General features: G+C 39.2%; 4 protein-coding genes and 1 long non-coding RNA gene across 6 annotated transcripts in view; all 5 read right to left on the reverse strand.

Moving 5' to 3' along the window:
* The window catches only part of LOC146390977 (basement membrane-specific heparan sulfate proteoglycan core protein-like), a 28,675-nt gene extending 6,371 nt beyond the window's left edge, over nt 1–22,304 (reverse strand). The window contains exons 1-6 of the mRNA XM_084922500.1: nt 22,251–22,304; nt 21,393–21,489; nt 2,586–2,843; nt 1,816–2,091; nt 902–1,168; nt 69–341 (exon numbers count right to left, since the gene is read on the reverse strand). Coding sequence (XP_084778626.1) covers nt 69–341; nt 902–1,168; nt 1,816–2,091; nt 2,586–2,843; nt 21,393–21,489; nt 22,251–22,304 — 1,225 coding nt within the window. The remainder of the gene's footprint in view (nt 1–68; nt 342–901; nt 1,169–1,815; nt 2,092–2,585; nt 2,844–21,392; nt 21,490–22,250) is intronic.
* Nucleotides 22,305–23,741: 1,437 nt separating this feature from the next.
* LOC146390978 (uncharacterized) lies at nt 23,742–25,082 on the reverse strand. Of its 2 annotated transcripts, XM_084923870.1 has the most exons (4): nt 25,007–25,082; nt 24,840–24,899; nt 24,454–24,516; nt 24,111–24,235 (listed from the first exon to the last, which is right to left on the reverse strand). In XM_084923870.1, exons 1-4 carry the CDS (start codon nt 25,080–25,082, stop codon nt 24,111–24,113), a joined length of 324 nt encoding a protein of 107 aa, XP_084779996.1. The 2 variants fall into 2 exon arrangements, 1 of the variants encoding a protein (XP_084779996.1); XR_014799867.1 differs by lacking the exons at nt 24,840–24,899; nt 25,007–25,082 and adding an exon at nt 23,742–24,061 and having other exon boundaries at nt 24,173–24,235; nt 24,454–24,489.
* A 4,751-nt stretch (nt 25,083–29,833) lies between these two features.
* Nucleotides 29,834–39,097, reverse strand: LOC146390979 (Fc receptor-like protein 5). Its single transcript, XM_084922513.1, has 10 exons — nt 39,016–39,097; nt 37,324–37,596; nt 36,090–36,356; nt 33,968–34,246; nt 33,592–33,867; nt 33,090–33,389; nt 32,642–32,902; nt 32,154–32,402; nt 31,871–31,990; nt 29,834–29,859 (listed from the first exon to the last, which is right to left on the reverse strand). Exons 1-10 carry the CDS (start codon nt 39,095–39,097, stop codon nt 29,834–29,836), a joined length of 2,133 nt encoding a protein of 710 aa, XP_084778639.1.
* An 11,987-nt stretch (nt 39,098–51,084) lies between these two features.
* LOC146390980 (uncharacterized) lies at nt 51,085–52,147 on the reverse strand. The gene is made up of 4 exons (XR_014799871.1): nt 52,058–52,147; nt 51,906–51,921; nt 51,684–51,826; nt 51,085–51,428 (listed from the first exon to the last, which is right to left on the reverse strand). It is a non-coding gene; the product is annotated as an uncharacterized LOC146390980 (long non-coding RNA).
* Nucleotides 52,148–52,354: 207 nt separating this feature from the next.
* On the reverse strand, nt 52,355–60,688 carry LOC146390981 (Fc receptor-like protein 5). The gene is made up of 6 exons (XM_084922524.1): nt 60,574–60,688; nt 58,041–58,076; nt 57,572–57,838; nt 55,968–56,234; nt 55,734–55,826; nt 52,355–52,656 (listed from the first exon to the last, which is right to left on the reverse strand). The coding sequence occupies exons 1-6, from the start codon at nt 60,608–60,610 to the stop codon at nt 52,355–52,357; spliced, it is 1,002 nt and encodes a 333-aa protein (XP_084778650.1). The 5' UTR covers nt 60,611–60,688.
* Nucleotides 60,689–68,271: the final 7,583 nt, after the last annotated feature.

The following is a 68,271-nucleotide window of genomic DNA, read 5'->3' on the forward strand; positions in this document are numbered from 1 at the left end:
GGTGTTCACTGGACAGGGGGACAATCAGTGTGTTTCTTTCTGGCTTTAGAATAAAATACTAAACTCACGTGTTTCCTGAACTATGATGTCACTGCTGTCCTCTGTGTAGAAAGCTGGATCTCCTCTCCCTCCTCTGCAGTGGTACAGACCTCCTTGTGAGACATGAATAACTGTTTTTCCTTCATTTCCTCTCATGAGCTGAGCTTTAGAAGAGACTGAATCACGTCTGAACCAGTCAAACTTCCAGCCAGCAGAGCCCTCCACAGAGCAGCTCAGTGTCACACTGCCCCCTGCTGGTATGACTGAACCGTGTGCTGTCAGTGTGGCTCTGGGTTTACTTGCTATTGTAGTTAAAGGAAAAAGTTCATCAGATTGTTTCACGAATGACTTTGTTATAGAAATGATCAATGATGCACAAACAAATAACTTTTAGAGGTTTTGTGTCCTCTCTGCATTTTCCTTTAATATTACACTAAAAGTGACGCTACACTGAACGGTGTCTATTATTCCTGTGGAAGCTGCATCATATTTATACGGAGCCTATGTGCCAACATCAGTGGATCATTATCCTTGTTATTTGGCTATAATAATAAAATCAGATAAAATACAAATGCAGCATTTAACACATGGAAAACAAGGAGATTCAAAGCACTGTAGGTTTCTGTTATTGTTAGAGCACTGTGACCATCAGTCATCAGTGACATGGTTCCCACACTAAGGTCTGTGTCATTTTCCAGCATCCTATATTTATTCACTGTGAATAAAAAGCTGCTGTTCAGGTTTTTGTTGTCAGAATGAAAAAACAAAACATTTTACTGACCAACATGAAAGACAGTTATAAACCTGTAAGAAAAAAGAAGTGCTTTTTCCTTATTTAGATACTCTGGATGAAAGATCTTACATGATACAGTCAGTGTGATGATATCACTCCACTCTGAGAAGAAATAGTCCCTTCTGCCCCGGCAGCTGTATCCTCCACTGTCAGACTCAGTAGCTCTGATGATTCTGTATTCATTGGATGTTGGAGGTGTGTTTAACTTGGCTGCTCTCCATTCATACGTCCACTGAGCTCCTTCACCTCCCTGAATCTCACATCTGACAGTGACTGTCTCACCGCTGTATATCTGAGTCCAGGATGGCTGCAGGGTCACAGTGGGCTTACTGGGAACTGTTCACGGAAAAATATCCAGTTAGAGACAAATAGAAACATAAAAATTCTACTGTTTTAAACATGAGTAAAGTGAGTGAAAAACAGCTGATTCACAGACAGAAACTGTTTAGAAGAATAAACATCAACAAACATTTACATAAGTTATGATGCCATGTTAACAACTTCAATGTTGGCATGTAGTAAAATGTTCAAGCACGTATGTTGTTTAGTTATTATTGTTTTTATATGTTTTTGTGAGCTCAAATGAGTCTGATTTGCTTTTTTGACTTTGAGGTTATCAAGCAAATCAATAAGTTAAAAAAAAATAAAATACAAAACTTTAGATTCCAAAAGGTTTTTTTTCCTTCTTGTATTCAGACACAAGACATTGCCAAGTAGAGAGAAAGCAGTAGAATCTACTAATAAATAAACAACATGAAGTTCATATTTGTTTGTTTTCTGCTCTTCCAGTGACATGATGAATGATTTTTTCAGGTCTAGATGGATGCTTGAATACATATGATAATGGTAAATGTGTTGTTTTCTAGTTATAATTAGTTATACTTTTTATTTTCACATTTCAGAAATTAATGACTGGGTGTTCACTGGACAGGGGGACAATCAGTGTGTTTCTTTCTGGCTTTAGAATAAAATACTAAACTCACGTGTTTCCTGAACTATGATGTCACTGCTGTCCTCTGTGTAGAAAGCTGGATCTCCTCTCCCTCCTCTGCAGTGGTACAGACCTCCTTGTGAGACATGAATAACTGTTTTTCCTTCATTTCCTCTCATGAGCTGAGCTTTAGAAGAGACTGAATCACGTCTGAACCAGTCAAACTTCCAGCCAGCAGAGCCCTCTACAGAGCAGCTCAGTGTCACACTGCCCCCTGCTGGTATGACTGAACTTTGTGCTGTCAGTGTGGCTCTGGGTTTACTTGCTGCTGATGTTACAGGAAAAGTAAAACAGATTGTCAATTCAGGAATAGTAATAATAATATAAATAAATAAAGACTGTTCACAGATTAACTAAACTTTCAGCTATTTGCACCAAAGAGCAGTCATTGTTAGAGTTTTTAGAGGGTTTTAACTGTTGGTGGGGAGATAATTATTTCCTGATGTCCTGTTTAAACAGACGTATAAATGAAAACAGGAAACTTCAGTTTGAATTGTAGATAAACTCACATGGGCTGCAGTTTCACAGCAGCCAAGACTGTTCAACAAATATTGTTAAAAAAAAGAAACAACAACAACAACAAAACAGGGAACAAAAAAAAAGATAATACAACAAGTTGTTTCCAGCAGCAGCTTTTATCATAATTATGTGAATAAATGCTGATTTGTCTTTAAAAATACCTCAAATACAACAACAACAACAAAAACAATAATAATAATAACAGAAAAAATGTTTTAGTTCAAGTGAAATGTTCAAACTCACCAGTTTCCTTAACTGTGACTGAGTCACTTTCTGTAATGATGATATTTTTCCCTTCAGCCCTGCAGGTGTACGTGCCTCCTTCAGACACAGAGATCGCTCTGCCTGATTCATCAGTTATTATGTACTTTACTTCAGATGACGTTTGTCTGAACCACTCATAATTTAAGTCAGCAGATTCCTTCACATCACAGGTCAGTGTCACACTGCCCCCTGCTGGTATGGTTGTGCTGTCTGCTGTTAGTGTGGCCTTGTCATGTACTGTAAGTTAGAAATACAAAAGAAAAAAAAAAATCCCCCCAAAACAAGAAAACTATTGTCACTGCAGGTTTAGTGAGAATTTTAAAAAGGCCATTATGTTTTACTAGATTTGTAGTTCTGCATCTGTTCACCACCACAGTCAATTGTAAATCAAATAATTAATGTGACTGAAGTGCAGACTTTAAGCTTTTACTCGATGAGTTTTACAAAAAATAAATAAATCATGAATTATTTTAGAATAACAGCCATTTCTAACCACAGTTAGTTCAGTGGAAGCAGAACTAAACTCAAAACAGCTTTACTGATGAAACTTCACATGAAAACCGAAAACCCAGAGAGGGCTGAGTGCAAAAAACTCAGATACTAACCAAGAAATACAGAACAAACAGGGAAAATAACTATGAGACAAATCACGACAAAGGCTGAAGTACACACATGTAGTGTAGTGGCGAATTTCTCTCCAAAGCTTTGAAAACATAATTCTTCCACTTCTTAATGTGAGATGTCCAGATTTATTTCTGACTCGTACATACAAACAAACAATGTCACGGTCAAAAAACGATTTGCTGCTTCAGTGCACATTTCCATTGCCGTCCTGGCTCATTCTAACCTGCTACCACACATGTGATCTAATGTTTTCTTACCCAACACATTAAACTAAACTAAACGAATATTTCTCTATAGATTGGCTCTAACATGTAGTAATCAGGGAACTAAATCAGGGAGACAAGACAAAGCGAAGAAACACCTGAAAACAATACACGGGACAAGGGACTGTCAAAATAAAACAGGAAGCATAATGTCAATGGAAAATTGTACTTAGTAGTCAGTATAGTCTTTTAATGATACAAGTTTGCATATGGTAGAATACTGCATGTAATCATTTGTGTGTAGAAGTATATAGTTGGTGGCATATTGAAAGAATGTCTCATCCTAGGAGGTCTGTAACATTCTAGGGTGTTCACCCCCACATCCTAGGAGCATGAGAGAGGTCGTACCTTGTTTTATTGTTTTATTGTTTTAACGTAGCTATGTCTGTTTTAGTCTAAGTGCCTTTTGTTGTGATGAACTGCTGGACTTCCTCACTGTGTTATCTAGGGTGAACCATCTAGGGTGAGGGGAAGACTACCCTCTTCCTGACCAAGGATGTTCCTTTTGTGCTGTCATGTTATATGACCCTTTGATCAGCAGGACCACACACACACACACACACACACTTAAGTATAAATAAAGACCGGGGCAGTTTTTCAGTGCGAGTCTCAGTTCTGGAGGCTGCCCTTGCTAGCAAGAAGTTCTGTGTGTTCTCTTCTCTGAGTCTTTACTGAAGAAGTGTTTTAGAGTATATTTCTTAACATTATTTGGTCCTTCGTAGCCGGAGCAGAAAATATCAGAACTGTTATCTGTGACTCTGTTCCAAGGTCCAGCACTGATTCCTGACGCCGTGGGAAGCCAGCACCGAGGAGACGAGGAGAGAGCCCCAGGACATGCATTCGGGTCTGGGCCGGTGTTTTTAATCTGGTCCACGGCGGTGGGATTCAGTCCGATGATCTGAACCACCAGTGAGAAGTCGGAGGGGGAGAAACACTATTTTGGTATATAAAACGGCCGCAAAGGTTTAAAGAAATGTGACAAATTAGGTTTAAGTTCGCCAAAAGGAACTGTGTTTTGACTAGTTTTAGAGGTAGCTGAAATTACTTCGTGACAAATTAGCGCGCAAATGTCTATGTGTGTGTGTGTGCCTGGAAGTAAGTTGATTTTACAGCACAATACGCTGCTGAACTACTTCTATTTTTGTTTTCTTTGCTGAGGCTCACGTACTGGTGACAAAGGAGAACGGTTGAGTTTCAACTCATAAAACTGATACCGCTTCACCGTTAGGGTGAAGTTGAAGGCCGTATCAGTAAACCACTCTGAAGTCAAGCGTGCCAGCGACGGCCCAGCAAAATCTTTGAAAATGGGGAATAAACAAGTAAAATTAACACCTGATTAGGAATGGTTAGAAAAACAACAAACCGGAGCAGGTAAAATCAGTGCAAATAGGTGGAGAAATCCACAAAAAGCAAAAAAAAAAAACACAGATTCTTTAGATTGCCCTGATCAACAACAGCCGGTGCTCCAGACCATTAATTTAACCAGTTGTTAATAGTAATCTGCATTAAGCTCAGGGTTGCTCAAATTCAGTACAATAACAGATGAAGTGATATAGGTAAATATTTAAACTAATGACGTGCGTAGAGGCACTTGACCTGTTTGAAAGACTGTCGTCTTGGTTCAGATATAGAGCACACCTATGAAAATGACTAATATGCTGAACCCTGTATGAAGCAGCTGAAAACTACATGATGGAGAAGCTGAATTGAATATGAACGTGCAAGTCTTTGCCACTGTGTGGGGCAAAGCACGCAACCACTGTGTGAGGTTGCGTTGCGGTCTCTTCTGAGCTGATGAGCAAGCTACACATTATCAGATCAGGAGTTGGCTAAGAACTCATCAAAGAGAGGGAAACAGAACTATGATAACTGTGATAACTGGAGTGTGCAGAGTTTCCGTGAGCAGTTTTTCTGCATCTTGACTCATGTGTGTAGAGTGTTCATAGCATCAGCATCATGTTTTTGTTTATTTGTTTTGTTGGGTTGAAAAATAGTTAAATAAACTTGTGATCATATTTATGGATCACCATGGCACATGCCATTGGCCAAATGATTTATTTACGCAGATGAAAAAGTGAGTGTGAATGTGTCTGACGTCACGGTGTCTTTGTGCGCTGTGTAAAAGTAATTGCCTCTGATTGTGAGAGCGGTGATTCTGCAGGTCACCAGCTATTGTAAAGAAAAAAAAAAAAGAGTGAAAACGAGACAAAATTCACATTGTAGATAAAAAAATAATAATAGGAAAAAGGTTTTTGTGTTGATCAGCCAAGAACAACTACAATCTCATTTTCTGCTTTTAAGAAAGGACTGTTCACAAAAACAGAGAAAGAGAGATGTGTGTTGATTAAGCAGTGATAATAATAATGAAAATGTCTTAGTTTGTCACTTTCAGGTGAAAAGCAGACCTGAATCAATTTTCCACATGCAGCGGTCGGAAGAAAGTCATAGTTTAACATCATTGGAAACATTCAGGCCAAGTTTCTGGCTAATTTATTTACAGCACCATGTGTCTCTCAAACTCACAAGCAAGCTCTCACTCCTCCCTGAAGACAAGGAATGCAGCTCCAAAGAGCAATAACATGGCAGATAAAGAGACAGCAGCAGAGTCCTGAGCAAAGAGACCCAGCAAGCAGCAGCAGTGTGGACAAACAGCATCAGAGAAGAATAGCAAACCCATCATCCTGCCTGATTGGATGAATGGCACTGTGTTTCCAACAAGCTGCAAATTCACTGTGCATGTGAAAAGAACGTTTGAGGAGAACTGAGGAGACTGTTGGAGTTTGACATTTGCCACCTTTGGAGAAAATGGCAAGAAGAGACAGTGAAACACAGGACGAAGCTGAAGGAGAACTGCCGGCTGTTGGACTGTTGAAGTGGGAGAGGACAACAGAGTGAGAGTAAGTAGAACACAGAGGAGTGCTGGTGTTAAATGTGGGAAATCAAAATTTGGGTTAGCAAACCTGGGAAAAACAAAACTGACTGTTTAAGTGGGAAAATTGTGAAGGAGTCTGAAACACTGCAAAAAGAAACATACAAAATCACACACACAAGCAGAACATGCATTAACCCTACTAACACTTCCAAACACAAGAGAGCTCATGAAGATTAGACAACATCTTAAGCATGTGAGTCTGTTTACCATCTCTTCCAAGTCACTTAGTGTGATGAGAAGTGATGCAAAGATCAGTGGACTCATAGCACATCAGTTACAAAATGATTAAATAATAGCAGAGAAATGTGTAGGAAAGGCAGCTTTAAGAACATACTCTGCTGGATATGCAGCTCCACAGACATGCATTAAACCCGCCTAATAACACAAACACACATGCAATGAAAATTAGCTTGTTATCTCTCATCAGTGTTAAAATAGTGTAAATTTAGCAGACACTTGTTATCAAATGCTGAATTTATCCAGTGCAAAAAAATTGACTCTCTAGGTTGCAGGACAACAGTTTTAACTTTCGTGGGAAAAAAGATTCTGGTTTGACCAACCAGTGATCAGACAATAAATTTAGTCGTTGATGTAGTAAATTGGGAGATGCTTCCTGCTTGATTGATGCAGCACAAGTAATTTACTGTATGAGGGAAATTCTATTTTTGTGATAACATTTTGAACATGCATTTCTGTTGTCCTGTCATCTTAGTGGGTTAATAGCAGATATGAAAATTAGTTGATTGTTCTTTAAGGAAAGGTGACTGAATTCTAGCACGAGTGAATGGGATGTTTGTTGTGTGTTGAGTGGAGACTCTAAAACACTGAGTTTCCTGTTTTGATGTGCGAGTGAATCCTGTGCCTAGATACACAACTCTGAATACATAAGAATAAACGTTTTTTGTGAAGTGCATGACAACATGTCACATGTTTTATGATGACGGGAAAAAAGGAAAACTGAATAAAATGGGTCTGTGGCCTAAATGAGTGAAAAGCACAGACCTGGGAATTAAACTCATAGCTATTAAGACATATTAGGATTATGTTGTGTGTTGTGCAGCTGATGGTTGGTTTGGAGTGAATCTAGCTGATGATTTTTCTTTTGTTGTGAAGTTGAGCCTGCCAATTAGTATGATGGTATGATAAACCATGCTAATGGTATGATTTACCCTCCTGAGATGAGGAGCTTGTGTCATGACTTAACAAGGCCTTTTTATTTTGATACTTTCACAGTGCACTGAAAGTTTTGTTCGATAATCTCTGTTATTTTTCATTTTATTTTTATTTTTTGAACAGGCACTGATTTCTGTTTGTGAAATTCTTTTCTTTAAGCAGATCTGCATGTCGGGAATTAAAGGCGCTACACGTCGTCGAGAAAATTGTTGCAAGTGAGTTTCTCCACATTAAAATGGGCTCAGGAGAAAGCCACTTATTTGGGACAATTAGAAAATGAGAGTCCCTCCCTAAAAAGGATTCAGCGAGGTAATCCGATCTAAAGTTCTTCTTTTTCTTTTGAAATGACGTCATTTTGCTGAAAGTGAAAACTAAATGCGACGATGGGTTCCACTATCAGCAAAGAAAGAAAGAATGAATGAATGAATGGAAATAAAAACAAACTGACTGACTGGTAAAAGCTGACAAGACTTGACCACGACTCAAGGTTAACCCCCACCTGACAAAGGTGCAGATGAATTTATGTGCTTCTTTTTACAGGAGCAGAAAGATGACAGCAACATCCGAGGTTGCATGACAATTTAACCTTTTAAATGCCACTTTCTGTGTCTGTGCATCTACCAGGGGGTGTTATTCACTACCTTGTGTTGCTTACAGAGGTAACTGTGACAAAGTATGCATACGCCTGCGCAGCGCTAACATTTGCATTTTCTTTTCTACAGCACTACAGTTCTTCATGTGTTTGATCATGTGATTTATAAGAGGACTAGTTAATGTTTCTCTACTACAGGATTTCTGGGTTTATGTGTGAAGAAAACTGTGTTTACAGGTTATGAGTTGGTGATGCTGTTACACTGTGTTGTTGGGAAAATGTGAAGGTTACTTTGATGATGTGAATAACACTCTTTCCACAGCTATGGATGGCTAACTTTATGGTCTTTTTATGGCACCTCTGGAACCTGTCGACCTGCGTCTGACCACCGTCTGACCACCGTCTGACCACCGTCTGACCACTAATGTTTGCTTTTCTAAGAATGCATGTAGAAGATTCAGCAGAAGCGGACAAGTGACATGAGAAAAACAAATAAGAGATGCAGTGTTTATGGAATAGTTTAATATGGGGCTCATTAGCTTGCCACTTTTGAGCTCATAGTGATTGATGAGTTGAGTGACTTTGCTTAAGAGAAGTCACCGATTACATTAATGTTGACTGAGTACAAGGGATGATCCATGTCTGAGGCAAATTATGGAAATAATTGTAGTTTACTGATTTGAGAAAACCTGCACATGACACTTGTCTTGCTAGTGCTGAATACTTATTACTCTTATGATACAATTGTTTATAGGAGTGAAGTTTGATTTCACTTCCAGATCTTGCTTTCCAGGCCATGATGGTGTGTATGCAGGCTCCTGGCGGAGCCAGTTTTTAAGCAAACTTAATATGCAAAACACACTAACATCTTTTATTGCAGGATTATAGGTCCAGGGTGGTGCTGCTCCAGAGGAGGAGATGCCCTGATGTTGCCTGGGACATGATCTAGCTAACCTTTTTCTTTAAGACAGGAATCTGGTTTTGATGAGTTGACTCATGGGAGTGTCCATGTGTCAAGAGGAGGGATCCAGGATTAACATGAAACAACAATGAATTAACATTAAATTTTGTTTTATATGATTTTTGCAGCGATTTGTGTGATTAACAGTTCATTCAATGGGTATTAAACCTATGCAAGTGGTGCATCCATGTTCAGATGAGGCTTTGATGGCCTATAAGTGAAGTTCACTGAACTAAAGAATGTGGTTTGATGATTGTTGATATGCTCTCCAAATAGAAGTTTTTCCTCCTAGCAAGGAAATACAGGTGCAGCAGTAATCTCCTGAGAAATCTTCAGAGGCCCAGTGAGAAGCGAGAACCATTCCAGGCATAGCTGACAGCCCAGGCAGTGGTTGAGGTCAAAGGTCAAGCTGGTTGGGGCCCATCATGAGATCAGACTTTGGAGCCACAGCAAGGACCATGAAACTGCGTTGGAATGAGAGCTGTGCCAAGGGGGATTTCCAGAGGCCAAAAGAGGAGATTGTGGACAACGGACGGGCACCTGAAGGATGAGGGGAGCGTGCCAAGCTCCATCGACAGCGCAGAAGGCAGAAAAGATGGACACACGACAACTCTCACCTAAGAGACATGATGCAAGACCACATCCATCCGTGGATAAACAATGCCTGGTACCGTTATATCCACGACAGAACAAAAGCAGAATCGCAAATACAGACTATTATGTCTGTTCCCATCTACCCAGCACGTCAACATACCCCACACTATATGTGTTCCTGGACCAACTCCCAGGGAAGAACTACTCTATGATACAGGGAGTGCAGAATTATTAGGCAAATGAGTATTTTGTCCTCTTCATGCATGTTGTCTTACTCCAAGCTGTATAGGCTCGAAAGCCTACTACCAATTAAGCATATTAGGTGATGTGCATCTCTGTAATGAGAAGGGGTGTGGTCTAATGACATCAACACCCTATATCAGGTGTGCATAATTATTAGGCAACGTCCTTTCCTTTGGCAAAATGGGTCAAAAGAAGGACTTGACGGGCTCAGAAAAGTCAAAAATAGTGAGATATCTTGCAGAGGGATGCAGCAGTCTCAAAATTGCAAAGCTTCTGAAGAGTGATCATCGAACAATCAAGCGTTTCATTCAAAACAGTCAACAGGGTCGCAAGAAGCGTGTGGAAAAACCAAGGCGCAAAATAACTGCCCATGAACTGAGAAAAGTCAAGCGTGCAGTTGCCAAGATGCCACTTGCCACCAGTTTGGCCATATTTCAGAGCTGCAACATCACTGGAGTGCCCAAAAGCACAAGGTGTGCAATACTCAGAGACATGGCCAAGGTAAGAAAGGCTGAAAGACGACCACCACTGAACAAGACACACAAGCTGAAACGTCAAGACTGGGCCAAGAAATATCTCAAGACTGATTTTTCTAAGGTTTTATGGACTGATGAAATGAGAGTGAGTCTTGATGGGCCAGATGGATGGGCCCGTGGCTGGATTGGTAAAGGGCAGAGAGCTCCAGTCCGACTCAGACGCCAGCAAGGTGGAGGTGGAGTGCTGGTTTGGGCTGGTATCATCAAAGATGAGCTTGTGGGGCCTTTTCGGGTTGAGGATGGAGTCAAGCTCAACTCCCAGTCCTACTGCCAGTTTCTGGAAGACACCTTCTTCAAGCAGTGGTACAGGAAGAAGTCTGCATCCTTCAAGAAAAACATGATTTTCATGCAGGACAATGCTCCATCACACGCGTCCAAGTACTCCACAGCGTGGCTGGCAAGAAAGGGTATAAAAGAAGAAAAACTAATGACATGGCCTCCTTGTTCACCTGATCTGAACCCCATTGAGAACCTGTGGTCCATCATCAAATGTGAGATTTACAAGGAGGGGAAAACAGTACACCTCTCTGAACAGTGTCTGGGAGGCTGTGGTTGCTGCTGCACGCAATGTTGATGGTGAACAGATCAAAACACTGACAGAATCCATGGATGGCAGGCTTTTGAGTGTCCTTGCAAAGAAAGGTGGCTATATTGGTCGCTGATTTGTTTTTGTTTTGTTTTTGAATGTCAGAAATGTATATTTGTGAATGTGGAGATGTTATATTGGTTTCACTGGTAAAAATAAATAATTGAAATGGGTATATATTTGTTTTTTGTTAAGTTGCCTAATAATTATGCACAGTAATAGTCACCTGCACACACAGATATCCCCCTAAAATAGCTAAAACTAAAAACGAACTAAAAACTACTTCCAAAAACATTCAGCTTTGATATTAATGAGTTTTTTGGGTTCATTGAGAACATGGTTGTTGTTCAATAATAAATTTATTCCTCAAAAATACAACTTGCCTAATAATTCTGCACTCCCTGTATTAGCAGAGAGAGAGGGATTTTGCGTCCTTTTCAACAACACATGCTGCACTTACATACCGGACGATGTACACTCATTAAACGTGACTAACGCCCTGAATGCTTTGAGACAGATCCAGCAGGCCCAAAATCAGGACTATGTAAGTGATACAAGTGACTGGTTTTCTTGGCTTTACACTGGCTCCTGGTTACAGGTGCTAAAAAGACGACTCATCGGAGTTGAAATATTTTTACTTTTATTTTGTGTCTTTGTAACATGTATACTGCCATGTCTAAAACTCATGATTAACCGCATAATATTTTCCACTGTTGCTGCATACATAGCCATGACAAGTGATGATGATAATGACCCCGACCTGTTGGAACATGAAGACTTTGTGTGATTACAGTTTTTACTGAATGCTTAAACCCTAACTGTGATTCTTGTAGCACAATTTCTAAAACTATTAATAGTTATAGCAAAACCACTCACTGAGTGTGCAAAACTAAAAGCACAAACACTGCTTTGCACTCAGTTTGCAATTTTGTAACACACACTTTGCAAAACTGTAGGCACAACTCACTGCACAACACTCAATTACCACATTTCCAACACACTCCTAGCAAAATTATACACATGTATGGCTATCATTAACACTATTTTGCCAACTGTCTGGCACACTTACACATGTGAAAACTGTGTTAGATAAGTAGTCCACTTTGCAATCAGCCTAAGCACTATAAACAGGCCACAGGTAAGCTGTCTATGTGGAGTACAATGGAAGGAGCAGTAAGAGTGAGAAGAGTGAGAAGTACAGGAGGCCGAGGAAGAGGACGTGGAGGTGAAGAAGTAGGATGAAGAGGACGACAAGGACAAGGAGGAGCAAGAGGAGGACGAGGAGGGGGGAGAGGAGGACGAGGAGGGGGGGATAGGAGGATGAGGAGGGGGGATAGGAAGGGTAAGAAGAGTAAGAAATAATAATTGCTGATGACATCAGAGCTACAATAGTGGACCATGTAATCAACTGTGGAATGACCCTGAGGGTAGCTGGCCAACGGGTCCAGCCTAACTCGAGCCGCTACACTGTAGCAAGCATCATAAGGACATTTTGAAATGGGAATCGGTTAGTACAGTCACTTTGCACACAGATCTGTAGCAGTGCCATATGCCAATGAGAAACACAACAATACCATAGATGTGAAAATACTGAAATTGTTACGTTACAGAATTGCTAGATGACCAGATGCTGGGGCAGAGGAAGCATGTTCACTGCAGACCAAGAAACCCATATAGTCAATATGGCTATTGCAAATAATCCTATACTTGGAAATAAACACTTGTGTTTGTGTTGATGTGTGTGAATAAACACCAGTACTTGAAGTTTGGATCCCTCTATGCTTATGGATCTGTGACAAAAGTATGAGCTCAAACTGACATAGCCTACCTTGTGCACAGAGTAAGCAAAAGCCAGATGTGTTTTGTATTCATACCATCAGTGTGCAGTTTGCGCATTGTGTGCTTAGTAGATGATGGCTTGTGTGTACTGTTTGATACGAAAACACCATTTTTACGAAGGTGTGAAGAGTTCATCTAGCTGTGTTCACTTTTGCAAGAGAACTACGATGTTTTGATAATTGGGTGACAGGTTTTCTTATTTGTGTGTAGAGTTTTGCAAAACTAGCCAATAATTACAAAAAATGTGCTTAGGCAATCAGAAAAAACTGTAATGACGATGTGAAAGAAAATGTACAACAAGATGTTACATACTGATATCTTAACTAAAGATATACTGACAACAGGAGGGAATGTCAATGGAAAATTGTACTTAGTAGTCAGTATAGTCTTTTAATGATACAAGTTTGCATATGGTAGAATACTGCATGTAATCATTTGTGTGTAGAAGTATATAGTTGGTGGCATATTGAAAGAATGTCTCATCCTAGGAGGTCTGTAACATTCTAGGGTGTTCACCCCCACATCCTAGGAGAATGAGAGAGGTCGTACCTTGTTTTATTGTTTTATTGTTTTAACGTAGCTATGTCTGTTTTAGTCTAAGTGCCTTTTGTTGTGATGAACTGCTGGACTTCCTCACTGTGTTATCTAGGGTGAACCATCTAGGGTGAGGGGGAGACTACCCTCTTCCTGACCAAGGATGTTCCTTTTGTGCTGTCATGTTATATGACCCTTTGATCAGCAGGACCACACACACACACACACACACACACACACACACACACACACACACACACAAGCACCTGCTTAAGTATAAATAAAGACCGGGGCAGTTTCTCAGTGCGAGTCTCAGTTCTGGAGGCTGCCCTTGCTAGCAAGAAGTTCTGTGTGTTCTCTTCTCTGAGTCTTTACTGAAGAAGTGTTTTAGAGTATATTTCTTAACACATAAACACTGAAACAGAGACGCAATGACACAAACTTGACCCAGACAAAAGGTAAACAAACATGAAGACAAGTCTGACTAAGCACAGGAGATCTAACAGACACACAGACTAGGCTCAGGGAACACAGGAGGATGGGAAACAAGCTTGAAGGATAACTGAAAAGATAACTATACACACAGAATATGAATGAAAACATAAACTAAGAAAAAGTTTAATATTAGAACAACTAAAAATTGAAAAACTACAACAAACCAAGTGAAACAGAGAATATCAAACAGATGCTGAGAGTCCAAAATTGAAATTCTTGGTCCAAAATCCAGGATCATGACAGATACAGATCGATACTGTTCAGATTTTATAAACAGGAAGAAAAGAAAAAAAAGCAAAATCTTACCTTCAGCATTTCCATAGAAGAGTGTACTGAGCCCTAAAATCAAGACTGAAACATCATCAAACAAAAATGTGCATTTTCAGTTGATGTTCATCCTCAAATCAGTTTCTGAGCTCATAAACTATAAACTTTGAATGTAAAACAGCAGTGTATCCCACACAATGTTAAAATGAGCCAAGTCAGCACCAATCACATTCTTAGACAAACCTTTTCACCCCCTCATGATATTTAAATAGTTTCTTTAATCAGTAACATGCAAACCGAGAAAGTCAGTGATGTACTTACAGAATAACTCCAGCACGCAGAGCAAAGAGCGCCTCATCCTCACATCCAGCTCTGCTGCTTTAACTGTTTTACTTTGTACTAAAAATTAAGCAGAAGAAAGAGATGTTGTTATTTATATAGATACGAGTGTAACTTCTTCTTCTGACTCTTTCTGCTTCCTTCCTTTTCACACTGATCACACTTTTCACACATCATTAACACCGCCCAAAAGATCACTGGCTGCCCTCTCCCCACACTGGAAGTTCTACACAACGCCCACTGTTTTAAAAAGGCCCAAAACATCATAAAAGACACCTCACATCCCGGCCACTCCCTGTTCGAACTGTTGCCCTCAGGCAGACGGTACAGGGCAATCAGAGCAAGGACTAATAGACTCAAACACAGTTGTTATCCAACTGCAATAACACATCTGAATACTACAAAAAAATGTCCATCACGCCACTCTTGTGTTAATCTATGCACGGTCTGAAGCATGTGTGTGGGAATGTATGTGAATGTTTTACTGTTACATCTTATTAGTATTTTAAGTATTCTATCTATTGTATTCATTGAATTTTATTGTTTTATTTATATATTGCTAGGGATGATGCAATGATCGGGGACCATTCTTAATTTCGTTGTTCTCGTGACAATGACAATAAAGTTTCTGATTTCTGATTTCTGAGCTCAAACAGCAGTTGTAGCTTCGACTGCAGCAGTCCCTGTATGTTCAGAACAGAGTAGCTTGTTTCTTGTGTGGTTCCATTTTTGTTTTGTATTCAAACCTGTTCTGTTACTAAACCCAAAGTTGTTCTGACTTGAAGGAACTGAACCTCAACCCTTCTGATTATTAGAAGATTCTAGCTGCTCTGTCTCCTCAGCTACAGCCATCCCAATGACTCCAGCACTGTTACATTAATTAAAGATAATTTATTTTTGAAGTTGATGTTTAACTTTGTTTTAAGTCCTGTAGCAACAGTAACTTGAGTGAATGATGCATACTGAGCAATTATACAAAGCACAGCAACAACCATGCATTGCTTTATTGTGTTAAACAGTTTTCTTTGACTGAACTTCCTGTTCCCCGTTTACACATAAAGAGGTGTGATAGCTGCCACATACTCACTAGAGCTAATGTGTGAGCAGACAGTAATTTCACTTTGGCCATGTCCACACTAAGGCTACGTCCACACTAGCCTGGATAGATTTGAAAACGGCGTTTTCATCTGAAAACGCTCTGCGTCCACACTGTTTTTATGCGTTTTCACTGAGTTGTTCATCTACATTGAAACGGCCAAAAACACTTACGTTCCAGTACTGCGCATGCGTGAAAAGCAAGAAATTTCTGTCTCCCACTTATTTACTTTCCAGCTCTTTGAAACATCGCGGCAAACTGAGGCCCAGCACAGAGGAAAAGCACAGAGTTTTTTAAATGGACTAACAATGAGGTGGAGTTGTTGCTGCGAGTAACACAAAAGTACAAAGTTGCAAGAGCAAGTGAGAATTAAAGAATTTGAACAAAAGCTATCACACTGCGATGCGAAAACGACATTTTTAAATGTATCCGCTTTGGAGAGCGTTTTCAAAAAGCTCAGCTTTCCTTGACTGAAAACGCTGTCAAGGATGCTCTCCTGGATGGGGATGGAACACAAAAACAACTTTTTCTCTCACTGTTGGCCTTCCGTCCACACTGAGACGGCCTTTTCAATCAAGGAAAATTGAAAACGCTCTCCAAAGTGGATAAATTTGAAAAACGCAGTAAACTGAGACTTTTTAAAACAATGATGCGTTTTAGTCATGTGATGCAGTCATGTGACCAATTAAACTAAGCTTGTGGAGGGCATTATACAGCAGTTGTCTTGTTTGCTCTCAGTTTTGACAGCCCTATTAAAGATTAATATCTGTTTGTACATGCTCCAGATAGCTTTTCTTCATATTCTTTAATTCTCACTTGCTTTTGCAATTTTGTACTTTTGTGTTATTCGCAGCAACAACTCCACCTCATTGGCACGACCTTTCAAAGAGCCGGAAAGTAAATAAACAGCAGACAGAAATAACGCAGGTCGAATTGTCTTACGTTGCACGCATGAACAATACAGAAACATAGTGTTTTCAATCGTTTCAGTGTGGATGAACAACTGTTCAGAAACGCTTAAAAACGATAGTGTGGATGCGGATCGTTTTTATAGGAAAACGCCGTTTAGTGTAGACATAGCCTCTGATACCAAAAGTAGTCACTTTTAATATGATGTCGGCCTCAGCTCTTCATCTGCACTTCAAAGTCAGGTGAACGATGCCAATGAGGATGCCAATCTTCACATTTTGGACAGAAGAGACAGATCGTTTGAAACAGGACATCTATGTCACTGTGAACGACCATCTTTGAACAGAGAGGATGGCTTATGACACCAACCATCTGCCACCTACAATCTAGTTTTGAGATCCCTTCCCATATGCCCAGGCACATCTTGCATTAGGCGACGATAGCTCACATAAAATTGTGAGGCAAGGTCACAACAATTTTATGGTTTACCCAAAACCTCTGGTGATAGTGATCCACGCCTTTTTTCATACCTTGAGTCACATGATTAATAGTGGGCCAACGACCCTGTTAAGCAACGACCTGCATTAGGGTGTAAATACCCGGGACTCCACCATTTGGTTTTAGAATTTAAGAAGCTGAATCGTCTTCAAGAAACTTAAAGAAGTCCAGTGGTTTTCATTCCAAGCTCCATGGACTACCATGACCTGGATGACTGAAAACCTACACAGAAAAACTGCTAGAGTAACTTGTAGAAGCAGTCCGCATGCCTAGGTGCCTGATTTTATACACCAGTGGCCATGGAAGTGATTGGAACAGCTGAATTCAGTGATCTGGATGTGAGTGAATACTTTTGGCCATATATTATATCACACTGTGAAACTTTAAAAAAATAATCTGAATGCACATCTTGTACAAACTAAAATATACTTGGTAACTAAATACATATGTCCATCCATTCGCTTCCGCTTATCCTTTTCAGGGTCGCAGGGGGTGCTGGAGCCTATCCCAGGTGGGGAACACCCTTAACAGGTCACCAGTCTCTTGCAGGGGTACCACACGGACAGACAACCAGTCACACATTCACAATCTAAATGGGCAATTTAGATTTTTCAATTAACCACAGAATGCATGTCTTTAGACTGTGGGAGGAAGCCGGAGAACCTGGGGAGAGCCCACGCAAACATGGGGAAAACATGCAAACTCCACACAGAAAGACCCCGGCCTGATGGTGGAATTGAAGTCAGGATCTTCTTACTGTGAGGCAACAGTGCTAACCACCGTGCCACCATGCTGCCATATGCCCACATATATGACATACATAGACATACATAACATATTACATATTTAGCAAGATGCTTTTAACATAACTGAGAGAGGAAAGAGGAAGTGGATAATCAATAACAATTCATTCCTACAAGAGATGACAACCAGCAAAGACAAAAAACTGAGTTTTTAAAACTTTGCATTTTGCTCTCTCTGCTGCCAGCTGTCAGAGATAAAACATGTTTTCCGGAAGGCAACACACATATTTAGCTTATATTGTTCTTCCTCATTTTAATTCTGCAGCAGAAGAAAAAGATAGTTAAGTCATCATTGTGTTACTGAAGCAAGCTCGGCAGCTCAGTGATGACTCACAGTGACAGATATAACACGTCTGTGAAAGCCAGCATGCAAACATTATTTTACCACCACATTGTATCGAAACAAACAGAGAATCTCTCTCAGCTCTGCCACACATGCTTCATACCACTGATGCTGACAAACATGTTATTTTCATACATGTTTTACAAATAAACTACTGTATTCTGAGTTACCACCTTGTCAGCTCCCAAAGTGTGGGTCAGGGCCCCCTGGTGGACCATGAAGGTAACACAGGTGGGCTGAAATTCAGTTTGAAAATACAAGTATCACAAGTTTGGTGAAACAGAGCTGATTCCACTTTCAAATATTGTGCTTCTAGGACCAGAAGAGAAAACAGAATAGAACAGGAAAGTTTTATCATCTAAAGCTTAAAATGAGACAAACTTCACACTGGTCCAGCCTTCAAAAGTTCAGTCAGAGCAAATATTCATGAAACATTTTTTTAATGAACTTCATGATGACAGAACCCAACCAAGCCCAGGAACCACATAATAATTAATTAATTAATCCATAATTGGCAGCAATGGGTACTGATCAGTGGCAGAGTTCCCAAAAGGATGTCAACAGGTGGAACTCACAGAGTCTCTGCCATCAGCACAGGTGGAACAGGAAAGGGGTTTTTTTTACACATTTTAAACATTTTACACATTTCCCTGTTTCAAAAAACCATCATTATTTCCATACTGTGGAAATGGGCACATGGACAGCATGGACAGCAGAATTGTCATGGTCCTTGTGCCTCACCAGCTGATCCCGAATTAGGCAACATGAGTTTTTGTTGTTTTGCTCTTTCTCTCTCTCTCTCTCCTACCAGAGGGGGTGCACATTACAGGCTCCCGCCCCTGGCCCACGCACCTGCCATTTCCACACCTGCTGCCTATCTTCGTAATCCCGAGCCCTACTTAAATAGGCAGCACTGTGCTACTCGTCGCTGGATCGTTGAGCTACCAGCGTCAGTTGCTCAGTAGTCTGAAAATCTGAATCTGTGAGTTGTTTCCGTCAGTTCATCTCTAACTGAAGTTTTTTTGTGCAGCTCTTTCCCGGACCTTTCCCTTCCCTGGTCTGCGCCTGAGTCTGTTAGCTAATCGTGACAATGTTTCAATCCCTGTAATAGGAGACAGCTTTTTAGTCTGGTTGACACATGTGACACGTTGTAATGTTACCAGATACATCTTTCTTCAGTCAAGGCCAAAGGAAATAGTTCTGAATATAATTGTAAGCCTTATGAACACCCAAATGCTCTGATTGTGGGATGTCTTCAAAACCTTGTGATGAAATCTACTTGGCACAACCACAGTAAGCTGTATCAGAAAGAAAATAAAAAGCAAAACAAAAGTAAATAAATAAATATTGTTTTTTTTTAAGTAGTTAGATGAGGAAGCCAGTTTTTTGTTGCTAGTTCACTGTGAGAAATGTCTAGAAGCAAGTCAGGTACAGCCCTATTCTCTGGTCCACCTCACTCGACTTGAGCTTTAAGTGCCTCCCTTGTGTAATGATACATGGTGGGTTGACTTCAAGAATACATGAAGCTGATGCATCATTGCCCCAGAGCTAAACAGGTAAAACAGCTGACAGCAAAAATCAGCACCAGACCAGCTTTTTGCTTTTTGCCACATGTCCATAATGTGAGAATCATCTCACCTTCTGCATCAGCTGAACCTGTGTGATGTTTTGTTATTAGACTAATGTACTAATCACAGTTTGGCCATAATGAACACCAACTTTGAACCTGAGGAGCTCATGTCACCAGGACACCCTAGATCGAAGGATGATCACTTTTGTAATCATATGATCAGATCTGCAGCCCTATGTTCTGGACTCTCAGATGAAGCAAGAAGCTGAGATGATCGCCACCTGGTTGTGAGTTGGATCAGGATTCTGAAGGAGGCTGGGGATCTGACTGCATCGTGTTCTTCTTCTCTATTACTGAGGCAGCTGCACAGAGCTGCTGCTGCAAGGTTGTTGGCGCCTGTCGTGGTGGTATTCCAGATGGTAGACTTAAGAGGTAAAGACAGCCATCAAGTTGAAGACGTCAAACTCTCAGGCTTTATTAGCTTGTGGCACCTTGGAGGAGGCTAACAGGTACAGGCAGGCCAAGCATACTGCAACCCTGGCTGCAGCTGAAACTAAAACTCAGGTGTGGTAGTAGAGTAAAAAGTTTATAGTACATCTGGAGCACTGCTGATGTCAACCAAGGATATTGTAAGCAGTAGAAGGAATACTTCAAAGATCTGATTGAAAAGCCTTCCATAGAGGATTCAGAGTCTGGGGATGAGTGGGCTCCATTAATAGGAGTGATGGTGGTGATGTAGTGAACTTATTAACAGTTATTAACATTCACAGGGTAGACATGATACTTTAAGATGAACCTAAAAATACCAAAAACCTGGAGCAAAAGTTTTGAAACGCCTGTTTTGTGGTGACAGTTGAAGGCAGCTGTATGAAGGCAGTGTGAGAAATTTATTTTCATGGTTTCACAGCACGTCATTTTTTTCTCTTTAGTTTAGCATGTGTCATCACTGCAGTAACACCATTTTTAATCTGCTGTCACACACTTTCATCCATACTTAAATGTACCAGTGATAATTATTACTGTTATTCGGGTACAGGGAGCAAATATAAACATGTGTCATGCACGCAGAGAACAAAGTGAAATTCCCACTGTGACCTTTGTGTGAATTCCCTGGTAATTCTCTGCTATGAGCTGATAACATAAAACAGCACATCTGTAACACAGAAGACTTCAGGCTGAAACCACAGGCTGCATTTCCTCTTTTCTAGGTGGTCACAAACCACGAGGCCTTTCAGTGGATAAAAAAAAGCCTCTGGGAGGATAGAAAGTAACCACCAACAGTCATTTACACACATGTAGGTGTAAAAAGAGATACAGAAGACTAGAGCAGCTTAAAGGGGTGGCAGTAAAGGCATACAGAGCAGTAGTAATAAAATTCTATTTATTTACAGTAAATTCCTGTATTTTAAAGCCAAAAAGATGAACTCTTCCTAAATAAAACAATAAAAACAAGCCAGGCAATGAAAAATAAAATCACACAGAGCAAACTAGCAGTGCAAGAGTGTAGTCTGCATATGGTGACAACAGCCTTAAATAAATCGCAATAATATGGTAAAGATATACTCTGCCGTCTATCAGTTGTAAATCACCTGTTACTGGGTCTGGCTCCTCCTCCAGGTCTGACACTGGTTCCAAAGAAGCAGCTCCACGGCCTCCTGCCACGACTTCCTTTATGTCCTCTTTGCTCTAAGTTTAAGTTTACCTCATTGCGTTCCGAGGATGAGATTAGGAAGTAACAAAACTACTTTTCAAAATAAAAGCATACAAACAGCAGCATATGCTACAAATGTGTACTAACACAGAGTGTGATACTAAAATCATTTCCACCAAGTGACAAAAGCACTGAAGGCTGCTCAGAAGAAATAATTCATCCTCTTTCACTCTTAAGGCTCATCACACTTTGTTATTTACAGACACAGTTTTATTGTATTTATTTATTACAACATGACATGGCAAATAATAGACTCTGAAGTCAAAGTCTTCAACTTTTATCTTCTAATATTTAACATCCAGCCAAGCAGATGAAGTCATAATAAAATGACTCCCTCTGTTGGCAACCAACTCCAAACACAACCCAGTGATTATATTTTGTACTAAAGTACTACACAAAACGACCTTAAACGATGACTTAATGCATTTTTGATAATGAATACTTGCAATAAATAACTTAAAATATTATAGTAACACATTAGGTAGCAAACAAGCTGAACACAGAAGGACTAAATGAGCAAATCACAAATCAACAATCAGGAAAACAGCTGCTTATGAAATTCCCACAGTGCTCTTTGAATTCCTTGTTTGCTCTGCTGTGTGAAGTTTGCTGAAAACATCAAACCTGCTGAACAGAAGATTTGTGGCTCAACCCACAGGCACAGCCAGAAATCATGAGATGTTTCAGTTTCCTCTGATAAAAAGACGAACAGCAGAATAGACAGTTTGTTACACACGTGTAAGGACGACAGACCGCTCAGAAGAACAAAGAGGTTGTTCTCTATCGTCATGTTTCCAGTTTTAAAATACACCCATCAAAAAATATACACAATTCTTGTTTTATGACTTCAGACTAAGGCTGCCACAAATGCCTATTTTGATAGTTGACTAATCAGATCATGCATCCATTGGACATAAAATGTACAGCTTATTGCACCAGCATGCATCTGCTCTTATTTAACTATCATTAGCTTACAGCTTTAAGTGTTTAAGGTATGTGCTAACTAAAAATAAAGACAAGATGATAGTTTATTAAACTTTAATGAAATTTGCAGATTGTCTCAGTAAAGTTTAATAATAAACTCAGTCGTCTGCTCCTTGCTATCTAAAATATAACAGGACACTGGAGTAAATTCTACCATCTCACACTTTTTATTCAGTTTTGTGTGACGTTTATTCAGCTGTGTAAAAACTATAACTTTAATCTCAGCCAAAATGATTTACTCAGGAACAAATAAAACACTGAGAAAAGCCAAAAAAATAATTTTTTTAAGTCATCTAAGTGACTTATATCATGTTTAACCTGAGTAGCCAAAGACCGCAGGGATCTGAAAACGATGTGCCGGGGAGTTCGGTGTTCTCGCCGGCTCTTGTGAGCCTTGAAACCCCGGCTAGCTATCGAGCTGGTGGGTAACAAAAAGGAGCACTTTTGCCAATATGTGATGTCTTGATAAACAGAGCAGATATTTGAAGTGCACACAGCTACATTCTCGCCTGAAAATATCTTAAAAGTTTATTTTGTGACCCAGAAAGAGTAATAAGAGTAATATTAAAACTAAGTAGCTGCCGCCATTCTTGGAAACTGGAATTGGCTGGGCTGCGCTATGAATTTTGAGATAGGTTGGGCCACGAAGGATACACCCGACCCATCCTTCAAATCTGTTTTAAATGTTAAAAATATAGTTCAGTTTTAGAAGCTTTTATTCAAGTTGAGCAATTCAGATTCAATCTGAGTATTTCAAATTCTAATTTAACTTATTCAAATTCAGTTTCTGATGGCACAAAGTTCTGCCCATACATGTGTCTCTTTATGGATTCATTTGATTTATGAACATAAATCTGATCTTCCAGTTCTGTAGCTTCCTACGCTATCTGAATTAAGTGTTGCACCATGTGGAGAAACTTACAAAAAAACTGTTGACTTCTTTATTTTATGTTAAACGCAATGGAACAGGTACAGGTAAATGACACACCATCAGTTTGAATGTTATTTATTTATTTAGTTCATTTGGCGAACACAAACTTCTAAGTATAAATGCATGAAATGAATAAAAATGTTTAAGATAAAGCAAAAAACCCCAAAACAAAACAAAAAAGAAAAGAAATCAAGAAATACATTCATTACATTCAAATTCACACAGTACTGAGCAGATCATTTTTTTAAAATAATGTAGATTTTTAAACAAATACAGTAAAAGTATGTGTTGGTGCCCATAACAGTACTTTTTAATGTAATACTGCTGACTTTAACTCGAGCTATCAGCTACTAAAGATCACATATTTCACACTTTGTTCTCACTGATGTTGAAACAGGAAACATCCAGTTAAGTTTTATATACAGAAAGCTTTAAGAATATAAAAACAGCTGACTATATAGAACATAGTGTGCTTTATGCTATAAGAGAGTACTAACTCTATATGATGTTATGATTTAATATTGTAACTGCACATAAAGCTGAGCATGTCTGATATTTGGGGAGCAGAGGAGCAAGAGTGGCTTCATAAAAAGCTTCTTCTTGGCTTTGCTGCTACAGCTCTCCTCACTGACCTGTAAGACAAGCACAAAAAGACAAAGTGATTTCCAACATGTAAAGATATTATGAGCTGAAGACATTTAACAATGTGAAGAATAAATCAGCCTGCATGGCAGCAGAATTACTGAGAGAGCTTCCTGATGTGACTTCAGAATAAACTGCTGCATCAGCTGCAGGACTTGATGTTCCTGTGAATGAGGAGAAGATCATTGAAAACAATAATATCATTAACCAGGAGGATACTTGATGTCTCCACTAAAGCAAAGAGTGAGATTGATTTAATTAGCCATGTAATGAATACTTGTGAATACCTAAGTATAAATTGCAAAATAAACAGATTTACATTTTAAGAGCAGATAAACATGTTGAACAATATTCAGTGGAGATGATGGCAGACTTTGCTCACCTTTGTTTTTCTTGGCTTTTTCTTTTTTGGGCTGTTTGACCTCAGCATACATCAGACTGTCCTCTAAAAGAGACGTCAGAGCTCAGGACACATTTGTTCAGCACAGATATGATACACAGATGTTGGATACACATGAACTTTAAACTTTTTACAACTACAGTGAAAGAGAGTGAAATCATTTGTTGCCTGTGACACTTCAGCTTTGCATGTGTGTGTTTTGTGATTAAGGTCTGGGTCAGAATCTGTGGATGCTGTGATTCAGTAAAGCTGAAACACTGATTAGTAAGTGAATAACTAAACTCCATGTTGACCTATAATTACCTGCAATATAATGATGTGATGATACATTCAAGTACAAACACTAAATGAGACTGTTGTGACTGTACCTGCAGCTCCCGTCTTCACCTCAGAGTAAACAGCACTCTGCTCTGGTTTATGATGCTTCCCTGTTAAGATGATCGAATCCACAAAAGAAAAACATTTAGTACATTTTTAAACATTTCAAAAACTTTCCAGGCTTTTCTTCTACATTGTATATGTTTTGTATACTCACACTTATTTCCAAAGTTTTCCAGTTCAATATTAGAGTAAATGACATCTGGGGGTTTATCTGCACCTGAAATGTTCATATTTTAGTTACACAATTGTAAACCAATGACATGGTGCCAGTTTCCTTAAATTAAAAGGCTGTTTCATCTCTAGCTGCTCTGAGCTTTTCACATGATGTACTGCACCAGTGTTTCAGTGGCTCACACATGAAAACCAACATGACAGATTTTTCAAAGATAAATGAAAAAAAAGAAAAACTTTTTAGAGAGTTTCATTAGTTGTGTTTAAGTCAATAACAGGACTATCAGATATTTTCAGAGCATGAACCCACCATGGTGTTACTGTTTGTGTTGTTCTGATATGAAACAACAACATTTGTGGATTCTTTCAGTCGAGTTAAAGATACAATCAGGTTGTAAAATCCTGTTTGTTTCTGATCTTTTGTGCATGTAGTCAGTTTGTTATTTAGATGTTTGTCCAACTAGATTTTGAGAAATGTTCTTTGAAAAACTGTTGAGCACAAACTGAACCTACGTCATGTGAAGGTTAATGGAGATCTGAAAAGACCAGATGTGGCGAAGACAAGTGTCCTACAGGGACAGTAGGGAGACCTCCACCCATTGCTCCACCACCACAAGATGTTCCACGATTAATGGAGCAAAACTTCAATGGAGGGTGGCTCCCAGCTGATGACCCTTCAGCTGCCATGTCACCGTTGGAGGTGCAACAGGTAACAATGTGTAGCAGGTAACTTCCTGCCTGTGCTTCCTTCAAGGTCCCTGAATGGTTGACCCGGGTTTTAATGTTTTGGTTTCTCTGTTTTTCTATTTTTGATCATTCTTAGTTTCATAGTTCTGTATTTTGTATTGTTGACATTCTCGTTTTCTCGTATGATGTTATGTTTACATTACAGTTATCTGTCTATTTGGTTAATGAGAGGTTGTTTATCCCCTTGTGTTCTCACTCTGTTCTTTCTTTCTGGTCTCCATGTTTTGTCTACTGTCTGCGTCAAGCTCGTGTGTCTTAGTCCAGGTCTCAGTGTCAGTCATTTCCTGTTTTATTTTGGACTCTGTTCTCGTCTGTATCTTGGGTCTAGTTTTACATCCACCGAGTCATTCTGTTAACCTCTTTTCCATTAGTAACTACTCAGGTCAGGTCACCATGGTTTTCAGGGTTTTCCATCAGGTCATAGTTCCTGTTACCAGGTACTTTTTCAGTATTTACTCAGCCGGAGTTCCAGGCGATCCGAGGTGATCCCAAAATGTGACGTCAACAGCCTGCATCCCACTGATTGACTGCTCAGTGACTTATGAGAGTATTACGTTGATGAAAATCAAAACAGCCATTTTTGAAACCCGGCAATGAGGAAAACAGCTGCAAAAGCAACACCGTGGTCCCAGAGTCTGATGAAAATTCACAGACTGGGGTGGACTTCCGGTTGACGGCATGTCGGAATAGTCGCTCTTCGCAGGACTCCTACTTTTATCACAACTACTTGATAATTTCTCACTACCCGCAACAAAGTGTGGACTTGTATTGGTGGTATTGTGTGTCTGGTGTCATAATCTGCCAAGATGACCAGTAGAAACACCAGGAACCAGAAGCAAAAAAGAGATGAGCTCGGTGCGGCTAATGAGGCTATCATGGCTATGCTAAAGACCACGCTGGACGAGCACAAAGCCTCGCTTTCGGCAGAATTCAAGACATCCGTTCAGCGACTTGAAAACAAGCTGGACAGCATCCAAACGACTCTCAACAGCCATGACCAACGGATTACAGCTTTGGAAACCATGGCCACAACTACAAACGCGGAGCTCCAGGACGTGGTGGCTAAGTTAGCGGTGGTGGCGGAGGATAACGATAAGCTGAGAGCTAGGCTAATCGACGTTGAAAGCAGGAGCCGCCGCAACAATATTCGCCTCTTGGGGGTCCCTGAAAATATTGAGTGGCCCAGGCCAACTGTGTTCTTTTCTCAGGTGCTTGTGGACATATTTGGAGTGGACGTTTTGAAAACGGCCCCGGAGTTGGATCGAGCCCACCGGGCGCTGGTGGCAAGACCAGGCCCCAACGCGAAACCCCGAGCGGTTGTTGTCTGTTTCCATAGCTACCAGACCCGTGAGCTCGTTGTGCGCAAAGCTCGGGAAATGCGGGGTAAACTGAAATATAAGGACACTCCCATCCATATTGTCGAGGACTATTGCCCTGAGGTGCTGGAACAACGGTCCGCTTACCGCGGAGTTATGAAGGAGTTGTATGATCTTGGACTCAAGCCTCAGCTTCGCTACCCGGCCAAACTGTTCGTTATGACTGACGAAGGGAACCGGAAGCGACTGGCGTCACCAGGCGACGCTCAGAGCTACATCGCCTCACACCGTCCCCTGAGTTCTAACATTCTGGAAACCTGATCTAAGGGTCATGGTTGGATCCTGCCACTTCCGTAGAAGGGCTCATGACATTTTAGTTTGATGTTTGGTACCTAGAGGACAGCATGGTTTGAGTAATTCTAACTTCATTGTTTTTTCTGTTTTTCTCTCATTTTCCTTTACAATACCCCTGTTTATACTTTGTTCTAATGCCACCGTTGGCACGCTAGTCTGCTACGTGCACATATATGTATATACTATTTTACTTTATATAAACACACATTCTTTCATTATTATTGCCTCTCCTACAGTTTGATTCCTGCCATATACAAATGGAGGACAACAATACCTCAGCCTGCCTTTTTTGTGCTTTTCTTCTGTCTGCTTTTGTATAGTAAGATACATCCTAGTCCCTTAATTTTTTCTAGCAGAATATTGACAAGGCATATTTTCATAGTGAGACCTTGCCGCCACAGGGAAGCAAGCCATTTGATAAGAGTTGTGATGGCGAAGTCTTCGCAGGGGAATGTTTACACCCTGCGGTGCAATGGACACTTGCAAGTTTTGTTTTCGGGGGTTTCCAGGTCCAATTTATGTTGTTCGATCTGCATGTATGTATTGCCTTATTATATGTTTTGTTGTTGTTGTTGTTGTGTTTTATTTTATTTTTATTTTATTTTATTTATTTATTTTTCTTTCTCTGGTTTTTTTTTTTTTCCCTGTATCAAGCCCGTGCCGAAGCAACCTCCAAGCTAATCCCAAAGGTCAAGTCTGCTGCTGGTGACATAATATCAGACCCAGAGGGAATTAATGAAGTATTTGTAAGTTTCTATTCCAATCTGTACACTTCAAGCTCTCCCCCTCTATCAGAAGAAACTCTCCAAAATATACATTTTCCAAGAATAGATAGAGATCTGACGAAGGGATTAGGGGGACCTATTACTGTAGTAGAGGTACAAGAAGCCATTAAATCCTTAAACACAGGTAAATCGCCGGGCCCTGACGGTTACTCTGCAGAATACTATAAAGCCAATTCTGATCTTACGGCACCATTGTTGAAAGATATGTATAATGAAGCCTTTTCAAAATGTCAATTACCCAAGACTTTGTCCGAAGCTACTATTTGTTTAATCTTGAAAAAGGACAAGGATCCTCTGTTGTGCAGCAGTTACAGACCAATTTCTCTTTTAAAGATTGATTTTAAAATACTATCTAAAATCCTCACACTTAGGCTACAATGTGTTCTGCCACAAATTATCGCCTCTGACCAGACGGGATTTATGGCCGGCAGGCACTCATATGACAATTCAAGACGCCTCTTGAATATTATCCATACATCATGCAACTCAATTCCAGAGGTTGTGGTATCTCTTGATGCGGAGAAAGCTTTCGACCGCGTCGAGTGGAGCTTCCTCTATGAGGTGATGGATAGGTTTGGCTTAGGGGTTGACTTTATTCTCTGGGTTAAGCTACTATATTCCTCGCCATCCACCTGTATTCGTACTAACAACAACTTGTCTTTGCCTTTTCCACTTGAGAGGGGCACTAGGCAAGGGTGCCCTCTCTCACCCCTCCTATTCGCCATTGCTATCGAGCCTCTTGCAATATGGCTGCGTTCAGAGGATAGATTTAAAGGCATTACAAGGTTCGGTGTGACCCACAAACTCTCCCTTTATGCAGATGACTTGCTCCTGTACATTTCTGACCCTCTAAACTCATTCCCGGTGCTTTTTGACATACTGGACCAATATGGTACACTGTCAGGATATAAGCTCAATTATCAAAAAAGCGAGTTGCAACCCCTCAATTCCCTGGCCAGAGCTCTTCCCCACTCAATAGTGCCTTTTAAGTGGACAGAAAGCGGATTTAGATATTTGGGGGGTTTTATTTCTTCTTCTATACATAAAATGATGAGGGAGAATTTTCTATCCCTACTAGAAAATGTTGGGAAAGATTGTGACCGTTGGATTTCTCTACCATTGTCAGTGGCAGGGAGAGTTAACCTGATAAAGATGAGTGTCCTCCCAAAATTCTTGTATCTTTTTCAACATGTCCCGATTCTTCTTACCAAGGCATTTTTTGACAAGTTAGAAAAGATTCTGTCACATTTCATATGGGGAGGGAAACAAGCTAGAATTCGCAAGTCTATTCTTCAGTCCTCTAAAACTGACGGTGGTCTTGGTCTGCCCAATTTTAGACACTACTATTGGGCAGCTAACATACAAAAACTTTTACATTGGGTTCATAACGACCCCCCTGCACCAGCCTGGGTACAAATGGAAACTGCATCTAGCTGTTACTCATTATCATCAATACTCAGCTCACCACTCCCATTTTCTCCAACCCTTGTTGGGGATAATCCAATAGCTAAGGAAACGGTAACTATTTGGCGACAGTTCAGAAAATACTTCGGGCTACTTGGACCGTCTTTGCTAACGCCTTTATCAAAAAATTGTAATTTTGCACCTTCAAACACTGATGCGGCCTTTAGCAGCTGGAAAGATAACGGACTTAGGACTGTTAAGGACTTGTACAGTCAGGACACCTTTCTATCTTTTGCTGACCTATCGTCTAAATACAACCTGCCTAATTCCAACTTTTTTCGTTATCTTCAGGCTAGAAATTTTGTAAAAACGCAGTTCCCTCACTTTCTCAATCGGCCTCCAGAAACAAATCTGGATATCATCCTGCAGACGAACCCTCATCAAAACAGACTGATATCAGCCTTGTATAAAATACTAGATGCTTTGGTCCCCAAATCCATTTCTCATATTAAGCTGAGATAGGAGGAAGAGCTACAGACAACCCTGCCAGAACAGCAGTGGGATTCTGCTTTGAAATTGATTCACTCGTCCTCAATTTGTGCTCGTCATGCTTTGATTCAGTGCAAGGTGGTCTATAAAGTACACTATACAAACGCAAAATTATCTAAAATCTATCTAACCATTAGTGATGCCTGTAGCAGATGCGGACTATCGCCTGCCGACCATGTCCTGTCGACACACTTAGCCAGGCATATGGCCAGACTGTCCCTCCTAACCCCCTCTCCGCAATTTTTGGCATTCCTCCCGACTTGAACTTATCTGGCCCCCTCAAACAGGCCCTAGCCTTTACCACTTTACTGGCCCGGAGGCTTATTCTGTTGAAGTGGAAGCTTCCCCACCCCCCCAACTTATGATCATTGGGTGAGAGATGTGCTCTTTAACTTAAAGTTGGAAAAACTTAGATTCTCTCTAAAAGGTTCTATTAGGGAATTTAACAAAATCTGGAAATCATTTCTCTTGCTGGTGGACACCATTACTTTACTTCCTGAGTCTGAAGTGAACTGAGCGAAGCTACATTATAATGTTTTTTTTTTTTTTTTTAAATCTTATTTATACCTTATCTATTTGTTTTTCCTTTTGTTTTGTTTGGTCCTTACTCTGCTTTTGTTTTCTCTGTTTTTGCCTTGTTTGTTTTTGTTTGTTTGTTTGTTTGCGGGGCGGGGGGGTTGTGGTTGTTGTTGTTTTTTGGGGGTTATGCTTGTTATGTGTATGGGTCCTGAGATGTTGTAGTTTTTTTTTTTGTTTGTTTGGTTTTTTTTGTGTGTGTGGGCAGAGACTGGTTCTCTGCAGTGTCTTGTCTAGTGTGGACCTGGTAGGGGGAGAATTCGGGTTGGGGGGTTGGAGGGTATAATGGACATACCACTGTTCTGAAATCAAGATTGACTTTACTGTTGCTAACTTTGTATGTCATTGTTGAAATCAATAAAACAAAGTTGGAACGAAAATTCACAGACTGAGCAGCAGGTTTATCATCGCCTCAACGTCCACCTTCATTGTAGTGTGTGTGACGCATACTAATTACGTCACAGGATGCTCAGCCACGTTGCTATTAGGGCGACCACACACATTAGGTGGTACTTGACTGTAACAGAAACCAGTCAATCCGATTCAAATAGTTGTGAGTTGATCCAAGTAGGTACTAATGCAGGGGTGGGCAATTCCAGGCCCCAAGGGCCGGTCTCCTGCAGGTTTTAGATCTCACCTTGGGTCAACACAACTGAATCACATGATTAGTTCGTTACCAGGCCTCTGGAGAACTTCAGGACATGTTGAGGACCTAATTTAGCCATTTAAATCAGCTGTGTTGGTTCAAGGACACATCTAAAACCTGCAGGGACACCGGTCTTCGAGGCCTGGAGTTGTCCACCCCTGTACTAATGGAAAAGGGGCATTAGTTATCACTGTGTTCCCACCTGTTTCCCATCATCTCATTATCCTGTGTTTTATAGACTGTCTCAATCTTCCTTTACTGTCACATCCTTCATCATAGTTTGTGTTAATAAGATTTGTAGAAATTTGGTTTCCTAGTTTTTTTTATTTGGATAACTTTCTAAGTTCTGTGATAAAGCTGTGTTTTAGTTTACTAACCGTGACAGATACTCAATGAAATGTCAATATCAATACTAATACTACTACTGCTAATTATAATAATTATAATAATAACAGAAAAGAGGCTCTTACACTTGGACTGTCTGCAGCGATACAACAAGAGCAGGAGAATAATAATGACAGAGACTCCACAAACCAGTCCAACAATCAACCACACAGGAGATGAAGAGCTGTCAGGTCCTGACACAGTTACTGTAAAAACAAATAGCAATTAATTATTAATAAATTATAATTTTATAAAAAAATACTTTTATAAAATGGAGCCAAGTGACTTTGAGACTTAAATCAGACAATCTAACGTTCCTTCTCAGTCATTGGTTTATAAAACTCCATCAGATGTTTTGATCCTGCTCACCTTTAACTGACATCCAGCTCTGTGCTGACTCTCTTCCTGAGTACTGACACTTGTAGAAACCTTCATCAGACTTTGACACTGCAGAGATCTTCAGCTCCCCTCGGGGATCATTTTGAATAAGTTTGTCATTGTGATAGAAAAACACATTGGAAAGTATTTTTTGTGTTCTCAAACTGCAGCTCAGACTAACAGAAGCTCCCTCAGTCACAGGATGAACAGGACTCACCAGGATAGGACCATTACCATCATCTGTGACACAATCACACACAATTGTTTCAGTCACATCAGCTGCTGCACACTTTGAGAAAAAGCTGACAAACAATAATAAGAACAGATTGTACAAATGTTCATCATGAACATCTGATCTTGTATTTTTAAAAACTGCTATTTCTCTAGATAAAATTACTTCACATACAGCAAAGCTGGGACAAATGTTCATGTGATGTTTGAATCATTCAAATCCAAGAAGTAAATGTATAATAACATACTCTGTACAGTGATGTTGACTGCACTGTTGAACTCTCCTGATCCAGACTCACACCAGTACACTCCAGTATCTGACTTTGATGTGTTGATGTTACATGTGGATCCAGTCATTCTCCTACAGTCAGAGTACAGTCGGCCGTCCTCAGAGAACTTCCTCACTCTCCACTCAGTGAAGTTTCCCTCACAGGTCAGTGAGACAGAGTCAGAGGTGAAGTGTTGCACTCTGTCAGGACTCACTGTGAGAGACGCTGCTGAATGAACATCTGGAAAAAACATGCAGTGAAGAGACAAAGCTCACAGATGTTAGGATTCAAAAGATCACTGTGAAAATATACGTTTGACTTTTGTGTGGTTCACATGAGTCTTGATAGTCATGCAGCCAGATTTACAGACTTTCAAATCATCAACATGAAAATTAAAAATAACTGAGACAAAATTCCTCAAACTGACCTGCAGACCAGACAAACTTTGGTTGACTGTGATCAGTGTGATACTCTGGGTCTCCTCTTCCAGCTCTGCACACATATCCTGCTGTGTGTGTCTGTCCATGAATGATGTAGGAGTCCTGTGCAGTCCCACTGCCATCAGGTAGCAGCTCATAACTGGAGGATTTCTCTGATAGATCAGGAACAGCTTTATACCAGTAGAAGCTCCATCCTGCAGACGGATGTTCAACCTCACAGTTCAGAGTTACTGAGGCTCCAGGACTCAGCCATGATGGAGACACAGTGAGGACAGGACGGGGTTCATCTGTTCAACAAAGATTTTCTCTCAATGTTTCGTCTCTTAACTCTGAATTCAATGTCACTAAAATGTTGACTCACAAATATTTATGATGAACTTTCAGAGTGAGACTATCTAAACATGTCAAATATCTCAACATGTACTAATAAAAACACATTTTTACAAACTGTTTCTATTTCCAGGTTAAATGAACTATGACTCTACTTACTGTCAGAAACTGTCAGTGTGACTGAATCACTCCACTCTGTTGTTTTATGCTGTGAACTTTTCATTCTGCCCTTACAGCGATAGTTTCCACTGTTGGATGATGAAGCAGATCTAATCCTGTATTCATTTTGATTTGGAGCTTTTATCATGCTGTTTGTTTCCCACTCATAACCCCACTCAGTGTCTCCTCCATGGATCTCACATCTGACAGTGATCGTCTCTCCTCTGTATATCTCAGACCAGTTTGGATACAGAGTCAAAACAGGCCTGATTGGGACTGTATTCAGGAAATGAACAAATGAATGACAAAAGGGGTAAATTTCCATCAGATACTTTTCATCAGGTAGTGATTTGGGGTTCATTAACTTTGAACTCACCAGTTTTCCCAATCCTGACTGACTGGCTGTCCTCTGTGTAGTAAACTGGGTTTCCTCTTCCTCCTCTGCACCTGTAGAGTCCTTCCTGTGAGACACTGATTTGTCCATTTGAGTGGAAAACTGTATCTTGTGTGGTCAGGGCTTCAGAGGATTTCTCATCTCTGTACCAGTAGTATTTCCATCCAGATGATGATGATGGGTTCACAGAGCAGGTCAGGGTCACACTGCCCCCTACTGGAACAGCTGTGTTATCAGCTCTCAGTTTGGCCTTTGGTTTATCTGCAGTTCAGTTTAGACAAAGAACAAAAGTCAATGACTGAATCAAACCAGTTGAAATAACTTGGTGGAAATATGGAAATAATAAATATCACATAACCTTAATGGTGAAGCTGCAACAAACTGTACAACTATCACACAAACACAACACTAATCTTTCATATTTAATTTGCTGCAGTTATAAGTTAAAAACACACATGAGGAACAATCAGTGGATTTAATGTTTCTTAGTGGATGTGGTGGAGCAGCTGAGACAGATTCAGCATTTGTTCTGCATTTCATCTTTCATGTATTAGAGCTGCACAGCAGAGAAGTTACTCTCATATGTTTTGTTCTCTTCACGGTGAATAAAAAGCTGCTGTTCAGGTTTTTGTTGTTGGAATAAAAACTAAACATTTTACTGACCAACATGAAAAACAGTTATAAAGCTGTAAGAAATAGAGATGGACCGATCTGATATTACGTATCGGTATCGATCTGATACTGACCTAAATTACTGGATCGGATATCGGAGAGAAATAAAAAATGTAATCCGATCCATTAAATATCACGAAAGCACCTCACAAAACTTGCGACATGGGGTAACTCAGCTCATAACCTTAGCACGTTGGAGCAGTATGCCTCATATGGTGTGCAAGACCTGTCAGCGGTCTGATTGAGCATTTGGAGCCTCGCTACCAAACCGGCATTTCAAGTTATCCCAGAGAGAAGTAAAGCAAGTGTGTAAGTTCATCTCTGAATGTTTGTAAAGCATTCCCACGTTAAGCTTAACAACCGATATATGGAGCGGCTGCCTCTTTTCTAACCCTCCCTCTCCTGTTGCTACTTCAATCATGAAACTGATCAATGATCAGCTGATCGGCTTTTCTGTCGCGAGTCCGTCTCTCTTGTTTGTTTTTGGCCCACTTTGCACCAGAAAGAGGAAACCAGCGGCTGAACAACAGCAGCACGTTTAACTTTGATAAGCTGTTGTTAGAATTTATTTAATATTACTTTCTACACCAGGATCCTTTTCTACGTAGCTGACGGCTGGTAACTGTGCAGGGGCGGATCTAGCAAAGTTTAGCCAGGGGGGCCAATAGGGCATGAACAGGGAAAAGGGGGCACAAAGACATACTCTCATTTAAAATGTCTAGCTTTTAATAAATAATTATCTGAATCTTACACCCAAAGTTTTAATCTGATGTAAAATATATAAAAGTCCATTACTGTATATAGCAACTATTAAGTCTAATATACCCTAGTAAGCTATAGTACTTTTTCCATCTGTGCAGTCTGTAATTCTGTTGAAGAAAGATGTTGAATCTATTTAATTATTGTGGAAAAATAATTGATTTCTGTGCATTTTTTTAAACACGTGCATTAAATTAAAGTTGATTACGTCGATTAATCATCGGGAGGCGGACGCTGGGGGGTGGTTCCCTATTTGTTTTTTGCTGGGAGTTTGCAACCCTATTAGTTAGGTTGCTTAATATTTCCGCAAAGTACTCTTTAAAATACCAGAATAGGGAGGAATGTGTAGGTTTAAGTTTATTAGATTGATCAGTGTTGCTAAACTCTTAAATATTTTGGGTGCAGTGTATTTTTTGCATACAGGTATAACAGAATAGCTTTAGTATTTTGTTTTTTTTTAAACTTGAGTATGAACATATACAAAATGCAGCAAGATATTAAAAAAACAGTTTTATTGATTAAAAAATACACTATATCGGATTCATATCATTATCGGCAGATATCCAAATTTATGATATCGGTATCGCACATAAAAAAGTGGTATTGTTCCATCTCTAGTAAGAAAGGAGAAGTGCTTTTTCCTTATTTAGATACTCTGGATGAAAGATCTTACATGATACAGTCAGTGTGATGATATCACTCCACTCTGAGAAGAAATAGTCCCTTCTGCCCCGGCAGCTGTATCCTCCACTGTCAGACTCAGTAGCTCTGATGATTCTGTATTCATTGGATGTTGGAGGTGTGTTTAACTTGGCTGCTCTCCATTCATATGTCCACTGAGCTCCTTCACCTCCCTGAATCTCACATCTGACAGTGACTGTCTCACCGCTGTATATCTGAGTCCAGGATGGCTGCAGGGTCACAGTGGGCTTACTGGGAACTGTTCACAGGAAAATATCCAGTTAGAGACAAATAGAAACATATGATGAACAGAAAAATATCATGATTTCTATTCTATTCTTTCATGAACCAAGAGGAGCGTCAGCTTTCATCAACATTTGTCTGGGAGGGAGACAAGTTGAGGACAAGCCCCTCAACTCCAGACCTGGGCCTGCTGAAGGTTGCCAGCGATTGGAAGATGCACGTGGACTTGGATCAGAGGCTAATTTTTCCCACAGAGATCGTAGCTGCTACTCTGCGACCAGACCTCGTGGGTAAGTATTTCTCAGTTGCAGTGAGTAGATAGAATAAAATAAACTGTAGAAAACTAAACAGCAGAAAGAAGAAGAGAAATCACAATTTTAACATAAACCAGTGACACCCTCGGGGCCTGATCAACCCTGGCAGGGCCTCCTTGGATGAGGGTGTCTAGTGATAATGGCCGAAACACCCGATGAATCCAAGGTCCATTACTGATGATGTGTCCCAAATTTTAAAATGATAATGTAGATCAGATCTCTAATCCCTAAACCTAACAAAGGAAAAATGGCAGGTTAGCCTGGGTAAAAGACCGAAGGTTGAGGCATACAACCATGTGTGCCACTGGTAAAGTTTCTGGGCTGCTTTTCCTTATAACAGCCATCCCCCAAGATTTTCTCCATTTAAAGAAATGCATTGTCAGGGATTGTAACATCTAGTCCTTTTTACTGAATCATATAATAATAATAACACATGTGCTGTTAGAATTCGATTTCACTTAGAGACAAATAGAAATATAAAGATCAAAAATAAGACTGAATAAATCTATTTTTCCATTTCCCACCTTCACAAATGATTTTAATGAACAGAAAACTCAGAGTTTGCCTCATCTCAAGGTTAACAAACTCACAGGTGTGAGATAAGGCTGTTAGCACAGATCACATAATGATCTCTCAGCTTGGCAGAAATAAAAAAAAAAGTAAACTCACGTGTTTCCTGAACTGTGACGTCACTGCTGTCCTCTGTGTAGTAAACTGGATCTCCTCTCCCTCCTCTGCAGTGGTACAGACCTCCTTGTGAGACACTAATAACTCTGTTTTCTTCATTTCCTCTCATGAGCTGAGCTTTAGAAGAGACTGAATCACGTCTGAACCAGTCAAACTTCCAGCCAGCAGAGCCCTCCACAGAGCAGCTCAGTGTCACACTGCCCCCTGCTGGTAGGACTGAACTTTGTGCTGTCAGTGTGGCTCTGGGTTTACTTGCTGTTGAAGAAACAAAATATATGGAAGCCCGTTTCCGCCACTAAATAAAAACAAAAAAGCTAGTATCCATAACTCGAAATTTCGACTTATTAACTTGAAATTTCGAGAAAAGTAACTCGAAATTTCGAGAAATATAACTCAAAATTTCGAGTTACTTTTCTCAAAATTTCGAGTTAGCTCTGCCAATCAAAAATATACGTGAATGAGGTCGCTTTCTTGTTACCCGGAAGCATATGGCGCAGAGGAACGCGCTCTCAAAAACGGATCCCAACAAATTGGCGCTTTCGCGAGTACGTTTGCTGATAGTAACACCATGTGATTCAGCTAATAACACAGGGATTTCATCATTTGTGAAGCCAGGCTGAAAACACTCAGCAATCTGTGCATTCACGACTGGATGTAATACCGGTAGCTTAGCTGTAGCATTTGTAGCTGAGGGCTTCAGCTTCCGGGTAACAAGGAAATGACGTCATTCACGTAGATTACTGATTGGCAGCGCTAACTCGAAATTTCGAGTTACTTTTCTCAAAATTTTGAGTTAATAAATCGAAATTTCGAGTTAATATGTCGAAATTTCGAGAAAGTAACTCGAAATTTTGAGAAAATAACTTGGAATTTCGAGAAAATAACTCGAAATTTTGAGTTATGGATCCTTTTTTTTTTTTCTAGTGGCGGAAACGGGCTTCCATAAAAATAGGTAAAACATTAAATTGTCACCACGAATAAGTTTCTTACAGTACAGATCACACTTTAAACATTCACAGAGTAATTTATCTACAAACACAAACAGAAATTAGTTTCCCTGCATGTGACACATTGGACTGTTTAACAAACTAAATATTTCACTGATTTATGATTCTCTTATCAAACTGTCATCTCTGTACGTTCCTCTTTAACCCTCATGTTGTGTTCATTTTCTGTTAAACATTTTTTGTTCTGTCAAAAATGGCCGTTCCATTAAGATCATCATAAAAATTATAATAACATAAAAACTATAATAATAGATTTATTATCACCACTTGTTGTGTTTGGTCTTTTTATCAAGTTCTTGTGAACATTACAGTTTTTGAACGTCTGTTATTTCTGGTCTGTTTGTCTCTTAATCTGAGTTTATGCACCTTTGAGTTGTGAAAAACATCATTTTCAGGTTATTTTGACTATAATAAATAACCAGATAAAGGATAATATGCTGTTTATCACAGACTCATTTGGGTCAAAGTTACCAAGAACATTTGTTTTGAAACCATTTAAAATGTATATACAGTCACAAAGTGACACCTGTGGTGTTGCTGGTCAAACTGATGAGGCATATTTCATTTGTTTGTAGAGGAAATGATCCCAAAGTTAAACTTGCTTCTGACACAGCTCCTGACCAAGAGCGCAGGAGATGAAGAAATTATCATCTTATGTCACTGAGACCTCCAATCATCTTCAGATCCTCATACTTCACTTGGTTCTTTTCAGCAACACCGTCTGCAGGTTTCCCAGTATAAACCTGCATGTTCCAGGTATAATTTGTCCTGGCATCACATGGTGCCCAAATCTTTATGCCATATTTAGAAAGCTTGTTTGGCATATACTGTTTGAAAGGGCAGCATCCCCTAAAGCAACCAGACCCAAATCCACTGTCACATTTAGACTTGGGATACGGATGAGTGGCTGCTGCTCCACACACTTGTCCCAAATTTCTCTGATCTCTGCAGATTTGTCTTGTCAACAACGCCATGGTCTTGTATCACTGTTGTCAAAGTTAATCACCCGCAACAACATGTAAAACTTCTCTAGTGACATGATGGCCTGAAAAATTGTCCCACTACTCTGCATCTCATAAACTGCTGGTAAATTAATTTCTGGATCTGTACACATCACTCAAAATCAAAAGACCCATATATGCTGTAACAGTCACAATGGTGTGGTGTCTCTTTAAGACAACCCAAGTCGAGGGTTAATGTTGTCATCAGTATGCGCCACTGCTCTCTGTGATTGTGTGGACATGTGCTTGCACGCTAGTGCATGAGGAGGGACGGATTTTATGTTTTACCTCTCCAGACACCTTTGTTTGCAACGTTATGGGTTGTACGAACACTGCACGCTATGTTTGTTAAGCTGCAGCTGTTCAACCGGGCTTATATGGTTGACAAAGAGAAGGGTTATTAAAGAACACACTGTGGAATCCCCAACGCCAGTGTGAGTGTGTATTCTTTTGACTATCCTGCTAAGTGTTTTTGCCGCCTCCTCTCAACCACTAAACACAACCCGACGTTACAATGCTTTGGTGTCTTTCTGGGTTACCTCCTTCCAACTAGCTTTGTAAATCTGTTTCCTCTCCAAGTTGCTCAAGTTTACCTCTTTGGTTTTGAAAGACAGTTAGAAACCATTCAAAGGGAGATTTGATGTCCTCAAGGATACAGAACATTTTGTAGGTCCTGTAATCATCCTGATGGGATTTTCAGCTGATGATTGAACATTTTTGACCAGGAACACATGTAATGCAGTTTTTTAATGTCTGCTGAAATCCTCTTTGTGGACAAAGATATGGAATTTTAGGTCAATCTTCTCAAATTAAATAAATTTCCCAGCGATAAAACTTTCAATTTAGTAACATTTGACCGGAACACAACATGATGGTTAAACTGCTGATACTTTAAGAGCCTCCATGGTGTCTCTCCTTTCTGTTTGCACAGTGAGTAAAACTGTTGTCCTGAGCTGCCTGCAGACAGCTGGATCATTGTTGGAGTTTTCCTGTTAAGACTGTCACGGTCCTGAGTCTGTGGACTCAGTGTTTTCCTGTTTGTATTAGTTATCCTTGATTTCATGATGTGTTTTGATTCTCTTGGTTTTGATTTCTGTCGCTAGTATTCCTAACTCCTTAGTTCCTTGGCATTTCTTGTGTTCTAGTTCTTAGGTTGTGGTTCTGTGTTACTTTGTTTAGTGTACAGTCATTTCTGCCAGTGTGTCCCTTGTTGTCTGTCAACTGTATCCCCTAGTTTAGTCCGCGTCTGTTAAGTTTCCTGTTTTACTTTGAAAGTCTGTGTACTATGTCAGTGTGTTGAGTTTTGCCTCCCAGCTGTGTTCTCCTCCTGTTTCACATTCCTTAATCACCTCAGTATGTATTTAAGCCCTGTGTTTTTCCCTGCCAGTTGTTGCGTCCTCCACGTTTGTTGTGTGTGTATTCTTCGTCGTCTGTCTCCAGGTTAAGTCATGCCACGCTATGCATCTTCAGTCTAGTTAGTTTGTGTTTTGTTTATGTATTCCCAGTTTTGTCGCACCAGCAAATAAAGCTGCCATTTAAGTTAATGTTTTGTCTCCGAGTCCTGCACTTGGGTCCAGCCACACAACTCATCGTGACAAAGACAGATGTAAACATGAAAACATGAAATGTCAGCATGAATCATGGTCCAACTCACATGAAACTGTCAGTCTGAAGGCATCACTCCATCCTGTGAAGAGATAGTCACTGCTACCCCGACATCTGTAGTCTCCACTGTGGGACACTGAAACTCTGCTGATCCTGTATTCACTGGATGTTGGAGGGCTGTTTGTGTTGGGTGCTGTCCATTCATATGTCCACACCTTTCCTTCACCTCCCTGAATCTCACATCTGAGAGTGATTGTCTCACCAGTGAATATCTGAGACCAGCTGTGCTGCAGTTTCACAGCAGGCAGAACTGTTCAACAAACAAATAAACAGAAACAAATCAAGTGGGAGAAAAATAAATTTAAATATATTAAGTCTTACTTTAATTTAAACATGAATTTGTTGCATTTCAGAAAAAAACTATAAACATTCACCTTGTTTCTGAATTGTAACTGCAGCACTGTCCACTGTGGAGAAAACTGGATCTCCTCTCCCTCCTCTGCAGTAATAGATGCCTCCTTCTGAAATACTGATCGTGTGCTCTGATGTTCCAGCTCCTATTTTCTGAGCTCCAGAAAACTGTGAATCACGTCTGAACCAGTCAAACTTCCAGCCAGCAGAGCCCTCCACAGAGCAGCTCAGTGTCACACTGCCCCCTGCTGGTATGACTGAACTTTGTGCTGTCAGTGTGGCTCTGGGTTTACTTGCTGCTGTAGTTACAGGAAAAGATAAACATCGGATTGTCACTTACTTCAGGAATAATGTCTTTATAGTGAATTAAGTTTTAAAAGAAAAAGTAAAAATTCAAGAAAAATAAAGAAGTTTGTAATATGTTGAATTCAGTAAGAGCTTAAGAGCTCACAACTGTGTGTTAAGAAAATGGATGAATGGGAAGGAAACAACTGTCTTCAAATTTGATCAGAATCAACAATCTCAGCTAACTGTTAGCCAGCTAGAGAGCCAGGAGCTACCACTGGATGTATATAACATGATGAAAATCAGAGTGAATCAAGAATCAGGTGAGAGTGTTTTTATGCTCTGCCACCAAACTGTACTCCTAAATGCAGAGATAACTGTTAGCTGATCTGAGGCCAGTTGATCGTGGATGCTCTTAGCATCAAGATTTTTTGTTAATATGCCTTTTTGTTAAATATCCGACTTGTTATAAGGATCATGATCACATAAATATATATGCATAAAGATGCATAACCAATGCACAGTCAGCAGCATTTATCAGTCATCATAATGTTTTTCATACTGTATGCTATCCCCGACCCCAACCAGGGCTGTGCTGTGATAACAGAACTCTTCTCTGTTGATGATCAGCCTTTTCTTTTTTCAGCATCTGTATTTTCAGACAGCAGCTCTGCTCATTCTGTATTTATTGATCATGTTTGTTCAGCTTAAAATAAATTTTAAAACAAATAAATAAAGTAATTGTGTCATAATTCAGAGCTGCAGTGGTGAAAACCACACACATGCAGATATTGAAGGCACTGAGTTCATTACATCCGTGTTTAATATTTATGTTACAAAGTTTTTTCACTCTGGTGATAACTGTGTTTTTTTATCACCACATTTAAAACTGTTTCTCACTGATCTTGTTACTAAAATAACAATATTACCGAATGAAATGTGTCCAACTTACATGATACAGTCAGTGTGATGATGTCACCGCACAATGTAAAAGTGCAGCATTTGTATTCTCCACTGTGAGACTCTGTAGCTCTGCTGATTCTGTATTCAGATGTTGACGGTGGTTCTAACTTGGCTGATGACATTATAAACATCGAATGGCTTCCATCACTTTCCTGAATCTCACATCTGACAGTGACTGTCTCACTGCTGTATATCTGAGTCAAGGGTGGTTCGAGGATCACGGTGGGCTTAATGGGAACTGTTCATATAAAAACATCAAGTTAGAGATTGATGGAAGCATAAAGTCATTTTGAAGATGTCCTGATTTTTATTGCTGCTGTTAAGAGTCAAAAGATTTACTGCATCCTGGTGACATTTGGACTTGAAAATAATAAGATGTGTTTTCATGAAACAAATTAAACCATATAAATATTCTGAATAAAACAACAGAGTGACTGCACAGATCTGTGAGGCTGAGATCAACACATAAACACACAAAGTCAGAGTTTGTTATTTGTCCGTGTGAGCTGTCCACTTTTAAATTGTAACAGGAAGTTTTATTTTATTAACGTTGAGCCGTTATTTTTGCATTTTCATCTTTACATTTATGACCACAGTTTTCATGAGTTCTTGAGGATTTATTAAATAAATAAATTATTAATATTATGAGGATTCAGTTACTGAACAGTGTCTCAGCTAATCGAGACACTTGCCTGTAGTTTAAACATGATAATCCCCTGTAGTTGCCTTTTATGTCTTATCCTGAACACTTCACAGCTGAAAACACATGATTGAATATTTTCTGTATCAGGGAAAGGAGCACAAATAACACGAGAAGTGGCTGCAGATATTCAAATGTAAAATTCTTGAAACAAGTAAAGTCATCCTCAAATACACAAATGTGTCTACGCATGAACTGAAGATAGCATCAAGAAGATTTACTGAGCTTACATCATTCAGTGAACTGTGCACATTTACAGCTGGTATAAACGCTGGTTTCTAAATCAATCTCCTCGTCTGTTTGGAGAATCTTTTTTTTTTTCTGAATTTATAAACTCAGCAGTTTCCTGAATGATGATTGCATCACTTTATTCTATGACTGACCCTGTTGTGTTCCTGTGCAGGTGTACCCATGCCTGTGTACCCTTGGAAAGAGCAGTGGCCACCACATCAACACATGTCATACCATGAGCTCTATGAACTCTTCCAATCTGGCTTCAGAACACGACACAGCACTGAGACTGTTCTTATCCTCATCCTCCTGGACCTCTCTGCAGCCCTCACACCATCCTTCCTTCCTGCGTAATCAATCATCGTCTTCTCACTGGTACCGTGCTCTCTTGCTTTCAGTCAAACCTCTCCAACAGAGCACAGTTTGTCTTTGTCACCATGGGAGACTTCAGCTCCACCTCTGCTCCAGTTAACCACTGTGTGCCCCAAGGTTCTGTGCTTACTTACAAATCCCTCAATGCCCTGGCACCTTAGTATCTCTGACCTGCTGCAACTACACAGTCTTGGATGCTATGGTCCGAAGCCAAGAGTCTGCTTTCTGTCCCTCACACAAACGTCAATGCCTTTGGGACAGAGTCTTCAGTGCAGCGCCCCCCACCTTTGGGAACTCTCTTCCATATGAGATTTGTAATTCCCTGTAACTGGAATCCTTAAAAAACTTCTCGAAACTCACCTCTTCAGCAAAATCCTAAACCTATAACTTTTTATTATTGTTATTGTTGTTGTTGTTGTTGTTGATGATGATGTTATTGATTCAAAATCGCAACCAGGAAAATTGTGATTACAGTATCTGACTTACTTCATTGTTAATATACTGATTTTGTGCCTTAAATAAAACGATGCACAAACAGAGAGACAGGATGTGATTTCAAATGGTGCATGAAATATGAAATATCGGAGCAAAATTATACATATTTTATAAATGTGAAGAAAAGAATAACAAACATTTCTCACCTTCAGCATTAATGTAGAAGAGAGTATCGAGCACTAAAGTAAAGATTAAACATCATCAGGATCAAACTGACAGAAAATCAAAGTCAAAATGAACAAAAGTATTTTTAAAGATTAATTTTCACATGACACAGTTACTGCTCATCACAATCTTTCTATGCACATTTAGTATTTGTATTAATTTAGTAACAAGTTTGAAACATAAAAAACTATTATAACATTTTTAGTACCCTAAAAATTGTATATATTTGTAAAACAATATGAATATATGAACTTGTACACAACAATGAGTCAAGTGCAACAAGCAGCGATGTATCCAACACGATACTCCAGACTAAACTGAACCAAGGAACCAGCCAACATTTGTCTGTAACTATCATAAACATCACAAATATGCTTTGTTCAAACTCTCAGATAAACACTTCAAACCAGTGATACACTCTAATTCTCACACATGAGAAACACTTTCATTAATCAGTGCCATTCAAACAATGTCACAAATGTACTTACGCAATAACCCCGTCATGCAGAGCAAAGAGTGCCCCATCCTCACATCCAGCCCTGCTGCACTCTGATCCTCAGCTGATCTCAAACACTTTGACTTTACATCAATAATAAAAAGAGAAGCTGCATTTAATACAGATAAGACCAGAGTGTTTCTTCTGACTGTGGCCTCTCTGTGCTTCCTTTCCTTTAATACAAACCTCAAACAGCTCCTGTAGCTTTGACCACAGCAGTCGTGTGACGTGTTCACATTTCCTGTCCACTGCAAACATGCAGGCTTGCTTCTTGTGTTTTCTTCTTACCTTCTGTTGTTTCAGGTCAGGTGACATATTTACCAGCTCATAATTATGTTTTATTCTCAGAGGCTGTCAGTCACCTACCTTCTTTCCTCAGGTGACCATAATATGTCACATGATAGGGTGAGGCAAGCTCTCACCCTGATCTCACCCAAAATCTCCAGTGGTAATCTCTGAATAAGTCAAAAAACTTTAAATTCTGAGTTCCCAGATGTCGGATGTTTTTTCATTGAATGCCCCCTCAACTCAGATTTTCCACTCGGAAAGTCTGAGCAGACAAACATACAGTGAGTTAGTCCAAAAACGTTTAGGTCCATAATGACGCACATCTTTTTTCACACCTTGGCTCATGGGATGACACACATGATTAAAAATGGGTGTATAACCCTCTTAAGGGACAACCTCCCACTAAGATTAAACACTCGGGACTCTCCACCATTTGCTTTTAGAAGTGAAGAAGCCTCTTAGATGAGAGGTGAGACGTCTTCAAGAAACTTAAGGAAGTTTAGTGACTTTCTTTCCAAACTCCTTAGACTACCATGACCTGGATGACTGAGAACCTACACAGATATTAAACAATAAGACAAATGTACAGAGGTACAGTGGTTCGTACTGTTACCTCACAGGAAGAAGTTTGTCGGTTTGAATCCACCAGCTGGGCTTTTTGTGTGGAGTTTGCATGTTCTCCCTCCACCTGTCTGGGTTCTCTCCAGCTACTCTGGCTACTCTGTTAGTCCCCTCTATATGAGCCTACAGTGTACCTCAGTTTTTCAATCAATCAAAACACATGGCAATGGCCATTGTCAATATACAGTCTATAATATCAATCACAGGTAAAGCACACAAACACAGCCTCCATCCTTCATTCCCAAAAAGTTGATTCTGATCATCTGGATGTAGAGTTTTCAGTGAGAAATACTTTTCTTCACTCATCCAAGTGACTCCTTCAGTCTCAGCTGACTGCAGGTTTCCCCAACATTATAAACAGTGCTGTTTATAAGGCTTCACATAAAAGTACTGACCCTCGTATGTGAAGTAGGTGGAATGAAGACACACTTCCAACAGCAAACACACTTGGTCGGTGCTGAGAGTGGTCCTGTTGCTGAGGTTGGGGTCATTTTGTAATCTCTTACAAACTACCTCCACTGCTCCAGTGACTGGAACACAAGTGAAGAGAGATGTAACATTGTACGAGACCATTGTTTCATCTGCCTCCATAATAACATCTCGTACCCTCTCAACAAAATCCAAGGTGTTCTGGATGTGGTGTTTAGACTGCCTATCAACGGGTTGAGGATTAAAGCCAGCTATAACTTTGAGATGTTATAGGTGACCAATTGGATCATACAGACAATTGGTCTTAAAGGCACAGCATTCATTAAAACATACAGACTTGGTGTGGCTTCCCCTGGGTATAGACTGTGGAATGAGGTCAGGTCAATAGCTTTGTGCTATTGTAACTGCTTCAGACAATCGATCAGCCTCTTTGCTTAACCACAACCTGGGTCTCGTTTCAGGGCCTCACAAGTATTTTGTCACTGAGTAGTGCCAAACTCCATCCTACATCCTGTCACTTTCTTACAAAGGTTATGATTAAGGTTTGTTGCAGTATCATCTACACACACTCACAAACATGTTGATATCCAAGTGTTTTATATTGTTTAACAGCAGGTGTGTTTCTCCATCCCTCCACTTTTCTGTGGGAAAGGAAAAATACATTAAGACTTAACGTCCTGTTTTTCGCTTATTTGTAGCTTATACGTTGAAGTAAGTGGAGTGTTTCAGTACATATCAATATTTTAAGAGTTTATAATGCTTCAAGATATGACGTCTAAAAAAACCTAAAAACTTGGGGACTCTGTGATACTGCAGATTCCAGCAGGATAGGGCTGTTCAATATAACGATATGTATCGGATGACGATATAAAAACGTCTATCGTTTCCTATTACAGCAATATTTTTTTCATCGTTTTAATGGCCACTATAGTGGCTTTATTCATTTCTTAAAGTTCTCTCTTTCTCTTATATTTAATATAACCACACTATGGACGGAAGAGCGCCTGTTTTTAAGTGTTGTCGTTACCAAAAATGATGTTAAAACCATTGCGTGGCTCCGCTCTCCGCCAGTTTGTTTTCCACACGAACCTTTCACAATAAAGCTCAAGACTTTTCAAAATAAACTGATTCACGTGGAAAAAGTATGCAGAGAGTTTACGGATGAGAAGCAAAAAAGATCCGTCAGGTGCTAAAAAATAAACCTTGGCCGTTACAACTTATGTCTAAAAATGTATAGTTTCATGCATCGGTTAAAACACTCATTCCAGGTAAAGGACGCCCAGCTGGAAACACTTCATGCAAGTTGAGTTGCCTGAGATTCATAGAATTTACAGAAAATGTTAAATTTTTGTGATTTATATCGTCGTCGGGATGATAAATGTCTAATATCAGGATATGAGATTTTGGTCAAATAGCACAGTCCCACAGCAGACAGTTTGGAGTCAAACACTGACGTCATCATCACAGGTGTAGGAACCATTTCTGTAACACCAGCCAAACAGACACATTAGTATCAGTAGGTATAGATGATTTACTGGCTCCTCTGCTGGTTACAAAGCAGTGATTATACTTTGGAGTTTCGTGTTATACTGTGAGGAACTGGCCTGTTTGGAAGTTGCAGTAAGAAGAAAAACATATCTGTATATGATGTTGTGGACAGAGAGAGTGATGGATGATTTTATTTATTTCAGAGATAAATAAACATTTACAGCACGTCCATGCAGAGACTCTTAAAGACATGAGCGTGAGAAACAAGCTTTTCACCGTTTCTCTTGATGCCCACATGCTTTATTTATTCTTTAGTCCAGCATGTGTCATCACCACAATAAAGCTACTTTTAACCTGTTTTCACACATTGTCATACCTGCACATTTCCACTGTGCTGTGTTGACTTTAAAGAAGACAAACGTTAGACTTCAGGCTGAAACCACAGGCTGCATTTCCTCTTTTCTTGGAGGCCCAGACAGAAATTTTGTGGTCTCTGATTTTCAGCAGATAAAAATAAACCAAAAACAGTCTTTTACACACATGCAGTCATCACAGTCTGTTCGGAGGGGGGTGGGGGATATTAAAGGGTGACCTGAACCACTAGACATGTCATATGTAGTTGAGCCATTTGTCAATTACTATTATTCTGAAACATCATCACTCCACTCTTTCTTCTTTGTGTGTGTGTGTGTGTGTGTGTATGAAGATTTGTAAAGTCGTGCCTTTAATCTTCATAATAACAATCAAAACCCCTGAAACACCAGCAAAGTGCACCATGGTGAGACTCAGAATCGAAACATTACAGCAAAGCTGAATACACTAGTGTATGTAACACCCAGCAGTGGGGTAAATTGTGCTTAGAGAGCATCTGCATCCCATAAGACCAAGAAGCCAAGAGCACCAGCATGCTGTGTGAGAAACATGGATGAAAGTCAGAACACCTCTGGCGTCTTGCCCACAGTCTTGTGGGTTCATGTGGCTAGTGGGTCCTCTCTGTGGCTGACTGGCTGTTAACCCAGTGAGTGAGATTCTCCTGCTGCTCCGACCATATTGCTTTGCTGTACTGAAGGACAGTGCTGCAGCCATGTAGCTCTGCTCATCTCACATGTGGCCTTCCCAGGACTATGGGGGTTGTGGCGGGGCGTGGCTTGCAGTGCCGTGCAGGGAAGGCGGATGCACCTACACGGCATCCACAATCATGCCCCGCTGACTGAAGTATTGTACTGGGTCCTGTGATTGGGGTTGTTGTTGATATGTGTGCTAAATTTGTCCACCCCTACAAACAGTCACGTGTTAGAGAGCACAGCTCATGCAGTGAAAACATTGTGTGCTGTCCATGGTGCTGAAATAATAACAGTATAATGCAGGGGTAGGCAACTCCAGGCCTCGAGTGCCGGTATCCTGCAGGTTTTAGATCTCACCCTGGGTCAACACACCCTGAACACTGAATCAAATGATAAGTTCATTACCAGGCCTCTGGAGAACTTCAAGACATGTTGAGGAGGTAATTTAGCCATTTAAATCAGCTGTGTTGGATCAAGGACATCTAAAACCTGCAGGACACCGGCACTCGAGGCCTGGAGTTGCCTACCCCTGGTATAATGAATTTAACATTACTATTTCTTTATCGTGTTCAATAATACAAGATTTGGTATCAAACTGATACCAAGTAAATACAGGGCCTGTATCGCTGATACTGATATTAGTACCGATACTTTTTAATAATTAAGGTACATGATCATTGTCACTAGTTCTGAATGAATTTTCATCACCTTTAAGACAGCCAGGTTGCCTCTTTGGTGGAATTGCAGCAGTGCGTACAGGAGAGAAACACAAAGTAAAGTACTGAGTTCATTATACTTGTAAGGAGAAACAACGTGTTGATTGACCAGGTGGACTGGGAGACCATGACAGATACAATAAATTCTAAATGGGTCAATGTCTCCCTCCATTGGCCACCAGCTGTAAACACAGTCCTGTGATTGTACTTGTACTTGTAAGCTGTTCAGAGTCTGACATGGGAAATATGGGACAAGGAACTATATCTGTATATCCACACTGACACTTAACTTTATTTACCATGGGCCCACCAGCGGGTGGGCTCATGGTAAATAAAGTTAAAGGTTTTTTTTTCTTCAAACCTCTTCCATCCACTTGATTAGCAGTGGTTGATGAAAGCTGCAAATTACGGAGCCCCGCAAGGGACAAAAAGAGAAAAAAAATTAAAATGACCTAAGATGAACTTTTGTGAGCACTCGCAAAACTTTTGCGAGATCTTTTGCGAGACCCCGTGCTTACTAACTAACATCACACTCATTCATAGCATGCATAGATGCATCAGAGAGCAACTTAGGGGTTAGTATCTTGCCCAAGGATACTTGGCATGCAGACTGGGGGAGCCAGGGATCGAACTGATCAGTAGATGACCTGCTCTTCCTCCTGAGCTACAGCCACCCCCCTGTTCTTCTGAGGAAAGAAATGCTGGCAGCTCTGCTCTGTGTGGCAGGTTAAATATATTGGCAATGTTGAGGTCTTATTGAGTCAGTAGAGGGCGCTCTGGTGCTGTTGTGAATTCAACAGACAGCCTGCAGCAGGCTCTGCGCATGTGCAGCTCAGCAGTAAATAAAACAGCTTCGAGATTTGGCTACATCTGTGACTTCAGTAACACTTTAACATAAAGTGAGCATTAGTGATGTATAAGCAAATATTTACTTAATCTCTCATAAAGCTTTTCTCCTCCATTACTATACTTTAGTGTGTAATTTATATACACGGGTAACCACATTATTCTTTATTAAAAATATGTATGTTATATGCTTAAGTAATGTCTGATGTTATAAATGATGATATAATGATTTTTAAATAAAGTATTACATGAAGTACAAACCTATTACTGTGGTTCATGGGGTCATTTTGAATTACCATTTGGACAACAGAAAATGTTATAGACTAAATTTAACATTACAGTCTCCTGTAGTGGAAGCTGCTGTTAACCTCTTGTTGTTAGTTTGTGAATAATCTTATACACTGAACCAAAATCAACATAAAACATTCAAATGTAAAAAGACTTTACTCTCTACCTTCTAACTATACATGTAGAAAATTATAAATTAGGGGAAAAAAACAAACAGAAAAAAAATACATGAAACATATTTATTGCATTTAAATTCATAAAGTACCGATCATATCATTTGTATCAATTTAGACCAATAAAGATAAGTATGTCCCAATGCGAGTCGTCCTATCAGATACTAAAGATCACGTTTCAAACTTTCTTCTCACTGCTCTTGAAAAAGTCTTTAACAAAAGTTTTAAGAATGAATATAAGAAATACCTGACTATAACACACAAAACTCAAATCTGAATATACCTCCATTTAATTTTTGCTATAAGTAAGTGTAAGATATTATTATTTAGTATTGTAACTGTACATAAAGCTGAGCATGTCTGATATTTGGGGAGCAGAGGAGCAAGAGTGGCTTCATAAAAAGCTTTTTCTTGGCTTTGCTGCTACAGCTCTCCTCACTGACCTGTAAGACAAGCACAAAAAGACAAAGTGATTTCCAACATGTAAAGATATTATGAGCTGAAGACATTTAATAATGTGAAGAATAAATCAGCCTGCATAGCAGCAGATTCTCTGAGAGAGAGTAAAAACATAGAGGAAACTATTTATTTTGGGGACATATAGATGGACAATACCATACTGTACAATAACAATGTACAGTATGGTATTCTGTATATGAAGCAGACAAAGTTTCTGTATATGAAGCAGACAAACTTACACTAAACTCTGAATGGCCCTCGATGTGTATAAGTGCGGTTTAAGTTCTGACCAGGATGAACAGAGTCGTACACATGAGTTTCATTCTGGTTGACTCCATGATTTGTGGAGGAGCCCGGACTGTGACTCTCAGACTGGATCGACCTGAAACATGAAATAAACACAATAAACTCAAAAGTAACTGATGTTTGTTTAAAATAATAATAAAAAGTATTTTACCAACCTGGTGAAGCAGGAATCTGTGAAAGAGACAAATGTTATTACACATGTTTGTGATGTGAATTGTTCGATCAGAATACATGTATATGTGTGAATAATTAAATTGTATGTAGTAAATAAACTCGCTAATACAGCATGAAAAGAAGAGGCTCTTACACTTGGACTGTCTGCAGCGACACAACAAGAGCAGGAGAATAATAATGAGAGAGACTCCACAAACCAGTCCAACAATCAACCACACAGGAGACGAAGAGCTGTCAGCTCCTGACACAGTTGCTGTAACAACAAACAAAAATTAATTATTAATCAACTTTTTTATGTTTAATATTTCATAACATAACTTTATAAAAGATCCAGTTCATCTGTTTTCCTTGACTAGATTCTGAGTCAACCCCTGCTGTGTTTAAATGACTTGGCTCCCCACAGTGAACACATCAACACGAGCCCAGTTTCTTAAAATGTCCTAACAAACTCACAGGTTTTGTTAATGTGAACTTCTTGGCTGTCCTCTGTGTAGTAAACTGGGTTTCCTCGTCCTCCTCTGCACCTGTAGAGTCCTTCCTGTGAGACACTGATTTGTCCATTTGAGTGGAAAACTGCATCTTGTGTGGTCAGGGCTTCAGAGTAATTTCCACCTCTGTACCAGTAGTATTTCCATCCAGATGATGATGATGGGTTCACAGAGCAGGTCAGGGTCACACTGCCCCCTACTGGAACAGCTGTGTTATCAGCTCTCAGTTTGGCCTTTGGTTTATCTGCAGTTCAGTTTAGACAAAGAACAAACAAATAAATGACTCAATCTAAACAATTTAAACAACTAGATGGAAATGTTGAACATAAACAATAAACTGTAAACTAATTTTGATTGACACTGTGAAACTTTTATATTTTCTTTGCTGTATTTAAAAAGTAATTTGTCATGGTCTGTTGACTCTGTGTTTAGGTTTTTGATTCTTTAAGATTCTTTTATTTAGTGGTTTTTCATGGTTTTGCCTCTTCTATTTCTAGTTCCCTTTGTTATTCCTTAGCCCTTAGGTTTGTGACTGTGCCTCTCGTGTTCAGACATTACATAATTAAGGATGCATTAATAACCAACAGTGTTGGAGAGTAACGGAATACATGTACCACCGTTAGGTATTTAAAATACAAAATATGAGTAACTATATTCTGTTACAGTTACCGTTTAAAAAGGTGGTATTTAGAATACAGTTACTTTGTTGAAATAAATGGATTACATGGCAGTATTTTCCTGTTTCATATTGTCAGGGGTTTGACAGCTATGTTGTGTTGTTCCAAGCGGCAAGGTTATGGTTGCCTTGGTTACAGGGTGATGCGCTCTCGCTGTAGTGATGGGATTTCTGACTCTTTTTAAAGAACTGGCTCTTTCAGCTCGGCTCACTAAAAAGAGACGACTCTTTCGGCTCCCAACCGGCTCTTCAGGTTGTTTTGTTGCTTTAATTAATTTATTATTAACAACAATATAAAATTATGATCAAAAGGAATCAGTAATGTAAAAAAAAACCCACGTTGTTTTATTTATATATGTTTATATATAAATATATACGGTGGCCCCTAGAGACATAACACGTACAAACTCCAAAACACATTTCTAGCGTTAACTGAACTTCCAAAACAGAGCTACCCAGATCACTTAAATTACACAATTGAAAGCGTATGTGTATTGTTTGTGTATTTATACACAAGCACTCAAATATATTCAAATAATTAAAAAAAAAAAAGTTCATTTACCTGTTACTACCACACACCAAATCCGGTCGTTGGTACGTCCTGGCTTGTGTGGCCACTTGGTAACAAAAGCTCAATACTGCCCTTAGCATCCTGGAGCACTTCTGTTGTGTTTTGTACGTGCTTCTGAGTTTTTACGTGTTTTGGAATTTTTACGTGCTTCGGGGTTTGTATGTGCTCTGTCTCTAGTGGCCACCGTAAGTATACTTTTATTTATTCACTCCACATAAAATGTAATAAATAAATCATATAATACAAAAACCAACTATTTACATTTCAACTTTTAACTATTAAAATTTTCACTTTTTCCTTTCCAAAACACTGCAAACCACAACACAATTAAATATAAATAAAAATATGAAAACAAAAAGAAGATGCACATTCTCTGTCATATAGGCCTGCATGAATAAACTTTCTGATTTATTTATCATCTGCAAATGAAAATAGTTGTGGATGATTACTATACCTTTCTAATTTGATGTTATTGTCCCTGGCTCTCTTTCCCTCCCGCTCTGTTCCTGTGCTACTGCGCCCCTCCCCCTTCTTCCCAGCGCAAAGCACAAGGCTCGCGTGCGGAGTGAAGCGGAAAAAAAGTGAGAGAGAGAGGGTGAGAGAAAGAAAAAAAAAAACCCAGGGCTCGCGATAAGGAGACGACTCGCGTCATTCACTTCAAAGAGTCGGCTCTAAGCGTTTCGTTCGCAAACTTGACCCAGACAACAAAGTAAAGCTATTTTTCGGCTACAAGCCCGACACAGAACCTGACGTATTAGCCAGAGGTCCCTTTACTACGGTTCGGAGCCGCGGACCTTCAGTAATAGTAATAAATCACATTCATGTAGTTGTAAACAGCATGAATATATATTAAGTAATCCAAAGTATTCAGAATACTTTACTCTCATTGAGTAACGGAACGGAACACGTTACAAAATACATTTTTGGGGCATGTATTCTGTAATCTGTAGTGGAATACATTTTAAAAGTAACCTTCCCAACATTAATAACCACCACATGCAGGAGACTCTGACAGCACTGAGCAGCTCCTTCAGTGGCGGGCTGTGGCACCCACAATGTGGGACAGATGACAGATGCAGGTGTTTCCTTCCTGCTGCTGTCAGACTCCTCAATAAAGACTTTGCAGCTGACCAAACACACACATCCACACATGTGCAATAACACTAAGTACAATTCTCTTTCTCTGACAACATTGTATTTCACTCAGTTGTATATAGCATTGCTATTCTATTGTTTATAGTATTTTATTTTATTCTATTCTATTGTGTATGGTACAGTGGTCCCCTGCTATAACGCGGGTTAACTTTCGCGCCCCTCTGTTTCGCGGGTATTTTTTGTGCAGCTTTCATGCTTTTTTATTTTTATTTTTTATTTTCAGCGCATTGTGTTCTGTGTCCTGATTGCCTGTAGACCATTGTCAGTCAATCTCGTGCAATGTCTCCTGTACAGAATGCATTCAGCTTGTCAAATTTACATAAATCTTTGATCGCTAGCAGTGTGACTCAGAAGTGCTGTACTGTAGATTTGTAAGTTTTCTCCCCAACAAACACAACAATTTTGATGAAATGTTTTGTACCATCAAAGGCAACCTCAGTATGCTAGCCTCCTACTGTAGGTGACTGGTGGTGGTGAGGATAGTAGTCATATAGCAACAGTAATATTATTTTGATGTTTTTCTTTTGACTTCCTTCCCTCGATTCTCCTCCATCTGCTGCTTTGCCCTGAAGCTGGTGTGGCTCCAACCCTGAATATTTTCACTAAAGCTCCAAATCTGATTGGCTTTGTATTAAACCCAGTCATGTGTCTGTTTTATTTTAACAAATGGCAGTGCTTTATGAGATCACAGGCCAGAATGACTTATTCTTTCTTATAAAAATTGTAGATTTGCTGCTATTTGTTGGAAATTATCATTATTATTATTAGTAATAGTACTAGTAGTATTAGTATTAGTATTTCTGTTTATTTCTGTAATTATTGTCCTCAGGTGATGTTGCATCGGGGTAGTATTGCCGTCACTATACCAGGTGAAGGTTCCACTGCACATCATTATTGTGTGTCCACTGTGTGATTTCACCTCCTTCCTGCACCTCACATGTCAGAGTGATCATCTCACCTCTGAATATCTGAGGCCAGTTGGGTTGTTGTTTTACAACAACTTTATTGGAAACTGTTTACACATATTAACAGTTGAGATACAAATAGAAACATGAAATCAACACAGAAAACTTAACATTGTATGTTAAAAAAAACATTTTATGTTTGATAATCATGAGTGAATGTATATTTCAAAGTAAATGACTGAACTCACAGGTTATCTTAACAGTGGCATCATCACTTTTATCAGTGTAGTAAACTGGGTTTCCTCTTGTTCCTCTGCAGCTGTAGATTCCTCCTTCAGATACTCTGATATCTCTGTTTTGTTGACCTCTTATTGGAACTTCAAAGGTTGTTTGGGTTCGTCTGAACCACTCATATTTCCATCCATCAGAGCTCTGCACAGAGCAGGTCAGTGTCACACTGCCCCCTACTGGTATGATTGTTGTTGCTGCTGTCAGTGTGGCCCTGGGTTTATCTGCTGTTATGAAAAAGAAGGGAGGACAATGTACACCTGATCCATTATAAAGATTAAAAAAATCCTAAATTTTAAAAGATTTTTTTTCATGTGATTCAAATTCCAACAAAACAAAATCTACAAATGTTTTCATTATATTCTAAGGAGCTTGCAAAGAAAAGCGTCTGGACTTCTTTAAGTTGCTTGAAGACGTTTCACCTCTCATCCGAGAAGCTTCTTCAGTTCTAAGGTTAAATGGTGGAGAGTCCCAGATTTTAACCCCGTGGGAGTTTCCCCCCAAAGAGGGACAAAAGGACCCCTGATGATCCTCTACCTAATCACATGAGCCAAGGTGTGAAAGTGGGTGTGGGTCACATTCAGCCAAGGTTTTGGGTGAGTTCATTGTGAAACCTGGCCCCACCCTATCATGTGATTTCCTGAGGTCAGATGGCCCAGGATGTGAGTGGGCGTAAAGGCGTCTGGGAAGGGATCTCAAAACTGGATTATAGATCGCAGACAGTTGGTGTCGTAAACCACCGCCTCTGTTCAAAGATGGTTGCTCACAAACCATCTGTCATGGTTTGAAAGAGGAGTGAAAGAAGCCATCTGGGGGGAAACTCCCACGGGGTTTAAATCTGGGACTCTCCAACATTTTACCCTAGAACTGAAGAAGCTTCTCGGATGAGAGGTGAAACGTCTTCAAGCAACCTAAAAAAGTCCAGACGCTTTTCTTTCCAAGCTCCTTAGACTACGATGACCTGGATGACTGAAAACCTTCACAGACATGTTTTCATTATATTGTTTTTTTCTTTCCTAGCAGTTTAAGACATTTCAAAGGTTTGCCATTTTTCTGTCTCAACATGGTGACAGAGCTGCAGTAATTCAGGTTGTAGATCTCTAAATAATCACAGTATAAATGTTTGTCCAATCTCTGGCCTGAAGAAGTCACACTGGATGTAAACTAATGCAGTTCACTGTTGAAGGAAACACAATGATGGGTTCAGAGGGATCTGCCTAGTTTCAGGTTTAGACAACAGAAACATCATCGCCTTAAATTTTATGAAGCTTTTGATGCTTCTTCTTCTCCTTATTTAAAATTAATTTAATCCACAGTTATCCTTGTTATACATTAAAATACACAAATGCAGTAATAATAAATGACAGTCTGTGAGTTTTGTAATACTGTGTATACTATGAGCAAAGTAACCAGTAAAATACAGTAGTTCTTGTTAAAGTTTCAAGTTTCAATGTATCAGAAAAAAAAAACAAGTTTCAGTGACAATATTCATTAAATGTCAGAATTTTATGATTCAAATGATTTTCAACATGAATCATCACATTATTGGTCATTGAGGACTTACCTAATACAGTTATAGAGACAGTATTACTGATCTTTGTATAATATGATCCCTTCATGCGACCAGAGCACTGATATTCACCACTGTGACTTGAATATTTAATTTCTAATGTGTACTCTTTGATTGTGTTGTAGCGGATTAATTCTCGACCATCCTTGTTGGTTTTGTATTCCCAGTCAGTGTCTTCTCCTTCATTCATGTCACATTTGAAGGTAACAAACTCTCCAATGAAAAAACTGGACCAGTTTGGTTCAATAGTTAGCACAGCATCTAGAATCCAACACAACCACAAAGTTAACAATCTGAAACACATTTATGCACGACACAATCTGTGACAGTACGTTCATACACTGTTCATATACTGAATAATAAAAAATATAAAACACATGTGAACTGTAATTAAGATTTATGTAGTATTTTAAGATGAATATTTAACAAATAAATTAAATAAAAGTGAAAACTGCTCAGTCACCTTGAGCGTGTCCAGTGCAGAGGAGCGTACATAGCACTACAATAAAGACAGAAACTTCAGATATTATCAAACTAAAGACACTCAAATGTGGCTGTTATCGCCTAGGGATGTAAGGAGGTAACATCAGAGACAGCCCCAGTCAGTGTCAAAGGTTTGGGCTTTATTAACAGAGGCAAACACAAAACACACACAACAGAAAACCGGCAGCGGTCGTGTATTTGACCTCACATGTAGGGAAGCGGCCAGTGCATGTGTCAGCACTAACACCCTAGTCACATATCAAGTGAAGGGTCATAATCAGAGTCTCTAGAGGTGACTGGGGGGGGGAGCTGGCAGCCTCAGCACCTCACAAAGTGCCTGTTTCGTTTGGCACATCATCCTCCTTTTATAACTGTGGAATGCCAGGACTGCCAAAATGAATTAATTAAATACACCGTTAAATAATTAATTTAATGTGTCAATAATTAATTAAAATTAGAATTTATAAATATGTATTTAATTAATTAATTATTGACACATTTAATTGTTTTTTGACACATTTAATTTATTATTTATTTATTTCACATTTTAATTAATTATTTCATGGTGTATTTATTTATTTCATTTTGGCAGTCCTGGCCCTAGAATATCAATATGACCCATGAATTAGATTCGTATGACCATTTTATTCATTTGATACCGACACTGTTAACCCTGGGTTAACATAACGTGACAGTGTGACATTAAACTTCAGTAAAACTATGCAGTTATGAAACATAACTTTAATCTGAGCCAAACCGATTTGCTCAGTTGTAAATAAAACAGTGAAGTAAACATGACCCAACAGACAGAACCTGAGTAAATTAAGTCCAGTGTTCATTCGTTTTAAAGCTGTGTGCCAGTGACCAGATATCAGCCGCTGATAAAGTGCCCTGTAGTTTTCTAGGCGTCCATCGCTCTCGGTTTAAATTGTGTCTGTCGTCTGTAACCCAGGTCAGTCACTGTGAGGGAAACACAAGCACCAGCAGCTCTGAACTAAAAAAAACAAACTAATTTACTTGTGCACAATATTGTGACGACATTATGTTATATTGAACTTTAGCTGCCCACGTTAAACAGTGAATATCACCAGGTAACGTGGGCATTTCCTGAATAAGCAGCAGGTGTTAAACAGCTGACAGGTGAGCAGGATGTGTGCTAGAGCGCTGAAGATATCCTGGATATGCTGACCTCGCTCTGTGGTGTACAGGGCTGCAAGGCAGCAAAGTGAGCTTTCAGTTTACCCTCATGATCAATAGTCACAATAAAAATATTTGTCGAAAAGCGTAAGGTCTGTACGTGTTTCATAGTGTCTAACAAGCTTTGTACAGTTAAACCTAATGGTTACTACATGACTGAAACACCAACGTTATCTCTTTTAATAAAGTGTATGCGTTTATACACAGGTCACGATGATTACTGAACAAAAAGCACAAAGATCTGATGTTAACTGGATTTTTTGCTCTATCTCCTCCTTAAACATGTCTTTAACATTAGTTATAATTCAGAATTGGTGACTGAAACAAGTATGGCACATACAAACATCAGGAAAAAAAGACTCGATAGATATAACCTCAGTAAATGAAGTCTCTGTTGAACCTCCGAGAGGTGGCAGTCGGGGGGGTTATGACAGTTGTGTATTAGGACCCACGCTTTGTCTGCGGGTCGAGTGGGTCTGTCACACATCTGTGAAGCTTCTCAGTCATCCAGGTCATCGTAGTCTAAGGAGCTTGGAAAGAAAAGCGTCTGGACTTCTTTAACGTCTTCACGGAAACTTAAAGATGCTTTTCTTTCCAAGCTCCTTAGAGGGACTATCACACACTTTGCTGTGAGACTGGGCGCTCGATATTATTTAATCGTGTATTTGATTAATTCATTTTGGCAGTCCTGACCCCTAGGGCTAAGACTGCCAAAATGAAATAAATAAATACATCATGAAATAATTAATTAAACATGTCAATAATTAATTAAAATGTGAAATAAATACATACTTAATTAAATGTGTTGATAATTAACAAATTAAATATGTCATAAATATGTATTTAATGAATTTATTTAAATTGTTATTAATTACTGACACATTTAATTAATTATTTAACGGTGTATTTAATTAATTCATTTTGGCAGTCCTGGCATTCCACAGTTCCTCATTGTGTGAGGCATATAAATAGAATAAATAGTCAGTTTATGATCTTCTTAAGGGACAAATGCCATTAGGGTTTAAACTCCAGTCGCTTTCTTACCATGCTCCTTAAAATGCTTGGAGTCTTATCAGTGTCTAGTACGATTGGTTACATTTTATATTACAATACAAAATGCATCAAATTATCACTGATGGAGAAACAAACTTTTCTTAGATAAACTAAACCAGCTTCACTCTGAACTGAGTCAGTGCACTAAAATCCTCTGATCACATGACCTGCAATGGTACAAATGACTGATGCTCTGTTTTTCTTACTAAAACATGTTTATGGATCAGTATGAATCAAACAATAGAAGTCAGTGATGTACTCACAGAATAGGCCCAGCTCACAGAGCAAAGTGGCTCCCATCCTCACATCCAGCAGTGACACGTCTGAAAACTTCTACAACTTTCTGTAAAGAGAGAGAGAGTGAAGCAGCAGCACAGCAGATACCAAAGAACTGTGAAGGAAACAAAGAGTTTTTAAAACTTCTCTCTGCTTCCTTCCTTTTACACAGAAATAACAACTTAACAAGGTCTGACCATGTTTGTCAGATTTTTATAAAAAGGCCTTTAACACACAGACTAAACTGACCAATAGCAGACAGACAGTAAGTTTTATTACACATATGTGAGCTGACTGAGCAGCTAAAGATGAAATGAGGAGATCACAAGTCCAAGAGTTGTTTTAAGTGTGAAGAACATTTATTTTATTTTATCTGTTAAATACTGTTTGTCATAAACCGTCAGTATTATCAAACATTTGTCTTCTCACATATAAAGATACATTATTTACAATTTATAATTTTAATAAATATTTACAAACCTCCAAGCGCACAGATATATGAATGAAAGATAATAAATATCCATAAATAATCTAAACAGTAAAACCAAACTCCTCTCCACCTGCACTCATAAACTGCTGGAACTAATTAAATGTGTTTTTGACTCTGAAAATTAATTTGAACACACTGGGAGATTAAAATAAATTAACAAATGAATGTCTTAAAACTTGACTGAATGAATTATCAAAATTGGTGCTATTCAAACAACGACAGAAATGTACTTACAGAATAACCCCGTCATGCAGAGCAAAGTGTGACTCTGACTCTGATTCACTCTGATGTGATGCAGACGATCACAAAGTGTTTTTTATGAATAATAATAAATGCAGAAATAGAAGCTGCACTTAAACCAGATAAGATCAGATTTTCATCTCTCTGTGCTTCTTTCGCTGTTACACTAACCTCAAACAGTACTTGTAGCTTTGACTACAGCAGTTGTTTGATGTGAGTACATTTCCTGTCCATTGCAAACACATATCCGCTTCTTTCACATGTTGTGTTTCATGTCTTTCTCTATGATATATAAATGTGTTGTTTTCCTTCAAGTCAGGAAGTCAGGTCACAGTTTTTGCCTTTTTCTTCTTTGAAAATTCTCACGTCATTTTTGAAGTGAAACAATTTTAAGCTGCAATGGTTTTGTATATCCATAGATGGTGACATCTATAAATCTAATATATATGTATATGTATATATATATATATATATATATATATATATATATATATATATTAGGGGTGCAACGATACACAAAATTCATGGTTCGATATTTTTTCGATATAAAAAAATGTTCATGCCTTTTTAATTTGTCATTTATTAAAATGATAAATAGATATTTCAACTCAAAAGTACAGTTTTTAAATTTAATGTAGCTGAAACAACGGCGTCAACACGTTAACAAGCTAACTGCATTAACGCACTAGTTTCCACCAATTGAGCATTGCGTGGCACATCAGACATACTGTTTAACTTTTGTCCATGACACGCTTACCATCAGGGTCATGCTTCACATGAAAACCAAGATAGTGCCAAACGCTAGATCTGAATGAGGGTGGGGGAGGTTCAGTTTCGGGTAGCGTTGAGGCAGCTGCCATGTTGCAACGAGCTTATCTTCTGTCTTGCTAGCTTGCGCTGCGCTCAGTGGATCTGCACTCGATAGTGCAGCCTAGGCGGAGTAGTCGAACGCAGATCCACTGAGAGCTCAACACAGACAGCATCGTCAGAAGAAAAGTTGATAAAATAAATAAAAATCTTTGTATTGTTCGATACATATGCGTATCAAACCAAAAACACTGTATCGAACGGTTCAATATCGATACGAGTATTGTTGCTCCCCCTAAAATATATATATATATATATATCAAGCCAAATCTTACTTTTGCAGTTATATGTGTTGTTCTTATGCAGTGCCCTTTGTACTGTCTGAGACAGAATTTATTTATTTATCTTTTTAAGTAACTGTTAGTCTGATGTATCTCTCTCTCTCTCTCTCGTTCTCTCTCTCTCCTTTTTTTTTTCAGCTTGACCTCACATTTATACTGTATTTTGCATATAGAAGACAGCTCTGGTGAGTGGTAATCTAATTTGTTCTTCATGCACAGATCTTCCTATACCCTTCTCATCTTTCTTAAAACTAAAAATGTGATTTTTGAGTCATTCTGGAGATTCTTTACGTTGTTATGTTGTGATGCCGACCATCAGACTGAGGTGGCAGGTATGAAACTGAGAAAGGTCTGATTCACAGCATGTTTTATTTAAGTATTTAATGCCCATTGGATAATGGAAATCACAGGTGCATTTTTTATTGCCATTTAAATAGTCACAGGGTTTCTAACTTATGAAGTATCAAAGTCTCACCTTTGTTAGAGTTTTGTATCTTTGTAGTCTTTGCTTTTGATTGTTTACAACAGGAAATATGTTAACATCCTTCCTCCATACTTCATAAAAAGATATAAAATATATTTGACTGTTAGATTAAATATTATCATGCAGCACTAAAGTGAAAAAGCTCACTTAACCTCAGAATAGATCTGTGAATGTTCTCACTTTGTGCTGGAAATATGTTTTAAATTTGGCTGTGACCCGAAACACAGGAAATGGCTCACTGTGTGGCTGAACTGAAGCTAAAGCTTAACATGAAATCTAAAGACAACATTTACATTCACAGTTATATTTATTATCTGACGGCATATCAAAGTAACATTAAGTACTAACACATTTAATCTGAAACAATTATTTGTCTTACTTGGACATAAACGTACAGACTAGACCTGAGCATCTGACTAAAGGTCAAAAAATAGTTAAGAAAATCCAAATATGTGATGTGAAAAATTTTTTTTTAAAGCTGCAATAAAAAAAAGGTTTGTTTTGAAAATTGCATGTTGTGGATCAAGTTTATGTAACTCTACCATGTGGAAATGTAAAGTATGCATTTCTAGTATTTAATTTACAAATGTTTTGAATTACATCCTTCTTAAAACTAAAGAAACAAACTGTAAACTTATGTATATAACTTATGTAATATATGTATATTGTATACTTCCATAAAACCAGTTCTACAAAGTCCTGCCCTCTTTCCAAACTATTTAATTGCATGTATAACACCCCATCAGAAGATGTTGTGGTGTATTACCAGCAATATGACTGAATTAACTCTGAACGGTTACCAACACATGATCCTTGAATACATTTTTATTGTAATGTATAGTTTGTTTGTTTTGTTGTTCTTATAATAACAATTTAGCAAATTTGTTGTCGGAGCTCAAAACAGAGCTACTGTAGAGGTAGAAGTATTCTTTTTACTGGTCAACTAACTGTATCCTCAGTTTAAGTGAGCAGAACCTGGACTATACATTGTGTAAGTAGAGCACCGCTATTCCCTCCTGAGTTGACTGAGGGGTTTTCCAGAATCACTTTGGCGATGACAATAAGTCTCGTTCTCTAGCCTCATTGTTTTTGCTTCAGCCACTGCCAGAGCCACACACCATTTGGCCCGTTGGTACCTATCACTTGTTTCCTGCGTCCCACAACTTCACCCACCACTTTAACTTGATGGCTCCATGCACCTCAGGTGTCCACCTTTTGGTTCGTGGATTACCATCACGAGAGGCAACAACCACTTTGCAGCCACAATTTAATACAGTAGTGCTGATGCGGATCACAAGTTATTTTAATCCCATGTCCCCAGTCTCCCTATCGAAACATTATGCTATCGAAACTGTGCTGGAGGGGAGAATTGAAGACCTTGCCCCCAGCACACCCTCACTTCACAGTTTGGTGTATCAGGCCTGTCTAGCATCCTTTCCCACCATCTGATCCAACTCACCATCAGGTGGTGATCAGTTGACAGCTGAGCTTCTCTCTTTATCAATCATTATTACAGAGTTCAACAGAAGGGATCTAAGAACACAGACACATGTAACTGAGAGATCTATGAGCATTTACATCATGTCAATGCAGAGACTTTTGAGGGCAGTTGCTTTTCAACGTGGGCAACAAACTCTGCACAGTTTCTCTTGATGCCCACACAGTTTTTTTCAGTAGTCCACCATGTGTCATCATGACAACAGTTTTTGATCCGTTTTCACTGAATGTTATGCATGCTTACATGTAGCAGTGATAATTATTACTATTATTTCAGTACAGATAAATCATAAACATAAACATGTGCCATCCACACAGAGATCAAAGTGAAACTTCCACTGTGCTTTTTGCAACTCGCTGTTGCTTGCTGCACACTGCTCTATGCACTTTTTAACAGACCCCTTTTGGCGGAAACCACAAGCTGCATTTCCTGTTTTCTAGGTAGCCTGACTCGAAACCATGATGTTTTTCAGTAGATTCACAATAAGCCTGAGGCAGAATAGATCATAATCTACAGTTTGACAGACATGCAGGCATTGGAGCCTGCTCAGAAGAACAAAAAATATTATGCTGCATCTCTATGTTTCCAGTTTGATCTTTTAATGCTTGATATTGCTTCTCAAAACTGTATTTTTAGTAGATCTGAATTTACTGTATTTTTGTTTCATTGTTTAATTTTTTATTTTTTTGCATTAATCAAAAAGTCTACTGTATTCTTCATTTCTCCAAGTGACACAAACAGAGGTCAAAAACAGTCTGCTCTGGTGTCCAACAGCTCCAAAGTTCTTCATGTCAACAACTAAGGTTGTTGATTTTGAGTAGAAATGTCTAAAACCGATATCATAAAATTGGACATCTGCTGATACTGATATGAATCCGATATAGTGTATTTTATAATCAATAAAAGTCAAGTTTTAAAAAAGAAAACACTAAAGCTATTCTTTTATACCTGTATGCAAAAAATACTCTGCACCAAAAATATTCCACAGTTCAGCAATACGGATCTTTTTATTTAAACTATTAGCAGAACTTTAAATGTAAGTATTTAAGTAATATTCAAAAAGTAATTTAAAATGCAATTTTATGCAGATTCCAAAAACTCTTTGGTTCTGAAAAAATGTGTAATATCAGCACAAAATAATGTTTGCATTCAACAACTTAAAAACAAACAAACAAAAAACAAGAACTTGTAGAATGGACGCTTTTATACTTACAGCTCAACATAAATAGACATCCAGTGGTAAGTATGAAAAAAGTAATTTTCATAGTGTTTTTGAACCACAAAAAAAATTGTTTAGCCTGCAACACTGTGTTTTGCAAAGTAAAACTTGAGTCTATCCATTGTACAGTCAGACTTGACAATGCAGAGTCAGGCAATGAAAACGAACAGACGTCGGCGCTCCACATATCGGTTGTTAAGCTTAACATAGGAATGCTTTACAAACATTCAGAGATGAACTTAAACACTTAATTTACTTAATTTTTAAACACTTAATTGTTCTACTCATTTTAATTTAAAATGAGTAGAACAATAAAATCAATAGAAGGATATCTCAATTTTTGTTTCAGATACAAATACTGTGTTTTGTCTATGCATTAATATTTGACATTTACAAAAAAATATTCATTGGTAATCATTGGGTGTTCGGTCAACAGACAGCAACACTGAGTGGTGTTTCAGCTTTGGAATAAAATACTAAACTCACAGATTTCCCCAACAGTGACTTCAGTACTGTCTTTTGTGAAGAAAACTGGATCTCCTCTCTCTCCTCTGCACTGGTACAGACCTCCTTGCGAGACAGTAATAACATTTTTTCCATGATTTTCTTTTAGGTTTTGAGCTTCAGAAGCAACTGAGTCACACCTGAACCAGTCAATTGTCCAGCTAAAGGAGGCCTCCACAAAGCAGAGCAGTCTCATACTGCCCCCTGCTGGTGTGCTTGAACTTTGTGCTGTTAGTGTGGCTCTGGGTTTACTTGCTGTTGAAATTACAGAACAAATGACAACATTAAATCATCGCATCTCAGGAAGAAATTCCCTACAGCACCGATCATATTTTTGAATAATTTCTGTACAAACACCAAACATAAATTAGTAATTACTCTGTATGTGACATATTACTGTAATTTAAAAAGAAAAAAGAAAATAAAAAGAGCCTGCCATTGTTTGACTTTTTTCTCAGAATTCTGACTCTAATCTCAGAATTCTGACTTTTTTCTCAGATTTTTTTTCCAGTGGCCCTAATCCTCTTCTGTACAGTTGCGGGGTTACACCTTCACTGTTGATAAAGATTTCTCTCACTGCAGTTTCAGTGCCTCACCCGTCACTTCTCACGGAGTGGGTAGATGACATGAAACGATGTTAGCTACATCGACATTATTAATTACCTTGTATTTTCCGAAGGCGTTGATGGCGAGGAATTACGTAATTACAAGAGCACCGAGGCGTATAATTACCTGCACAGAAATAAAATTGATAAAGTATTGCTCAACAAACAAGGCGACTTTATTAGTCTTAAAGCAGCTGTAGAGCCGAGCCAGAGCATTAATCAAGCGAAACACTTAGCATGGGTAATGCTAAGAGAAAGTGGAGTAGTGGAGACAGTCGGCTGTTCCTGTATCGCTGGATTAGGGAGATCATGTAGTCATGCGGCTGCTATTTTGTGGAAGGTATATCACTTTTCTGGATATCACAATGTTTAAATCACTGAAACAGAAACTATGGACTGGTCAAAGGCTGTGATTAAGGAGTCACGCTACTGCCATCTAGCCAAGTTTTACGTAGAGCACTGTTTACATGTGAAAGCCACTCGTTAACTTTGTGTGGGCTGTATGCTGTACAATCACATGAAGATAAAATATAAAAAAAAAATAAAAGACTGCACATTAAGGTGTCAGGAGTAGTGTCGTGGATGAGAGAAGGAGGACCCAAACGCTGGACTCACAGGTAGGTAGGTGAAGGTTGGTGTTTATTGACGATGGAGTGAACAAACAGAACAGAGGTAGGAAATGGCTGGCTGGCTGACTGACTGACTGACTGACTGATCGCAGGCGGAAACGATAACATCACATGTACATCAATGACACGACAACGATCGGATGGAACTGAGGACTTAAATACACGCTGGGTGATGAATGATTAGAAACCGGTGAGTACGCAGCTGAACTTAGTCTGACTAATGATACATGGAAATAACTGGAACACAATACGCAGGTGGTATGCTGGCACAGAAAACATAGATGTGAAAATAAACTGAACATGACAAAACGGAAAACACTGGGTCAACGACCCAGGAACCCTGACATAAGGGCAAATTTACAAGACAAAAAAAACTATAGTTATAAGAAGTGACACAGGGTAGTATAATACATGTTTGTTTATATATATGTATATTTGTACACACACACTACTTTGAAAAAAATAGACTGTGGATGTATATTTCTGCATCAAAAAGTAACTGACTATTAATATGAAATGGATAATATGGGTTTTGGATATGATTCAGGTGTATTGACCCAGGGTCATATCTATAACGTGCAGGACACCGACCGTGTACTGCTTTTGTTAGTGTAAACTTCCTCATTATGTTAAATCTTGAGTATTGACAGTGAGAAAAAACTATTAATGTTTGTTACAGGTGCAGAATGCTGCGATCAGTGGAAAGACAGGGCTTGCGTGTACAGACGAGCAGCGCGGGTGGAATGCAGGGACAGCAAAGAACCTTGAACCTAAACGTCTAAGCCAGATAAACTTCAGACATCACAGGGCAGAGCAGCAGTATGATGTGAACTGCAGTGACACAATCTCTCCCTAACACACCATTTCA

Source organism: Perissodus microlepis, chromosome 3 (genome assembly GCF_051167445.1).
Source record: "Perissodus microlepis isolate ML-2025 ecotype Zambia chromosome 3, ASM5116744v1, whole genome shotgun sequence".
Taxonomy (NCBI): Eukaryota; Metazoa; Chordata; class Actinopteri; order Cichliformes; family Cichlidae; genus Perissodus; species Perissodus microlepis.

Bases quoted from the DNA above. Each gene is read 5' to 3' on its own strand.
- LOC146390978 (XM_084923870.1), bottom strand. From the start codon at position 25,082: ATGAACATTTCAGGTGCAGATAAACCCCCAGATGTCATTTACTCTAAT. The intron at 24,517-24,839 runs GTACAGTCACAA...CGTCTCTTTTAG, and splicing joins GGTGAAGACGGGAGCTGCAG to AGGACAGTCTGATGTATGCT. The intron at 24,236-24,453 runs GTGAGCAAAGTC...CCTCATTCACAG, and splicing joins AAAAGCCAAGAAAAACAAAG to GAACATCAAGTCCTGCAGCT.
- LOC146390979 (XM_084922513.1), bottom strand. From the start codon at position 39,097: ATGCAGGTTTATACTGGGAAACCTGCAGACGGTGTTGCTGAAAAGAAC. The intron at 37,597-39,015 runs GTCTCAGTGACA...TTTCTTCAACAG, and splicing joins GGATCTGAAGATGATTGGAG to CAAGTAAACCCAGAGCCACA. The intron at 31,991-32,153 runs GTGAGCAGGATC...TTGTTTTTACAG, and splicing joins GAGCTGGATGTCAGTTAAAG to TAACTGTGTCAGGACCTGAC.
- LOC146390981 (XM_084922524.1), bottom strand. From the start codon at position 60,610: ATGGGAGCCACTTTGCTCTGTGAGCTGGGCCTATTCT. The intron at 57,839-58,040 runs GTGACTGAGCAG...GTTGGATTCTAG, and splicing joins CTGCACTGGACACGCTCAAG to ATGCTGTGCTAACTATTGAA. The intron at 56,235-57,571 runs GTAAGTCCTCAA...TTTTCATAACAG, and splicing joins TGTCTCTATAACTGTATTAG to CAGATAAACCCAGGGCCACA.